The sequence below is a fragment of the Oryctolagus cuniculus genome, chromosome 18, assembly GCF_964237555.1.
Source record: "Oryctolagus cuniculus chromosome 18, mOryCun1.1, whole genome shotgun sequence".
NCBI classification, from domain to species: Eukaryota; Metazoa; Chordata; class Mammalia; order Lagomorpha; family Leporidae; genus Oryctolagus; species Oryctolagus cuniculus.
Window position 1 is genome coordinate 58092440 of NC_091449.1, and position 72089 is coordinate 58164528.

A 72089-nucleotide genomic window follows, 5' to 3' on the forward strand; every position below is an offset into this window, starting at 1 on the left:
CAGATCCAGCTCCCTATTAATGTGTGGGAAAACAGTGGAAGTTGGTCCAAATTGTTGGGCCCCTGCACCCATGTGGGAGACTAGGAAGAATCTCCTGGCTTCTGCCTTTGGATTGTCCCAGCTGACCATTGCAGCTATTTGGGGAGTGAACCAGTGGATGGAAGATTTCTCTGTCTGTCTCTGTCCCCTCTCTCTGTGTAACTCTGCCTTTCAAGTAAATAAATAAATAAATCTTAAAAAAAAGTTTTTGATGAGACGGAAGAGCTACCAAGAGCAGCAAGGATGTACTGGGACCAGTTCTTGGGAAGAAAGCATTCCTCAGGCTTTAAGCCAATAGTTGGCACAATTTATATACTCAGGGCATTGGTTACTGGGAAAGCAGAGGTGGAAGGGCTGAGTTCCTGAGCTGAAAGTGGTAGCGAGGGCCCAAGAGGAGCATTTGCCAACCTCCCAGAACTAGAAAGACAGGGACTGGGGTTCAGAGATAGATGAGGACTCCCACATACTAGGACTTATTTGTTTGAGAAATTAAATGATTGAATGGAACATTTAAGCAGAAATTGTGTTTTTTATCCCAGTCATTGGAATTTTTGTTCAATTCAATAAAAAGGATTGAATACAAAGCCTGGAACTGAAATACACCATAAGTGAGCATTAAAAATTCAACAGATGAATTTAACAACAGATTAGATAGAGCAGAAATGAGCAAATTAGCAATTTGGAAGACAGAGCCAAGAACGATACCCTCAGAAGAATGAAGAGACAACATAGTGAAAGGTAAAAGAGCAAAGCGACAGTAAAAGGTCTAACATATGCCCATGTCTAGTCACTGAAAAAGAAGAGAGAAACTGTGAAAAATGAAAGAAATCTTGCATCTGAAAATGTGTTGTTAGTATAAAATTATGTTTGCAAGTATAGCATTCCTAAGATTTACAGAACTTAGCTCCACTGTTACAGTACTTTTCAATATCTAGAAATATATTTAAAGATTCATTTATTTATTCAGAGTTATAGAAAGAGAGAGAGAGAGAGCAAATGAGCACTCCCACCTGCTGGTTCACTCCCCATATGGCCGCAACAGCTAGTGCAGGGCCAGGCTGGAACCAGGAGCTTTATCCGTGTCTCCCATGTGGGTGCAGGGCCCAAGGACTTGGATCATCTTCCACTGCTTTTCCAAGGCCATAGCAGAGAGCTGGAATGGAAGTGGAGCTGCCGGGACACGAACTGGCTCCCTATGGGAAGCTGGCTTCACAGGTGGCAGTGTTACCTGCTATGGCACAATGCCAGCCTCTATATTTTAAAATTAGGAAGATTCTTTCTTTTTTTTAATTATTTACAGAGGGTTAAAACAATTGCATAGTGGAAATGTGTTGTTTCACGTTGAGAAGTCATGGACAAATACAATTGTAAATTAAACACCAAAATGTTTAAACTGCTAAAGTCTGTAAATAAAATTCTGCTAATTTTGTGTCTGAGCACATAGTTTTGTTGGTGTTGATAGTGTGCAGTTAACAATCACACAAAACCTATCACTTATAAGATTATCAGCTATATAATTATTGGACAAAATACAGTATTCCACTCCATAATGAATAATTCATGAGTGCTTAAAGGAATTACTGTCGAATATCAACAGAGGTTTTTGCTGAAATATGGGGAGTAGGAAACAGCTCCCCATTAAGTGCTGTCATTTTCCCTTATCAGTTCCAAATATTAGTAAAGAAAACACAGAGTAGATTACAGTTCAGCACATAATGGCATAATGACAGCTGTTAAGTAAAGAAACCACATGTAATTATCAAATTTTACATGAGCCAGTTGTCTTGCCTCTCACCAGAGCCAAAACAAAAGTGTTTTAAACCTCGCTCATCCTCACCTTCCGACCCTGAAATGAGCTGATTTCCTCAGCAAGGAGGTTTCCCCCAGATGGCCCTAAATGGAGGCAAGAAGGACAAAGAGAAGGCAAACACACAGATATGTAGCAAACAGCCTTTACAGGACGTGAAATAAATAGCAAGCAACGTCCCCTCGGCTGGCAGTGCGTTCACAGAACACCATCCACCAGACTGAAGCCAGGAGCCAGCAGTTTCATCCGACCTCCCAAGTGGCTGCTGTGGCCCAACCACTTGGGCCATCCTCTTCTGCTTTTCCAGAGACATTAGCAGGGAGCTGGATCAGAAGTGGAGCAGCAGGGACATGAACCGGTGCCCATGTGGGATGCCAACTCTGCTGGAAGCAGCTTAACCCCCTGCGCCACAGCAATGGCCCCCTATTTTTACCTTTAGAAACATTTTCTTTGCACATAGAAGCCTAGGCTGACAAAAATTTCTCACAGTACTGAAGAAGGTTGCCCCACTGTCTTCTTTTAGTTCCAATGACAAATGTGTTGTCATTGCATTGTAACTTATTCCTCTGGCTGCTTTTAAAACATTCTTTCTTTTTTTTTTAACAAAAAATTATAAAGTTTATTTGGGATAAATTCATAGAGTGTAGAATTTTTTAAAATCTAAGAATGTGACTTTTTAAAAAAGATGCCTTACATACTAACACATTACCTTCCCCAAAATGGTAGTAATTAACTCTCTCTTTTTTTTAAAATTTTTATTTAGTAAATATAAATTTTCAAAGTATAGTTAATGGATTGCAATGGCTTCCCCCCCCCCATAATTTCCCTCCCACTCACACCCCTCCCATCTCCCGCTCCCTCTGCCATTCCATTCACATCAAGATTCATTTTCAATTCTCTTTATATACAGAAGATCAATTCAGTATATATTAAGTAAAGATTTCATCAGTTTGCACCCACACAGAAACACAAAGTGTAAAATACTGTTTCAGTATTAGTTATAGCATTACTTCACATTGAACAACACACTAAGGACAGATCCCACATGAGAAGTAAGTACACAGTGACTCCTGTTGTTGACTTAACAATTTGACACTCTTGTTTATGGTGTCAGTAATCTCCCTAGGCTCTAGTCATGAGTTGCCAAGGCTATAGAAGCCTTTTGAGTTCGCCGACTTCGATCTTATTCCGACAGGGTCATAGTCAAAGTGGAAGTTCTCTCCTCCCTTCAGAGAAAGGTACCTCCTTCTTTGTGGCCCCATTCTTTCCACTGGGATCTCACCTGCAGAGATCTTCCATTTAGGTCTTCCTTTTTTTTTTTTTTTCCCCCAGGGTGTCTTGGCTTTCCATGCCTAAAATACTCTCATGGGCTCTTCAGGCATATCTGAATGCCTTAAGGGCTGATTCTGAGGCCAGAGTGCTATTTAGGACATCTGCCATTCTATGAGTTTACTGTGTATCCCGCTTCCCATGATGGTTTGTTCTCTCCCTTTTTGATTCTATCAGCTAGTGTTAGCAGACACTAGACTTGTTTGTGTGATCCCTTTGACTCTTAGACCTATCAGTGTGATCAATTGTGAACTGAAATTGATCACTTGGACTAGTGAGATGGCATTGGTACATGCCACCTTGATGGGATTGTATTGGGATCCCCTGGCGTGATTCTAACTCCACCATTTGGGGCAAGTCCGATTGAGCATGTCCCAAATTGTACATCTCCTCCCTCTCTTATTCCCACTCTTATATTTAACAGGGATCACTTTTCAGTTAAAATTTAAACACCTAAGAATAATTGTGTGTTAATCATAGAGTTCAACCAATGGTACTAGAACAAAACAAAGGCAGAGTGGACAGTGAGAGAGAGACAGAGAGAAAGGTTTTCCTTTGCTGTTGGTTTACCCTTTAATGGCCGCCGTGGCTGGCGCGCTGCGGCCGGTGCGCTGCGGCCGGTGCACTGCGCTGATGCGATGGCAGGAGCCAGGTACTTATCCTGGTCTCTCATGGGATGCAGGGCCCAAGGACTTGGGCCATCCTCCACTGCACTCCTAGGCCACAGCAGAGAGCTGGCCTGGAAGAGGGGCAACTGGGACAGAATCTGGCGCCCCGACCGGAACTAGAACCCGGTGTGCTGGTGCCGCTAGGCGGAGGATTAGCCTAGTGAGCCGCGGCGCCGGCTTAAAACATTCTCTTTCATATCCTGGCTGCACCACTTCCAGTCCAGCTCCCTGCTAATGTGCCTGGGAGAGCAGCAGATGATGGCCTGTGTCTTTGGGCCCCTGCACCCATGTGAGAGACTCAGATGGAGTTCTGGGCTCCTAGTTTCAGCCTGGCCCAGCCCTGGTAGTTGTGGCCATTTGGGGGGCAAACCAGCTGATGAAAGAGCTATGTCTCTGTCTCTACCTCTCTCTCTGAAACTGTGCCTTTATTGAAAGTCAGAGTTACACAAAGAGAGAAGGAGTGGCGGGGGGGGTGGTGGTGGTGGTGGTGTGTCTTTCATCTGCTGGTTCACTCCATAATTCATAATTGGCTACAACGGCTGAAGCTGCACTGATCTGAAGCCAGGAGCCATGAGCTTCTTCTGGGTCTCCCATGCGGGCACAGGGGCCCAAGGACTTGGGCCATCTTCTACTGCTTTCCCAGGCCATAGCAGAGAGCTGGTTCAGAAGTGGAGCAGCTGGGACTTCAACTAGCACCCATATGGGATGACGGCACTGCAGGCGGTGGTTTTACCCACTATGCCACAGCCCCAGCACCTAAATAAATCTTTAAAATTAAGATGCTTTCTTTGACACTGGTTCTGAGCAATATAATCACCATGTATCTTGGTGTAGTTTTCTTCATGTTTATTGTGCTAAGGTTTTGTTGAGCATTTTGGATCTGACGATTTATAGTTTTCATAATAATTGGAAACATCTCAGCTATTTTTTAAAAGATTTATTTTATTTATTTGAAATACAGAGTTACAGAGAGAGGTAGAGACAGAGAGAGGTCTTCCATCTGCTGGTTCACTCCCCAGATGGCTGCAACGGCTGGAGCTGGGCTGATCCGAAGCCAGGAGTTTCTTCCAGGTCTCCCATGAAGGTGCAGGGGCCCAAGGACTTGGGCCATCTTCTACTGCTTCCCAGGCCATAGCAGAGAGCTGGATCGGAAGTAGAGCAGCCAGGACTAGAACCGGCACCCAAATGGGATGCTGGCGCCTCATGCCAGGGCTTTCATCCACGGTGGCACAGCACTGGCCCCTCAGCTACTTTTTTTCTTTCAATATTTTTCTGCCACCCTTATCTTCTTTGGGGATTCCAATTACATGCATACCAGGCCATACAAGATCATTTCATAGCTCATTGATGCTGTATTCATTAAAAATTTTGCTTCATTTTTTGTGGTTTCAATTATCATCTTTAAATTCATCAACCCCTCTCTTCTTTAACATCTCACATACAGTTAATCCCATCTTGGGCATTTTTTAAAATGATTTATTTGAAAGGCAACGTTACTGAGAGAGAAAGGAGAGAAGGGGAGAAGGAGATCTATCTGTTGGTTCACTCTCCAAATGGCAGCAACAGCAGGGACTGAGCCAGGTGGAAGCCAGGAGCCAGGAGCTTCATCTGGGTGTCCCACATGTGTGGCAGGGGCCCAGGTACTTGGGTCATCCTCCGCTGCTTTCCCAGGCACATCAGTGGGGAGCTGTCACGGGCAGTGACTTAGCCTACCGAGCGACAACAATGCGCCCCAAGTGTGTTCTTTTTCATACCTTGTAGTTTTCATTTCTACAAGTTTATTTATTTATTTTTTTAGTTCTTCCATGTCTCTGTTTAACTTTGAATGGTTGGGATAGTTCTAAAATTTGTTTTGTTTTCCTCCTTTGCTAATTACACCATCTTAGTTTATAGTGAGTAAATTTTGCTTGCTTGATTATTCTGTGACTGTGTTTTTCTGCTACTTTGAGTTTTGGTAAATTTTGATCAGATGCCAAATGCCGAGCTCTAGTATCTTTGTTGATATTGGGTATTTTGGTTTTCCCATAGATCCTCTTTGCTCTGGGCTGCAGTTGAGTTTCTCTGAAACAGTTGAAATCATTTTGATTCTTGCTTTGGTCCTGGCTGTTTGTCAGGCAGGACTGAAGATGGGCTCCGTTCTCATTAAGGATCTCTTCCCTCTGGCGTGGGATGGTCCCGGGCACGTTCCCTGATGTCTCACAGGTCTTGAGGTTGCCACTGTGGCTGGGGCGGGGGCGGGGGATGCAAGCCCTGCCCCTGCCCGTGTAAGCCCCAGCACCGCCTCACATCCTTGCAGGTGGCTCCTTCCCTGGCCTGAGGGGTTTGCTCACTCGCTTTGCGGTCGATCCTATCCAGATGAGCAGGGGAGGGAGCCCCGTGCACACCACGTCTTCCTCTCTGTGCAGCTCTCTGTTCTTGGACCCTGTCCTGTGTGCTTCACCCCCTGTGTCTCCCTGGCTGATCAGTCCTGTCTTCTGACTCCTCCTGGGTTCTTTCTCAGCACTGTGGCCTGGGATCTCTCTCAAGGCAGTGTTCCGGGAATAATGATCTGGCTTAACCTTATTTGTTTCCTGTTCACAGGATCACTGTCCTTTGATTGCCTGATTCTACAGTGTTGAAAACCACTGTGTCATATATTTTTTCTGGCTTTTAATTTTTTCTGGTAAAATGGATATCTGGTCCTTGTTGCTGTATCACGGCCAGAAGTTCAAGTCCTTTCTCCTTTCAGAGAGTGAAGTCAGGAACATTTTGATACTGTGTTTTGAAGTCTACCACAAGGTGGCAGTGTGACACAGCTGAAATTCTTCCTAGATCCAGAACAGTGCCCGGAATTTCTGGGTTCTTTTAAGAAAGACATAAAATTACATTTTCTGGTATTGGTTTGGGTATACCAGTCTGTTTCATTGAGCTATATTTTATTATATGTCAGAGCAATTTTTACTTCAGTGTAAAATTTATAAAGATATTTTGCCAAAATAGTACACGTTATGGATGAAAATGACTTGTGACGTGCTTCTCACTAGACTTTAGTAGCAAAAATAATACAGTTGCTAGGGCAATTTCCCACTTCTGCAGATATTTAAATATGTTCACAAGGGCCTTGGTTAACATTCGTTTGTGTCTGGTATGCAAACCCAGCACTGAGAAGAATGCTAAGATGGGTTCCCCGGCCTCACAGGGGATTCCTGTCCTGTGGGGAGAGACACGCACGCACTCACAGGGACAACACCAGCTGAATGTCCCATCCAGCTCCGCCTCAGGAGTCTGGAAGCTGCACAGAACGGATGACCACTGAGCAGCATGTGAAAGGAAGTTTCCACTTGAGAAAGGGGCAGGGAACAGTCCATGCCCAACCATGGGAATATCATACAGGAGACAGACTTAAAGTCTAACAGGAACAGGGCAGGATGAGTGAGTCCTCAGGGTGAGCAGGAGTGAAGAGAGAGGCAGGAAATAAGGACAGGAAGGTGGATGAGGTGACCTTGTGAAGGGCTTGAGGTCGCACTGTGCCGTGTAGCCAACCGTCAGGCAGTGACAATTCACCCCAGTGATGAGTCTGATTAGAGTCTCTGTACTATTTTGACTGAACATCCTTTATAAATAAAACCTTGTCTAAGTATATACCCAATATACTCACATCTATTTAAGGACAGATGATCTTTATGTAGTACTCTGCAAACATATTATGCAGATTACAAAATATATAAAATATATTATGTAGATTACAAAATATATAAAATATATTATGTAGATTACAAAATATATAAAAACAGTGAGCCTTGTGGTAATCATGAAGTAGTGGTGACAATTTTGAATTTTTGTACAGATTAGATGTCAGGTCTGATTAGATCACCGTTCATGATCTAATGGAGCTTATCATGGAGCAGGATACATTTAGTTTTGTTCTGTTCGCTTCAAGAAATGTGAACATGTCAGTGAGCGTCCACTCTTCCAGGATGCCTGGCGTACTGTATGTGCTGCCCAACTACTTCGTAATACACTCTAACACTTACAGCGTTGACCTCAGAAGGGAATATTGGTTTAATTTCTTATTTATTTATTTAAGACCGTGTTCCCATTCTTGGGCCACTCTGCAAACGCCTGCAATAACTGAAGTTGGTCCAGGACTGAACCTGGTGGCTGTGAGCTCTGTCCAGGTCCTCAGTGTGGTTGGAGGGAACCCACTTAAGCCATCACTGCTGTCTCCCAGAATCTGCATCAGCAGGAAGCTGGAGACAGGACCTGGGGCTGGGCCTCGAACCCAGGTCCTCTTGTGTGGGAGGGATGCTGGCGTCTTAACCCACATCTCACCCACTGGGCTAAATGCCCACTCCCTCTCTATTTATCCACGATAAAAACGAATGCCATTCAAAGATACACTATGTTATTCTCACCTGACGATCGCCCTGTGTGTGTAGGGCAGGTGGATCTTCTTGGAGACCTGGTGTTGGATGACTCTGAGGGCAGTCTGAGGAGCCTGCTGGAGTCAAACACGTTGAGGGCAGATTTGAGGCTCTTGTCTTTGATAAAGGCTCAGAGGAGTGAGGTGAACAACTCTGTCAAGCTGAAAAAAATAAAGCAGATTTCATGTCAACCTCTTGTATCTTCACCAAACAAAGAAATCAAACCAACAATTATGCTCTGAAAAGCTCTGTAGCCATAAGTGAACTTTGGTTAGAATTATCTCAAGAAGATAACTTTGCAACTGATTATTTTTTAAAAATTTATTTAATCGTTTACTTGAGAGGCATAGTTACAAAGAGAGGGAGAGACAGAGAGGTCTTCTATCCACTGGCTCTCTCTCCAAATGGCCACAAAGACCAGAGCTGGGCCGGCCTGAAGCCAGGAGCCTGGAGCTTCTTCTGGGGTCTCCCACATGGGTGCAGGGGCCCAAGCACTTGGGCCATCTTCTACTGCTTTTCCAGGCCATCAGCAGAGATCTGGATTGGAAGTGGAATAGCTGGAACTTGAACCGGTGTCTTTGTGGGATGCTGGCGCTGCAGACAGATGCTTAAGCTACTGCTCCACAGCGCCCGTCCCACAACTGATTATAACACCTAAACCTTAGAGAGGAGACAGTGGCTTAATGGACACAGGACTTCTCAGCGGCTCTGTGAGGACAGTCACAAACCATGCACCCTTCATGATGTACTGGGAAAAAGCACTGCGCCCATGTGACCGTCATCCAGATCAGCCGTTCTCCCTGTGTGGTCGGGGATCTCACAGCCCTTTCAGGGGCATCCTGGTGTCAATGACTCATCAAAGCACATGCCTTTTGGATTTCTGTTCTGCGAGTGAGTCATGGAGTTTCCCCAGCACTGTAGGCTGTGTGACACTGCAGCATGCCGCATGCAGAAGCCGGTAGAGAATCTAGCTGCCGTGTATGACGGCAGAGATTCGAGAAATCTCCAGCAGTGTAAGAGGGTGCCTCTCCTCATCCTACTCATGAGGAGAGGCCAGGCTGGGGCTCACTGACTCAGCTGGGTTAGGTTGTGTCTGCTTGCTGAAGGATTTGACTTCCTGAGTCAGAGAGAGCTGGTCCCCAGAGCAGGCGTGCTCAGTTCCTTCCTGAACGTTCTCAGCTGAGGACAGGAAGGAGGCATGGTTGGTCTGGAAATTCTGCAGAGTTCAGGGTGTTTTCTTGGGCATAAGTTGGCATTGACAGGAAAGAACCAGGTAGAAGGGAAGCATGTGAAGATGTAGGAATGATGCTAATGCAAGGTCTTTTTTATTTTATTTTTATTTTTATTTTTTTTTTTTTTGACAGGCAGAGTGGACAGTGAGAGAGAGAGACAGAGAGAGAAAGGTCTTCCTTTTGCCGTTGGTTCACCCTCCAATGGCCGCCGCTGCAGCCGGCGCACCGCGCTGATCCTGGCAGGAGCCAGGAGCCAGGTGCTTTTCCTGGTCTCCCATGGGGTGCAGGGCCCAAGCACCTGGGCCATCCTCCACTGCACTCCCTGGCCACAGCAGAGAGCTGGCCTGGAAGAGGGGCAACCGGGACAGAATCCGGCGCCCCAACCGGGACTAGAACCCGGTGTGCCGGCGCCGCAAGGTTTATTTTTATTTTTTTTGACAGGCAGAGTGGACAGTGAGAGAGAGAGACAGAGAGAAAGGTCTTCCTTTACCGTTGGTTCACCATCCAGTGGCCACCGTGGCCGGCGTGCTGTGGCCGGCGCACCGCGCTGATCCAAAGCCAGGAGCCAGGTGCTTCTGTTGGTCTCCCATGCGGGTGCAGGGCCCAAGGACTTGGGCCATCCTCCACTGCCTTCCCAGGCCATAGCAGAGAGCTGGCCTGGAAGAGGGGAAACCGGGACAGAATCTGGCGCCCCGAGCAGGGCTAGAACCCGGTGTGCCAGCGCCGCAAGGCAGAGGATTAGCCTAGTGAGCCGTGGCGCTGGCCTAATGCAAGGTCTTAGAATGGCAAGGGTGGTTGCAGGAATGCGGAACACCTGACGTGCAGCGTCAATGTGTAATGACACACACTGTCCCAAGCCAGATGCAGCTGGGATTCAGAGACTTGCATTGCCTACAGCTGGCCTTGGAGCGGATGCCTTTGGGGATTTGCGAGCTGACTGTGTGGGAACAAGCTACAGACCACTGAGTCCTGCTGTTCAACAACCCACCTTTATTGGGAGCTTTCACGCGGCCGTTGCCTGGCCTGTGCAAACCTCTGTTAGGAGAGCCAGACCAGCTGAGGACCTCAGATTAAAGGCACAGAATGCTGTGGGGCACATGCCATGAAGGCCAACACAGGCATGGAGGGCACAGACGCATTCCTGGAACCACTGACATCTGAAGAGGCAGTGCTGGTGAGTGGGATGAAGACAAAGAGAGAATGTGGGGTGGAGACCAGGGGGCTGAGTGACGGTGGTTGGATAAGCTGTGTGGTGTCTACCAGACACACGAGAGGAGTGGATAGGAGAGGGTGGGAGAGCTGTCCTCATGGACACCCTTCCTAGCTGTTGTCAGTATTGGTCTCATGCAATATGTGGGTCTTAAAAATGAAATACATTTGTCTCTAGTGTGCAATATGTTGGTCTCAGATATCCCATCTGAGGAAAAGAAATCCAAGAGCAAGAACCAAAATGCCACATGAGGCATGAAGATATATTGGATCTCGCGACCTACATGATCTGCCTCAGGGTTGGACATGTTGCCTGAGAAGACTCCAGTTGGCTTCCATCTCTGTATTTGCCCAACTGTTAGTCTCTCAAATGGGTGTGGCTGCTCCACTCAGGATGCAGAGTTTCCCAAGTGCAGCAAGAAGTAGGTCAGCTTTTGCCTCAGTTTTGCGGTTAAGTTTGTTGCAGGAATTTATGAGTTACTGCCTGTAAATTGCATTGACTACATAAAAGTTAATACACAAATTCAGAGGTGTGAGTCTTAATTAGTACCATGTGGAGGGTTCCAATAGCGGTCTTTAGAGTAATGATCATAGATAATTTATACCTGGGCCCGTTTTCAGCTAGTTCCCTCCCTTGAAACTGCATTTTGACCTTGTTAATTTGTTCATGGGAGAAGTGCAATTATTTTCTTACTTCTGAGTGTGATGGTGTTGTCAGCAGTTCAGTGGGATATTTCAGGATTCACAGTCCTTGAATTCTGACTTCCAGCCAAATTCCAAAGTGTGTTTTTTCATGGTGAATTCTCAGAATGCGGTCGGTCTTTTGCTGACTACCTTTCAAAAGCTGAAACAACATAGAGCTACCATGTGTATAAAGGAGCACGCTTCAAGCATGAAGGAACTTCAGAAAGTTTGTGGGGAAAAGGAATTAAAAGACAAGGTTATACATGGAAGATCTCTGTGAAGCCTCAGAGGAAAGGAAGGGTCATCAAAGAAGGAGACACTCTTCTCTGAAGGGAGAGGAGAACATCCTCTTTGCTTATGGCCGTGTCCAAATAACGCTGGAGTCTATGGTCACAAAAGGCCTCCGTAGCCCTGGCAGCCCACGACAAGAGCCTCGGATGATCACTGACGTCATAAAAAAGTGTTAATTGTTAAAAGAACAACAGTAGTCACTGTGCACTTGCTCCCAAGGTAGGACCTCTGTCCCTGTTGAATTGCACTGCACATTCTCTCCCCAGACTGTACTCTGTATGTTGTGCGTGGGCATAGGGGCAAATTGTTGAAGTCTATGATTAGCATAGAGTTGGTCCTCTGTATATAAAGCCATATTAAAAATGAACCATAATGAAGAAGGAGATGGAAGAGGGAATAGGAGGTGGGATGGGAGCAGGGAGGGGGAATGGGGAAAGAACCACTGTATTCCTAAAGTTGGATCTATGTAAAAATGCATTCATTAAATAAAAAAAAAATAAAAAAAGACAAGGTTATTTTGATGTCAAACATCTTGAAATCCATGCATGATTTTTTTTTAAAAATAATATGTTGGGGCCAGTGTTGTGACACAGCAGGTTAAAGCCCCGGTCTGCAGTGCTATCATGCCATTTGGGCACTGCTTTAAGTCCTGGCTGCTCCACTTCTGACCAGCTCTCAACTATGGCCTGGGAAAGCAGTAGAAGATGGCCCAAGTCCTTGGGCCCCTGCACCCACATGGGAGACCCGGAAGAAGCTCCTGTTCTTGGCTTCAGATTGGTGCAGCTCTGACCGTTACAGCCACCTAGGGAGTGAACCAGCGGATGGAAGACTTTTCTCTCCCTCTACATCTGCCTCTCTGTAACTCTGTCTTTCAGATAAATAAAACAAATCTTTAAAAAATATTAATTAAAAATAATATGCGTTTCCCATAAACTTTTTGAAGACCCTCTGTTTAATTGATGACTTCTTAAAGCGGATCTCCGAGTAAACCTAATGTGAGTTGAGAGCTCCTGTTCTCGCTGATCGCTTATGTGGCCTTCACACATCTGTTACTGGAATATTTCATGTTCTCCCGGGGCTCTCGGTACAGGAAGTCCCCTGGTCCTTGGAGGTGCAGGGCTGCTGGGTTTGCAGCCCCTCTGTCTCTGAATCCTTGTAGAGTCCTGCTGAACCCCTTCCTACCTCACTGTTCAGCTTAGCACTTGAAAGGATGGGATTCACTTATTCGACATTCCTTTTCTGTCTACATTTTCTGAAAAGTAAAACTGCTCGAGGTCAGCGGCCTGGACTTGATTGTTCGCCCTTACATCTCTATCGTCCAGATAGGACCCGGCACAAACTGAGTGATCAGTACAAAATCCTTGATGACATGAATCAATGAATGTGCAAAATAGTACCCAGTGTCCTAACCTCTGCCATCATCCCTGTCAATATCAAGACGCATTGATTAAGTGGTGCCACAGTTTGCGCAGCCTGCTGGGGCTCTAACTGTGTCACAGGACTGGGCTCTGCGAAAGACAAAGTGACATCAAGAGGGACCTTATGAAACAGAAACTTGTCATCGAAGTTGCTCCTGGATAATATGTCAACGGATCCCCTCTCAGGGGAAGTCGTCTTCTCACGAGGCTGTCTGGGTAGCTCAGTAAACAATGCCTTTGGGGAGAGGTCTCCTGGGAGCCACCTTAAACTGGGTCCAAACACTGCTCTCCACAATCAACAGCCTTGGAGGCCAACGGCTCAGTGGCCTTTCCTCCTCCGAGATTCATTATCACAGCAAGAATTTTTTTTGTGTAGAAACAATGATATACACGAAGCCAGTTTAAAAAAAAAATCAAATTGGGATTAAATGCTGTCTAAAACTAATTTAGGGAGACAGTTACATTTAATTGACTGATTTGAGTGGGATAAAATGGTAATAATTGGTTGACATGGTATTTAAACTTCATTACTTGAATTTCCATTGCTGCTCTCCACGTGAGAATTACCTTTGCAAATGTGACATAATAGAAAGCTGTTCAAGAGGCTTTCACTGGCATCTTCTCTGGGAGAGTCCTCGCGTCGCTTTCAGGGAACAGAGACTTAGAAGGACATCACAGAAGATGGATGTGCTTCACCCTTGGAGGGGTCTCCGGCTGCCGACTTTGTTCTTTCCCTCCGGCTGAATGAGGTGAATATAGAACGTCTTGCAGTTGAATAATTCGACTGCTTTTAGGCAAGAATTTCCGTGATGTTGTAAAAATTGAGATCTGAAAGGAAACTTAACCTTCAGTTCATTCTTTTGATGTATTTTGCCTGAAGCAGGGTGCGAGGACCTGTTATCTCAAATAGGCAATATAAAAATATCTTTCTAATTCACTCCTACAGTTGAAAGATCCTCATGGATTGAAATTACTGTGATCTATCAAAATTCACTATGTTGTGGCAACAAAATAAAATCACATGTCAGACGAGGAATGATGACAACAATGGACCAGCTTATTATGAAGCTTAAAATGAAAATGCTTTATTGGCAGCACCATTGGACTTTCGAAAGATTGAGAGTATGTGTCACAATAAGAGGGGCTACAAGTGCTGGTGTTTTTCCTGTTCTTATTGATGTGGCTTGTTTGCCCCATGCTTAAGGCTAAGCTTTTGGAATCAGTGGCTGTATTTTGTTTAATTGCATGTCTTTTTTTTTATTGAGATATAATTCCTATTCTGTCAGTGTCACCCTTTTATATATATTAAAGATTTATTTATTTGAAAGCCAGAGTTAGAGAGAGAGAGAGAGAGAGAGAGAGATGGAGATGGAGACACATGCATGTGCATGCAGAGAGAGAGAGAGAGAGAGAGAGAGAGAGGTCTTCCATCTGCTGGTTTATGCCCCAGATGGCCTCAATGGCTGGAGCTGGATCAGGCCAGAGCCAGGAGCTTTGTCTCCCATGTGAATACATGGGACAAAGTACTTGGGCCATTATCTGCTGCTTTTCTCAGGCCTTTAGCAGGGAGCTGGGACACTGAAGAATCTATGAGCCTGAAAGAGAACCAATAGAAACTGCAACTAAAATGCAAAGGGAAAAAATAATGAAAACATGGAGCAGAGTATGTGAGAATGGTGGGGCATTTACAAATGGTGTACACATCATGCAAGCAGACAGAGAAGAAAGAATAATGGATGGAAAAGGATGAGAAAGGAACAGGAGAAGTACTGAAAATAATGTTGGCTGAAGGGGTAGGTGTTGTGGTGCAGCTGCCTGGGATGCCTGCATCTCACACGCGGTTATCTGGGTTTGAGTCCTGCCTCCACTTCCGATCTAGCTTCCTGCTAATGCAAATCCTGGGAGACAGCAGATGATGGCTCCTGTATGAAGTCCCTGCCACCCATGTGGGAGATGCAGATTCACGTCTGGGCTTCTGGCTTCATCCTGGCCCAGCACTGGGGGTGCTCCTATTCTCGTGTCTCACTGCCTTTTATTTCAAATGCAAATACAATAAAAATAGTGATTGAGAACTTTCCACATTAACAACAGGCATCAAACAAGAGAACGAAGAAGCTCAGAGAAGACCATGTAGGCTAAATACCAAAAAATCTACACATGTGCATATTGTATTCAAGCTGTGGAAAATCAAAGACAAAGAGAAGTCAGGGGCTGAGGGTACCTATCTCTAGAGGAGCAGGGAGAAGAATTATGCTGGACTCTTTGTCAAAAACCATGCAAACAAGAAGAGTGCAGTGAAATGTTTGAAGTGTTGAAAGAAAAAATATGCACTAACCTGGAATTCCATAACCAGTGAAATCATCCTTCAAAAGAGAGAAAGCCTTTCTCAGACAAACAAAAGGGAAGAAAGTTGTTGACAGTAGACTTGCCTTTCACGAAATGTGCACAAAAGTTCTTCAGGGAAGGAACATGATGGAAGCCAGAGACCCAGATCTACACACATAAAGAAAGAAGATTTGGGGTGGGATATACGAAGGTGAAATAAATTGTTTATTTTTCTTATTAATTGATGTAATAGGTAACTGTTCAAGTATTAGCAACAATGAATTGGGTGAAATATGTGATAATATTATAAGAAATGGGAGGGAAAAATCGGAAATACTATATTGTCAGATGCCAGCAATAATCCATGAAGTGGAATGGCATAATTTAAAGGTGGATTTGGATTAGTTGTAAATTAATACTGCAAACTGGGCCAGCGCCGTGGCTCAATAGGCTAATCCTCTGTCTGTGGTGCCAGCACCCTGGGTTCTAGTCCCGGTCGGGGTGCCGGATTCTGTCCCGGTTGCCCCTCTTCCAGGCCAGCTCTCTGCTATGGCCCGGGAGTACAGTGGAGGATGGCCCAAGTCCTTGGGCCCTGCACCCGCGTCGGAGACCAGGAGAAGCACCTGGCTCCTGGCTTCGGATCAGTGCGATGTGCCGGCCGCAGTGCGCCGGCTGTGGCGGCCATTGGAGGGTGAACCAACGGTAAAGGAAGATCTTTCTATCTTTCTCTCTGTCTCTCTCTCACTGTCCACTCTGCCTGTCAAAAAAAAAAAAAAAAAATACTGCAAACTGTAGGGCAATTGGAAAAGAAAGTTAAAAAAAAAGAGATGCAACTGATATATTAATAGAAATGATGAACTGGAATTCATAAAATGCAAATGAAATGCAAAAAATGGTAAGATTAAAGCAAAAGAACAAGAATTACAATGGACAAAAAATAGTTATAAAGATGGTGAATTTTGGGGCCAATGCTGTGGCATACTTGACTAAACTTCCCATATGGGCGCTGGTTCAAGTCATGGCTGCTTCTCATCTGATCCAGCTCTCTGCTATGGCCTGGGAAAGCAGTGGAGGATGGCCAAGTCCTTGGGTCCCTGCACCCATATGGGAGACCTGGAAGAAGCTCCTGGCTCCTGGTTTTGGATCAGCCCAGCTTTGGCCATCGGGGCCACTGGGGAGTGAGCCTTTTTCTCTGTCTGCCTCCTTTCCTGTAACTCTACCTCTCAAATCAATAAACAAAATCTTAAAGATGGTAAATTTTAATCCAGCTAAATAAATAATGACCTTAAATGTGAATAATCTACACCAGTTAAAAACAGATAGTGCCAGAGTGGATTAAAAAAAAAAAAAGACCAATTATATGTTGACTACAAGTGACCTACTTTAAATGGAAAAACACAGATTGTTTAAGAGGATGGAGAAAGTTACTCCATGCTCATGTCAATCAAAAGTAACAATGGAATAATGATGTTAATTGTATACAAAGCAGACTTCAGAGTAAGGAAAATTGTCAGGGATGAAGAGAGATTTTAAATAATGATAGAAGGGTCAATTCTCCAAGAAGTCATAACAATTCTTAAATGCTTGCACCTAACACTAGAACGTCAAATATGTGAAATAAAACTGATAGAAATGATCACTACCGATCTGATAGAAGAAGGATAAAAAGGGATATTACAAATCATTTTATACTCACAAATTTGATAATGTAGATAAAATGGACCACATGGGCAGAAACTATCAAAACTCAAGAAGAAGTAGCTCATCTTAATAGATATATACCTATTAAAGCTTTTGAATTACTATTTTATAAAATTCCTAAAATGAAAACACTAGTTCTAGATGGGTTCATTAGTGAATTTCACCAAACATTTAGGAAGAATTGATACCAACTCTCTACAGAGTAGAGAAGCAGATGAAATCCTTTCAAAGATCGCACCAGACCAGCATTACCCTAACCCCCAACCCAGATAAAGACACAATAAGAAAGCAATATAGGATGGTGTTGTGGTGCAGTGGGTTAAGCCTCTGCCTATAACTGTGGCATCCCATGTGGGCACCAGTTCAATCATGGCTACTCTAATTCTGATCCAGCTTCCTGCCAATGCACTTGAGAAAACAATGGAACCATGGCCCAAATCCTTGGGCCTCTTCTACCCATGTGAGAGACCTGGATGAAGTTCTAGACCCCAGGCTTTGGCCTCATCCAGCCCTAGCTGTTGCAGACATTTGGGGAGTGAAACAGCAGGTGGAAGCTCTCTCTCTCGCTCTCTCTCTCTCTCTCTGTATAACTCTGCCTTTCAAATAAATAAATAAATCCTAAAAAGAGAAAAACAGACAAAATATTTTTTGAACATATATGCAAAAATAGTTAACATAATAGGAAATTGAATCTAATATTGAATAAAGAATTATTTCATGAGCAAATAGGATTTATTCCATCTATACAAGCATGATTCAACATTTAGAAATCACTGAACATAATCTACCACACAAATAGATTGGAGAAGAAAAAAATCACCAGTTAATACTGATAAATACAAAGGATTTGATAAAGCACCACATTCATTCATTATAAAACTTTTCAACTTTTCATCAAACTAGGAATAGACAGAAACTTTCTCAACTTCATAAAGGGCATCAAACAAACAAACAAACAAACCACAGCTCTACAGCGCATATCATACATAATGGTGGAAAAAACAGATGATATACTCTATGTCTTGGAACAAGACATGTGTATCACCTTTCACCATTACTATTCAGTATTGTACCAGAAGTCCTGGCTAGTGCAACAAGACACAAAAAGTAAATGAAAGATATAGCTACTAGAAAGGAAGAAATAAAACTGTCAGTGTAGATAACATTATTGTCTATAGAAAATCCAAAAGAATGGGCAAGAAAGCTAGAACTTATAAGCACTTACAATGTTATAGGATATAAGTTTAACACAGACGATTCAATTGCCTTCCTATATACTTGCAATGAACAATTAGAATTTGAGATTCTAAAAGACACATAATCTTGATTAATACTAAAATAGGTAACATTTTATATGTTCAAGATTTTATATAAGAAAAGCTATAGATTTATGATAAGAGAACTCAAGGAAGATTTAAATAAATAGAGATATATCCATGTTCATGGATAGAAAGTCTTAATATTGTTAAGATGTCAATCCTTCCTATCTTAATCCCCCCCCGCCCATCTTAATTTTTAGATTCAATGCCATTCCAGTAAGACTCAAAACATATTGTTTTGTGAATATAGACAGATTTTTTTTTGTAAAGAAAACAGACCCAGTTCAGCCCATACAGTACTGAAGAAGAGCAAAGCCAAACGACTGACACCATGTGACTTCAAGGCTTACTGTAAAACCACAACAATCAAGGAAATGTGGTAAATAGACAGGAGATTAGACAAATTTATACGTGAACCCAAATAACCCAGGAAAAGAGCCACACAAATGGAGTCAATTGGTGTTTAATTAAGGAGCAAAGGCAAGTCTGTGGGAAAGGGATAGTCTTTTCAACAAGCAATGCTAGGACAACTGAGTATCCAGATGCAAAAAGAATAGAGTCACCTTACATGCTTCACACAAATGAATTCAAACTAGATCAACCCAAGTCAGGTCAGAGACTGAAAACATAGATACAAAACTATAGACGTCCTAGATTACATGGGAGAAAATCTAGACAAGCTTGTTTGGTGTTAGGCCTTTAAATACGACATCAGAAGTATGATTCATGAAAGGAAAAATGAACTGGACTTGATTAAGATCAGCGTTGTTAAGAGACACTGTAAGAGAATAAAAAAGAAGACACGTATTGAGAGGAAATAGTTGCAAACTATAGATGTGATAAAGGACTTGCATCCAAACATACAAAGAAGTCTTAAATATAAGAACATAAGCAGTTCAATTAAAAGTAGGTTAAGACCCAAAAAAGCTGACCAAATAAGATGCACAGATGGCAACTAGGCACATGAAAATATGCCAACCATCACACACCATAAGGGAATTGTAAATTAAAACAACAGTGAAATACCAATATGTAGCTATTGGTATGGCTAAAATCCAAAAAACTCATAGTATTAAAAGCTGGCGACTGGGCCGGCGCTGTGGCACAGTGGGTTAAAGCCCTAGCCTGCAGTGCTGGCATCCCATATGGGCACCAGTTCCAGTCCTGGCTACTCCTCTTCCATTCCAGCTATCTGCTATGGCCTGGGAAAGCAGTAGGGAATGGCCCAAGTCCTGGCAGCCATGTGGGAGACATGGAAGAAGCTCCTGGCTCCTGACTTTGGATCAGGTCAGCTCTGGCCGTTGTGGTCATTTGGGGAGTGAACCAGCAGAATGGAAGACCTCTCTCTCTCTCTGGTTCTACCTCTCTCTGTAACTCTGTCTTTCAAATAAATAAAATAATTCTTAAAAAAAAAATCCAGTGAGGATACAGACAGGATCGCTTGTTCAATGCTGCTGAAAATGCAAAATGACACGGTTGCTTTGGAAGACAGTTTGATAGATTCTCACAAATACCATGACCAAGTAGCATTTATAATATATATATATATATTATATCTCATGTATGTATATATACAGTATCACCATATTATAAAGGAATCATTCTCCTTAGTATTGACCCACATGAATTGAAAACTAATGTTCACATGTGCTTATGTGTGTGAAAACACACACACACACACACACGCGCACAGGCACAGGCACACTTACCTCCTGCCCAAATGTTTGTAGCAGCATTCTTCATAACTGAAAAAAAAATCTGGGATCAATCAAAATATTCTTCAACAGGGAGTGGGTCAATAAACTTTGGTTTATCCACGCAATCGAGTGTTATATTCAGTGACAAAAATAAATGACCTATCAAACCACAGAAAGATATAAAACACTCTTTTATTTATTTAGACAGGCAGAGTGGACAGTGAGAGAGAGAGACAGAGAGAAAGGTCTTCCTCCAATGGCCGCCGCGGCCGGCGCGCTGCGGCCGGCGCACCGCGCTGATCTGATGGCAGGAGCCAGGAGCCAGGTGCTTTTCCTGGTCTCCCATGGGGTGCAGGGCCCAAGCACTTGGGCCATCCTCCACTGCACTCCCTGGCCACAGCAGAGAGCTGGCCTGGAAGAGGGGCAACCGGGACAGAATCCGGCGACCGGACCGGGAGTAGAACCCGGTGTGCCAGCACCGCTAGGCGGAGGATTAGCCTAGTGAGCCGCGGCGCCGGCCCGATATAAAACACTCTTAAAAGCACATTACTAAGTGAAAGAAGCCAAACTATATGTTGCTCTGGAAATGGAAAACTATGGTGAAAGTAAAAAAGATCAGTGATGGCCCTGGGTTAAGAGGAAAGTAGGGGAGGAAGTAGAGGGAAACATGGGGGATTTTCAGGGTGGTGAACTATTCTCTATGACACTATCATGGCGGATACATGACATCTGTCAAGCTGCATAGAAATTTACAACCTCATTGTAAACTGGATTTCAGTTAATAATAATGTGCTAATTATTTCATTAACTTTAACAAATGTGCCATACTAATGCAAGGTATTAATAGTAAGGGAGATTTTGAGGATGTGGAATATAAGATGGTGTAGATGGGGACTTTATACTAACTGCTTAATTTTTCTGCAAGTCTAAAACTGTTCTAAAAATAAAGCTTATTCATGAAAAGTTTAAAAAATAAGGACACATGCCTGCTTTCAGTTTGCCTATGATATTCTCAGAAATACATTACATTAAAACAAATTTCAGTTGGAAAATAATCAGATTGCCCAAAAGAGGGTGCCAAAGATTCACAAAGGTGTCTTCTTTGGTTATGCAAAAGTAAGTTAAATGAAAACAGTGTTAATAGAATTAAAACCCAAAAGACCCTAATATGTCAATGTGCACGACACACCCACATCTTACCTGTGACTTCTGTTCTCCTTCCTTAGGACTCAATTAGCTGCCTTTGCTCTCTGGTGCTGCTGCTTTACTGCGTATGAAAGGGTAATTGACCCTGATTGCACGGCCGAGTCTGACTCCAAAGATACCTGTGGGGAGCTGAGCTAGCACGAACACACTTGGACCTTGCTGTAAGCAACTGCAGAGGCAGGCTTGTGTAAGTTGGACTTAAATGGAAGTTTACAAATTGACAATTATTTTTTGCCAATTTGTATGTTTCAGTAATATAAATCTAGAGACTTTTTATTTATTTATTTATTTATTTATTTTTTATTTTATTTATTTTTTTTTTTTTGACAGGCAGAGTGGACAGTGAGAGAGAGAGACAGAGAGAAAGGTCTTCCTTTGCCGTTGGTTCACCCTCCAATGGCCGCCGCGGCCAGCGCGCTGCGGCCGGCGCACCGCGCTGATCCGATGGCAGGAGCCAGGAGCCAGGTGCTTTTCCTGGTCTCCCATGGGGTGCAGGGCCCAAGCACCTGGGCCATCCTCCACTGCACTCCCTGGCCACAGCAGAGGGCTGGCCTGGAAGAGGGGCAACCGGGACAGAATCCGGCGCCCCGACCGGGACTAGAACCCGGTGTGCCGGCGCCGCTAGGCGGAGGATTAGCCTAGTGAGCCGCGGCGCCGGCCCTAGAGACTTTTTTAAAAAAAGATATATTCTGTTTGAAAGTCAGAGTTACACAGAACGAGGAAGGTGTGTGTGGGGATATGTTTTATGCACTGTTTACTCCTCAGATGGCTGCAACAGCCAAGGCTGGGTCAGGCCAAAGCCAGGAATCAGGAGCTTCTTTTGAGTCTCCCATGTGGGTGCAGGGTCCCAAGCACTTGGGCCATCTTCCGCTGCCTTTCCAGGTGCATTAGCTGGGAGCTGGATCAGAAGTGGAGTTGCTGAGACTCAAACTGGCAACTATATAGGATGCTGGCACCACAGGCTGTGGCTTTACTGGCTACACTGCAATGCCGGCCCCTAGAGACACTTTTTAACTTTTAAGTCTCCCATTGCTGGCAGCTTTTGAACACTTCAGTTTTTTGCTCCTCCTAGGAACCTAAATTGAAGTGCTTGGAATCTGTGAATATAAATGCAGCAACAACTCATTCTTTGAGAAAATCTCCTTGAAAGATATCACAACCAACCAAATTAGCTTTTTTGTTGTCTTGTGTTTTTTTCAAAACGCCTTTATTTTTTATTGATTGTAAAAGGAATATACAATTTATAAAAAATCAGATTTATAAAGTCCAAAGTGAAAGCTGAATGAGTCTTACTTGTGGAGATCAAATTATGAACAACTTTAATTTTCTTAAGCTTGTATATATATATTTTAAAATTTTATTTAAGTTATGCAAGTTTCATATGTTTCATAAATACAGATTTAGGGAAATAGTGCTACATCTCCCCTACCTTCCCACTTCTGATCCAGCTCCCTGCTAATGCTCCTGGGAAAGCAGATGGTCAAGTCCTTGGGTCCCTGCTCCCATGTGGGGCCTGGATGAACTCCAGACTCCTGGCTTTGGTTTAGCCCTGGCTGCTGTGGCCATTTGGGGAGTGAACCAGAGGATAGAAGATCCTTCTCTCTCTCTCTCACCCTCCCCCACTTTTCCTGTAACTCTGTCTTTCAAATAAATAAATCTTAAATAATAAAATTAAGAAGTAAAATTTGTGTGTATTTATAGTTGATAACATGATGTTTTGGTATATGTAAAGAACACTTTAATTCTCTTTTCAATTTTAAAGTATATAATACATTTGTATTATCTGTAATTGTGATACAGAACAGATCTCTTGAACTGACTCTTCTACTAGAACTGTAATTTGGTTTCCTTTGCGCGATACCTCCTCAATCCCCCTGCCCCGCCCCGCTTTGGCCCCTATAACCACATTTTGCTTTGGTTCTGAGTTCAATTGTTTTAGCCTTCAAATATGAGGGTCTTCAAACATTTTATTGAAAATGCATTTTATGGGGCTGGTGCTGTGGTGCAGCGGGTTAATGCCCTGGCCTGAAGTGCCAACATCCCATATGGGTACCGGTTCTAGCCCTGGCTGCTCCTCTTCCAATCCAGCTCTCTGCTATGGACTGGGAAAGCAGTAGAAGATGGCCCCCAAGTCCTTGGGCCCCTGCACCCATGTGGGAGACCCAGAAGAAGCTCCTGGCTCCTGGCTTCAGATCGGCGCAGCTCTGGTCGTTGCAGCCATCTGGGGAATGAACCAGCAGATGGAAGACCTCTCTCTCTGTAACTCCGTCTTTCAAATAAATAATTAAAAAAAATCTTTAAAAAATGCATTTTATGAAAAACATAGGTAAGGATTTCAAACAGTTTTATACCAAAGGAAATTATCTTTTAGTTTGGTTTTCCATGAACTTTTTGAAGTCTGCTCATAGAACTGGACTCGTGTAGCATTTGTCTGTCTGTGCCTGCATTCTTTCACTTAATGTACTATCTTGCAGAGTCATCTATTTTGTCACAAAAGACAGGCTGAGAGTACTCCACTGTGTATTTACTACATTGAAGTAATTAATTCATTTGTTGGTGGACACAGATTAATGCCATACTTTGGTTGTTGTGAATAATGTTGCAATGTATCACTTAAGCACTGATTTAATATTGTTTGGATATCCAAGGATATTTGAAAAAGTTCATGGGAAATGGGGTTAAAAAGTAAGTTTATTTTGGTGCAAAAATTGAAATCCATTCCTCAGTTTTTCTGTGAACTTTTTGTATATCCTGTGTATATCCAGTTGTGGGATTGATGGATTACATGGTGAATCTATTTTTAATTTTTTTGGAAGAATTTCTGTACTATTCTCTGTACTGGTTTACATCCCCACCAACAGTGTGTAGGATTCCCCTTTCCTCACATCTTTGCGAACACTTGCTATCTTTTGTCTTTTTGATGATTGCCATTCTAACAGGTTTGAGATGCTGTCTCATTGTAGTTTTAATTTACATTTTCCTAGTGAGTGAAGTTGAGTATTTTTAAAGCTAGGTATTAGCTTTTGAAAAATGTCTGTTTTTAAATCAAGGTATTAGGCTTTTTAAAATCAAGTTATTTGTTCTTTTGTTGTTGAGTTCCGTGTGTATTTTGGATGTTGTCTCTTCATTCTGTTGATGGTATCCTTTGCTCTGCTTTACAATCTCTTTTATCAGGGCCTGCACCGTGGCGCACTAGGTTAATCCTCTGCCTGCAGTGCTGGCATCCCATATGGGTGCCGGTTCTGTCCTGGTTGCTCCTCTTCCAGTCCAGCTCTCTGCTGTGGCCTGGGAAAGCAGTGGAGGATGGCCCAAGTGCTTGAGCCCCTGCACCCACATGGGAGACCAGGAGGAATCTCCTGGCTTCAAATTGGCATAGCTCTGGCTGTTGTGGCCACTTGGGGAGTGAACCAGCAGATGGAAGACCTTTCTATCTCTCTCTCTCAGTCTGTAACTCTACCTGTCAAATAAATAAATAAAAATTTTTTTAAAAAAAGTCTCACTTCAGCCGGCGCCACGGCTCACTAGGCTAATCCTCCGCCTAACGGCGCCGGCACACCGGGTTCTAGTCCCGGTTGGGGCGCCGGATTCTGTCCCGGTTGCCCCTCTTCCAGGCCAGCCCTCTGCTGTGGCCAGGGAGTGCAGTGGAGGATGGTCCAGGTGCTTGGGCCCTGCACCCCATGGGAGACCAGGAAAAGCACCTGGCTCCTGGCTCCTGCCATCGGATCAGCGCGGTGCACCGGCCGCAGCGCACTGGCCGCGGCGGCCATTGGAGGGTGAACCAACGGCAAAGGAAGACCTTTCTCTCTGTCTCTCTCTCTCACTGTCCACTCTGCCTGTCAAAAAATAAATAAATAAATAAAAAAATAAATAATTAAAAAAAAAAAGTCTCACTTATCTGTTTTCATTTGTATTGCTTTTGTTTTTGGTGTCATATCCAAAAAGTCCTTGTTCAGCTCAATACCATGCAGCTTCTCCATATGTTTTTTGTAGTTTCACAGTTGTAGATCTTATATTCAAATCTTTAATCCATTTAGAGTTGGTTTTTAGAATGGTGTGAGATGGGGTCCAACTTTATTTTATCTTATTCATTTTTTAAAGATTAATTAATTATATTATATATATATATATATATATATATATAGAGAGAGAGAGAGAGAGAGAGAGAGAGAGAGAAATCTTCTATCTGCTGGTTAGCTCCCTAGATGGCTGGAACTGCCATGGCTGGGCTACGCGGAAGTCAGGAGCCAGGAGCTTCTTCCAGGTCTCCCATGAGGATACCAGCAGCCCAAACAATTCGGCCATTTTCTGCTGCTTCTCCCACGCCATTAGCAGAGACCTGGATTGGAAGTGGAGCAGTTAAGACTTGAATTCGTGTCCGTATGGGATGTTGGCATCACAAGCAGCAGCTTAATACTATTTATTTATTTGAAAGTCAGAGTTACACAGAGAGGAGAGGCAGAGAGAGAGAGAGAGGTCTTTTATCCGCTGGTTCACTCCCCAGTTGGCTGCCACGGCTGGAGCTGCGCTGATTTGAAGCCAGGAGCTTTTTCCGGGTCTCCCATGTGGGTGCAGGGGCTCAAGGACTGGGACCATCTTCCACTGTTTCCCAGGCCATAACAGAGAGCTGGATCAAAAGTGGAGCAGCCAAATCTCAAACTGGTACCCATATGGAATGCTGGTGCTTCAGGCCAAGGCGTTAACCCACTGTGCCACAGTGCTGGCCCCAGCAGCTTTATGGTACAATGCCAGGCCACCATGGGTCTAACTTTGTCTGCATGTGAATATCAAGTTTTACCAGTGCCACTGTTTGTCCTTTGTCCATTGTGTGTTCTTGGCATCTTGGTTGACAGTTGATCATGAATATATCAGTTGTATAGTTCTCTGTCTCTGTCTCTCACCTTCGTCCATCCCTCTACTTTCTCAGCCCCATGTTTGGTTGTTTATTTGTCATCTGCTTGAAAGGTAGAGAGGTGGGTTGGTGGGGGAGAGGAGATCTTCCATCTGCTGGTTCACTCCCCACATACTGCAAAAGCAAGGGCTGAGCCAGGCTGAAGCCAGGAGTCTGAAACTCCATCCAGGCCTCCTATGTGGGAGGCAGGGGCCCAAGTATTTGAGCCATCATCTTCTGCCTTCCAAGATATACTATCAAGATGCTGAACTGGAAGTGTAGCAGCCGGAACTCATAGTGGTGCTCTGATATGGGATGTGGGTGTGTTAATTGTTGACTTAGTCACATTGTGCCAAATTATTTGGTTGGAATCCCAAAACTTAACAAGAAACCTACCATCTTTTTTTTTTTTTTTTAAGACTTATTTATGGCCGGCGCCGCGGCTCACTAGGCTAATCCTCCGCCTAGCGGCGCCGGCACACCGGGTTCTAGTCCCGGTCGGGGCGCCGGATTCTGTCCCGGTTGCCCCTCTTCCAGGCCAGCCCTCTGCTGTGGCCAGGGAGTGCAGTGGAGGATGGCCCAGGTGCTTGGGCCCTGCACCCCATGGGAGACCAGGAAAAGCACCTGGCTCCTGGCTCCTGCCATCGGATCAGCGCGGTGCGCCGGCCGCAGCGCGCTGGCCGCGGCGGCCATTGGAGGGTGAACCAACGGCAAAAGGAAGACCTTTCTCTCTGTCTCTCTCTCTCACTGTCCACTCTGCCTGTAAAAAAAAAAAAAAAAAAAAAAAAAAAAGACTTATTTATTTATTTACTTGAAAGACAGAGTTACGTACACACACACGCACACACACACACACACAGATAGAGGCCTTCCATCATTGGTTCACTCCCCAGTGGCCTCAACGGCTGGAGCTGCACCCATCTGAAGCCAGGAGCCAGGAGCTTCTTCTGGGTCTCCCACATGGGTGCAGGGGCCCAAAGACCTGGGCCATCTTCTACTACTCTCCCAGACTATAGCAGAGAGCTGGACTGGTAGTGGAGCAGCTGGGACTTGAACTGATGCCCATATGGGATGCCAGCACTGCAGGTGGTGGCTTCACAGCTATGTCACAGTGCCGGCCCCTGGATTCCTAGAATTTATTCATCTTGCTTAACAAGAAGGATACATAGCTATCTGAACATTTACATATGTTTTTAGAATACAAATGGTTTCTATTAACCATGTTCTTTTATAATGCCTCATGAAGAAGGCCTGTCCCTTTTAAGATCATGCCTATTATTCTACTTTATAGATACATTATCCCTTAATTAGTCAATACTATATGTATGTAATTTAATTTAATTCTTTTGTTTTTGCTATTAAGCATATTGATTTAATAAAAAATCTTATAAATATGTGTTTATGTATTTGAGCTATTATCTCTGTTCAATTAATTCCAGAATTGAAATTCCAAGTATAATTGCAAACATATTTATATTTTGATAGGCATGACCCTCTGTTGTCTGATAAGTTTTACAAATATAAAAACTCACTCATGGCCTGCGCCGCGGCTCACTATGCTAATCCTTGGCCTTGCGGCGCCGGCACCCCAGGTTCTAGTCCCAGTCGGGGCGCCGGATTCTGTCCCGGTTGCCCCTCTTCCAGGCCAGCTCTCTGCTGTGGCCAGGGAGTGCAGTGGAGGATGGCCCAGGTGCTTGGGCCCTGCACCCCATGGGAGACCAGGAGAAGCACCTGGCTCCTGCCATCGGATCAGCGCGGTGCGCCGGCCGCAGCGGCGGCCATTGGAGGGTGAACCAACGGCAAAGAAAGACCTTTCTCTCTGTCTCTCTGTCTCTCACTGTCCACTCTGCCTGTCAAAAATTAAAAAAAAAAAAAAAGAAAACTCACATGAGTGTTCCTCTGTTTTGTTGTTGTTGTTGTTGCTTTTTGTTTTTAAACACGGAGAACAAGTGCATCTAAGAATGACTCATTTTAATTCAGTGCCGTTCAGAATCCTCCAGGCCAGGCAGCATCCAAAGTAGCATTTCCTGCTTTTGTTAAATGCTGCCCAAGAGCTGCACTGAGGACTGTCGGCAATTCGCGTTTTTGGTGTGTTAGTGTTGGTAGCGACTCCCTCTGATTGGAAGTCCTCCCTGGAGATCTCAGAGCCGGCTCCCCGCTGAGGTTCTGCATCCACGCTGGTGGCTCAGTGGCTCAAGTTTTGTCATCGTGAGCTGTCTGCGGTGCTCTCTGAGGGGCGGCGCCTTCAATTTCCGGAGATTTTCTTCTCTGTAGGAAGGAAGAGTGCAGTGATGCAATGATCCTCTTGTACGCGCTCTCTCAATTCTGTTCTCAAAATATTTTTTTCTGGGAGAATAAATTGGCATCATTATTATTGGGGTTCATGTCATTCATCTGCTCATATTTTTGACAAGATGTGGTAAAGTTATATTTCCTACTCAGTTCTGTATTTTTTTAGTCTTTTTTTTTTGCCAAGTGAGAGTAGTACAGCACACACACACAGACCTACACACCTCTCCCCAAACACCTAACATCATCAACATAATTTTAAACAACAAGGTAAACAATATTATTATCAACTCCATCATTTACTAACTGTGTAATCTTAGGTTAGTTCATTTCTCTCTTCAACAACGCAGTAGATCAAAGTGATCGTAAATATCAAGTGAGAGATATGTTTAATGCCTGGTGCATGGCAAATGCTCATTAGTTATGAGTGTATTCTTATTTTTGTTTATTACCCTTCTTTCCCCATAGTAACATTTTAAGAGGCATTTAATTTAATAAAAAGCCCCCTGCTTGTATTTATTTTTCTTAGTTTGGATGCTCCCCAAAGTGGAACCTGAGAGCAGGCTTTGGCAAGCCAAAGAGACGCTGGCAGGAAAAATAGAGAAACGATACAGGGCAGGGGAAGGCAGGAGGCAGGTGGATAAAGGAAGAGCATGCAGGCCAGCTGCCATGGTCAGCCACTGAAGCACTGACCTGTGAGCAGTCTGAGAAACTGGGCGAAGCTTCCACCTTGGCATTCACTGATGGATGGACAGGACAGTTGTGGTATGGATCCAGCAAATTCCAGGAAATCAGGCTAATTGCCCTGGACAATCACCCAAGCTTAAAATTCTACTGATTGCACTTTTATGATGTCATGCAATATGTCCCTCTGTCTACTGGATTTCTAGAATATTAATATTTATGCCTAGTAGCTTGATCTGATTTAGCCTCAATTTTATTGGCAAAGTAGTTCATAAACGGTATTGAGCATTTAAAAATTATTTATTTCTGTTCTATTGAAAATGGAGCCGGCGCCGCGGCTCAATAGGCTAATCCTCTGCCTTGTGGCGCCGGCACACCGGGTTCTAGTCCCAGTCGGGGTGCCGGATTCTGTTCCGGTTGCCCCTCTTCCAGGCCAGCTCTCTGCTGTGGCCAGGGAGTGCAGTGGAGGATGGCCCAAGTCCTTGGGCCCTGCACCCCATGGGAGACCAGGAAAAGCACCTGGCTCCTGCCATTGGATCAGCACGGTGCACTGGCCGCAGCGCGCCAGCCGTGGCCGCCATTGGAGGGTGAACCAACGGCAAAGGAAGACCTTTCTCTCTGTCTCTCTCTCTCACTATCCACTCTGCCTGTCAAAAAAAAAAAAAAAAAAAAATGGAGACAGAGGTAGAGGGAGAGATTGATTTTTCCATCTGCTTGGTCACTCCCAAATGCCCACAGCAGTGAGCTGGGCCAGGCTGAAGCCAGGAGCCCAGAACTCAATCTGGGTCTCCCATGTGAGTGACAGGACCCAAGTACTTCAGCCATCACTGTTGCTTCCCAGGATGCCCAATAGCAGGAAGCTAAATTCCAGGTAGAAGAACTGGGACTCAAACCAGGGACTCTGATAGGGGATGTGTGCATCCCAAGTGGCCACTTAACTGCTGCACCAAATGCCTGCCCCAAGAAGCATTTTGATCACATGTTCCAAGATGTCTGTCTCCTTTTGGGAATGCTAGTGGCCATTTATGACCTCTACCTGTCTTCATTAGGAATTTGCAAAATGTTGATATTCAATCATTTGCTCTTCCCATGTTTCTTGGAATGCTTCTATAAAAAGGAATTTTTAGGCCGGCGCCGCAGCTCACTAGGCTAATCCTCTGCCCTGTGGCGCCGGCACACCAGGTTCTAGTCCCGGTCGGGGTGCCGGTTCTGTCCTGGTTGCCCCTCTTCCAGGCAGCTCTCTGCTGTGGCCAGGGAGTGCAGTGGAGGATGGCCCAAATGCTTGAGTCCTGCACCCTATGGGAGACCAGGAGAAGCACCTGGCTCCTGCCATCGGATCAGCGCGGTGCGCCAGCTGCAGCGCGCCGGCTGCGGTGGCCATTGGAGGGTGAACCAATGGCAAAGAAAGACCTTTCTCTCTGTCTCTCTCTCTCACTGTCCACTCTGCCTGTCAAAAAAAAATTTTTTTTTCCATCAAATATTTGATTACCTTGGGCCAGCGTTACGGCATAGTGGGTTAAGCCACTGTTTGCAGTACTGGCATCTCATATCGGTGCCAGTTGGAGTCTTGGCTGCTTTGCTTCCCATCCAGTTCCCTGCTAACATGTCTGGGAAAGCAGCGGAGGATAGTACAAGTATTTGGATCTCTGCTGCCCACATGGGAGATGTGGATGAAGCTCCTAGGCTGTTGTGGCCTTTTGGGGAGGGAAGCAGTAGACTGAAGATCTCTCTTTGTCTCTCCCTATATCTCTCTATACCTCTGCCTTTCAGACAAGTAAATAATCTTTAAAAAATTTTTGGTTGCCCTGTAGTTTATATAGTTGGTCTAAGTAAAGTAGATAAACATTTAATTTGTTTGCTTTTTTTTCCCAGCAGTTTTCAGGAAAAAAATGCATTGATTCCCTAGATACTCTAGAGGTATCTAATGAAGGTTTTATTTTTGCTGTTTTAGTAACATTTGAACTGATGGATTTTTTAACAGTTTGATGTGTTTTTGTCCTTTGTACTTACTATTTTTATTAATGCTTGAGTTACTTGGAGGCTTTCTACATTAGGGCCTCTGCTTCTATGCTGGGGCTAACAATGTTAAAGACCGGTCTCGCTCCCAAGTATGACAAAAGATCAAAGTGATTTTCTTCAAGATTTATTCATTTATCTGAAAGGCATAGTTACAGACAAAGAGGAAGAGGCAGAGAGAAGACGGGGCAGGGAGAGGTGGAGATCCAACTTCCATTCCCTGCCTTACTCCCCAGATGACCGCAATGGCTGGGGTTGGGCCAGGCCAAAGCCAGGAGACCGGAACTCCATCTGGGTCTCCCACGTGGGTGCAGGGGCCCAAAAACTTGAGCCATCTTCCACTGCTTCCCAGACACATTTAGCAGGGAGCTGGATCAGAAATGGAGTAGTGATGAACATGAATTGGAGCCTATATGGGATGCCAGCATCACAGGCACCAGTTTGACCTGCTATGCCACAATGTGGGCCCAAGATCATCTAGTTTTGTATTTTTTCTGCCTCAGACCTATAATCAGTTGCTTCCTCAAGATGATTTACTTTTTAAAGAAAAAAATCAACATTTATGGAGCAAAATCTGGTGCTTGGGGTATTCAGTACTAATGGGTTAGTCTTTGTTTTTATCGTTTTTTGATGGACAACTCTTGTGTTGGTTTGACAACCATCATTAACCCATTTTTCACTGATGCCCTTGCTATAGTGACCTATTGTGAGCCGTATTTTATCTTTATTGAGGACAGTGCTTTGTGCCCATTCAGCAAGACATTAATAGGGGATTATGTAAATGTATTGGGCAAGAACATTTTAGCCTGAGGATAGAACATGAAATCTGGTAAAGGCAAGAAATCCAGTTTGGGTAGAGCTGTGTGAACTAGTGGGTCGTGGTGCGTGCTAAGTCTAAGAATGTGTTGAGACCAGATTGGGAGGTAGGGAGAAGTGCCAAGTGTGGCCAGATTGCTACGTGTGGAGAGAGCATCCTATCTTAAATTAGCGAATCACAGACTGGTTAATGATTCACAACAAAAATGTTGGGCAGAAGATGATACAGTATGATAACATTAGAATCAGACAACACTGTGTTTGAATCCCAGCTTTTCTGCTTATTGGGCAATAGCTGAGTTCTATGTACGTGATGGTAAACCACACAAAATGTCCTAGTAAACAAAAGCGAAATGTAGGACAACCTGCTACCACCTTGCATCCTTTAATCTGGATTTCAGAAGTGCCCATGGGCACTCTGCTACCACTTGAGCAATGTGGAGTAGAAGTAGAGAAAATGGGATTAGAAAGGAACAGTAGTCTCTTTAATTATAAATAAAATGTCCTACACTTGCAAATTGTACATCAGACCACATGGATGTGTTGCTGAAGCTCTCTCAAATAAGGGCCCTTGGAAGTTAAGACTTATTAGCTTCATGGTCAGTTAACTTTGAGGATGAGCAAAATGCAAGAACATGGCATTCTGCCTTGAGTCCGTTTTCTAAATGAGGGTAGCAGAAACCCTGGAGCTTTCAAAATAGCCAGTGAAGGTGAAAGTGCTGTCTCGTGGAGGAGCCTGGCTGGTTCCACCAGGCTGCCTGGCCCTCTGTTGCCCATCAGTTTCACAGGAACAAAGGGAAAGAATCCCGTGAGTCTTTTTAGCTCCAAACCTTGGTGAACATTTTTCTGTACACTGATGCACACACAGAAGGTTCGCTTTATATCGGATCATGATAGAGTTGTGATAAAGCTGGTTTGAGTCTTCTAGCTCCATCTCCTTTCCCACCTAAGATTACACATTTTTTTTTAAGATTTTATTTGTTTATTTGAGAGGTAGAGTTACAGACAGGAAGAGACAGAGAGAAAGGTCTTCTATCTGCTGGTTTGCTCCCCAAATAGCCACAATCCAAAGCCAGGAGCCAGGAACTTCTTCTGGCTTCTTCCACATCTTTGTGGTGAGTAATTTGGGCGTCACCAATGTGGTGAACATAGAAATCATGAAGATTTTAAAGCAAGAAGAAATCTAGAGATCTTTAGTACAACCCCATTTCACAGATGAGAATACTGATTTTTCCAAGAAATTTTCAATCTTTTAAGTACATCATTTTAAAGAGATTTATTTGAAAGAGTAACAAAGAAGGATGGATAGATACATAGATAGAGAGATATCTTCCATAACTTTGTTCACTTCCAAAATGGCTACAACTGCCAGGTTTGGGAAAAGTGGAAGCCAGGAACCAGGAACTCCCTCCTGGTCTCCCACATGGATGGCCCAGTACTTGGACAATTATCTGCTGCCTTTCTAGGCACATTAGCAGGAAGCTGTATTGGAAGTGGAGCATCTGGGGCTTGAAACAGCACTCTGATATGGGATGCTGGCATCCCAATTGGCGGTTTAACTGGCTGTGTCAAAACATCAGCCTGAGGGTTGGCGCCGTGGCTCACTTGGTTATTCCTCTGCCTGTGGCACCGGCATCCCATATGGGCCCCGGGTTCTAGTCCCAGTTGCTCCTCTTCCAGTCCAGCTCTCTGCTGTGGTTCAGGAAGGCAGTGGAGGATGGCCCAAGTGCTTGGGACCCTGCACCTGCATAGGAGACCAGGAAGAGGCACCTGGCTCCTGGCTTTGGATCGGCGCAGCGCTGGCCGTGGTGGCCATTTGGGGAGTGAATCAACGGAAGGAAGACCTTTCTCTCTGTCTCTCTCTCTCACTGTCTATAACTCTACCTGTCAAATAAAATAAACAAACAAACAAAACCACATCAGCCTCAGGGCCAGTATTGTGGCATAGCAGATTAAGCTACCCCCCTGCAATGCTAGGATCCCATATGGGCACTGGTTTGAGTCCTGGCTGCTCCACTTCTGATCTAACTCCCTGCTAATGCATCTGGGAAAGCAGCAGAAGATGGCCCAAGTGCTTGGGCCCCTGCACCTGCATGGAGACCTGAAAGAAGCTCCTGGCTTCTGGCTCCAGCCTGGCTTCTGCTTGGCCATTGCAGCCATTTGGGGAGTGAATAGTGCATGGGAGATGTCTCTCCCTGTGTCTCCCTGTAACTCTGCCTCTCAAATAAATAGTCTTTTTTTTTTTTTGACAGGCAGAGTGGAGAGAGAGAGAGAGAGAGAGAGAGAGAGAGAAAAGTCCTCCTTTGCCGTTGGTTCACCCTCCAATGGCCGCTGCGGCCGGCGCACCATGCTGATCCAAAGCCAGGAGCCAGGTGCTTCTCCTGGTCTCCCATGTGGGTGTAGGGCACAAGGACTTGGGCCATCCTCCACTGCACTCCCGGGCCACAGCAGAGAGCTGGACTGGAAGAGGAGCAACCGGGACAGAACGGGTGCTCCAACCGGGACTAGAACCTGGGGTGCCAGTGCCACAGGCGGAGGATTAGCCTAGTGAGTCACAGCGCCGGCCAATAAATAGTCTTAAAAAGAAAAAAAAAAAAAAACCACACCAGTCTCAAAATTTACATCCTTATAGAAAAAGATTGAAGCATAAAACTTGAGTTGGAGGTATCAAGATGCTGATTAAGATCTTGTGTTCCACACTGGGGGTACCTGTGTTCAATTATAGATTCTGATTCATGACCCCAGCACCTCATCCCAGGAGGCAGTGGTTCCAGGAACTGGGTTCCTGCCACCCATGTGGGAGGCTCAGGTTGTATTCCTGACTCTCAGTTTTGGGGAGGAGCCAGCAGGTAGGAACAAGTCTGTCTGTGTGTCTCTCAAATAATTAATAAAAAAATGAAAGAATTAAAAGTAATGTGCAAGAGCACAGATTAAGTACTCTCCATTTCATACGGGTGTTTTATGTAGAATATGAATCCAAGGAGAGATCCACTGCAGTATAAATAAGTGGAGAGGGAGGAGAGCTTTGGTATTTGCAGAGTGTATAAGGCGTGTAAAAGGCTGCAGCTCTGTGTTCTTGAATCTAATGTTTAAGCTCCAGTTTCTGGCTCTGGCCTCTTGCCAATGCAGATACTGAGAGGCAGCAGCAATGTCTCAAGTGATTTGGTACCTGCCACCCATGGGGTAGACCTGGACTGAGTTCCTTGCTCCTGCCTCTGGCTCCCCTCCAGCCCAGCCACAGTTGTTGTAGGAATTTGGGGGAGTGAACGAACCAGCAGACCGAAGAGCAGAGGCTCTCTCTCTGTCTCTCTCTCTTTCTCTGTCCTTGGTTCTCAAATAAATACAAAATAATAATAACAAAAAGAACAGGGTACAAGTGTTTCATGAAAATGAGCAAGTCCAAGAAAGTACTCAAATGTGGAAAATCGTGACTTGCCTGGAAGCTGGTGGTAGGAGGAACTGGGAAACCCAAATGGGTAGAAAAGAAACAAGTGAGTGCGAATAGGCATGGCAACTGGACCTCAGACCGTAACAGTGACTGGAATGAGAATTTCAGATTTGTGAAAGACGAGCTCAGAAATGATGAAATCATACTGCAGCCATGGCTGATTTCATAGCCACTTTTGTCTCTGGACAGTTTATATCTTTGAGTTCACAAAACAGATGAACTACTAATGAACACTAAAAAACAATGTGTTAATTGCTTAAAAGGATTTTAAATACAAAATTTAAGTGCTTATACCATACTTTGCAGGCAGAAGTATACACTAAGCACCCACTGTTACTACAATTTAAGTCTTTTTTTTGGACAGGCAGAGTTAGACAGTGAGAGAGAGAGAGACAGAGAGAAAGGTCTTTCTTTGCCGTTGGTTTACCCCCCAGATGGCTGCTGCGGCTGGCACACTGTGCTGATCCAAAGCCAGGAGCCAGGTGCTTCTCCTGGTCTCCCATGGGGTGCAGGGTCCAAGCACCTGGGCCATCCTCCACTGCACTCCCTGGCCACAGCAGAGAGCTGGCCTGGAAGAGGAGCAACCGGGACAGAATCCAGCGCCCCAACCGGGACTAGAACTCGGTGTGCCGGCGCCGCAGGCAGAGGATTAGCCTATTGAGCTGCAGCGCCGGCCACAATTTAAGTCTTAATATCTAATTTGTTAGGATGGTTCAAAAATGTAATTGTTGTAATATGTGTTAATAGTTTTCGTGTACATTTTAAGAAGAAGTTACAAATACGACGTCTTGAGAGGTATTATGTGTCCTTCTGGGTTTTCAGCAGCCTGGTTGCAGACATGAGTGTGCTGAATGATTGTGCTGTTTATCTCTCATAAAACAAACCCCCCCCCCAACCAAAACCACACACACACACACACACACACACACACACACGTTTTCATTATGTATAACAGTTTGTTGCAGTACTTTGTTAATGTCTGTTTTCCTCAGACCCGAAGGGCTCTCCTTGGCTCTGAGCCAGTGTGAGGTAGCCCGTATTTTTATCTGTTTTATGTTCTGGGACCATGAATGGTGCCGTGCTCTTGGCTTATGTGTGCTCTACTGCTCCGAATAGAGGATGTGGTTTCCTAGCTGATGTTTTTAGGAGCTATTTACTACACAGTGACCTGGCTTTCTGCAATTTATTTTGTGCTCTAGTGGACATTTTTGACCCATAAAGGCTGGCTAAACTGTGCAAATGACGGCAGCAAACTTGCCCCACAGGAACAAAGGGTGTTGTTATGCACATTTGGTGCAGTGTAGCGACCAAGGAAAAGCAAGGACTAATGGGAATCCACAGGGAGGCCAGGACCATCACTGCAGCCTAGAGGGTTTAGACAACAGTTGCAAAGGCACCGGGAGGCACAATGCGATTCCGGGGAACTTACGTGGGTCTTTGCTAAAGGTCCAGCTCAGGAGGTCATCTCCGTGGGAAATTTGTTGCATGGTGGAGCCGGAGCTGGTGAAAATGTGAAAGAAGTGCTGAGGTTATAGGGACAAGGCTGGCACAACCCAGTGCCCATTGCAAGTTCTCCCCCTCAATCTTTGTAAAGAAGGAAGCAAGTCCCTCCAGGAGTCCCATAACGGGTGTGTTTACAGACTAGAACTGAGTGACAACGGTCCCCCTTTCGAGTAAGAAGAGCTGAGAGAGATGATTTTACAGTATTTCCTCTCATCAAAGTAACACAGGCTTGTCTCTCGCTTCCTGACACAGAAAATTGCATTTTGTCACCCATTTGTCAGTTCTTACAGATTTTAAGATAATTAAAGAACATTACAGCAGGTGACAGCTGTTGCCGAGCGCCGTGTTGCTAGTTCTTCTGCTTGTTGGATGCCCATGAATCTCGGATGATGATAGCTTAGTGCTCCAGGTTTAATTAGCTGGTTGTTTTGAATCTGTCTAGGCTCTCAGGTGTGGGGTTAGCAGGCTTGCAGCTTGTCGAATCTGAGCTGTGTTCATCACGGGCTGGCAGACCCAGCTCTGACCAGCTCATAGGAGAGGCCGCTGGGGGTGCCCTGACCCTTATCAGACAAGGATGCCTAAGGGAGGAGGAGGCAGGGTTTTGGTGATGGCTATTAAGAGAATCAAGTGCTGATTGGTTTCCTGATGTTCTTGCACCAAATCATGCTTTTGATTTTGAAATTTATTTTCTGATTATATCTCCTTCAAGGCCATCTCTTCTATTACAATGCACTGCAATCATAATCCATTGGGATTTATCGCCAGGTGAGTTTGCCAAAAACTCACTGACATTCAGAAGGGAGATCTGTGTGGTCTCAGCTCTGGCTTTTTGTGGCGTAGGATATTTCCTTTCCTCCCTTGGAGAATTTGAATGCTATTACACTGCTTCAGAGACACCAAGAACCCTGCCAGAAACTCCTTGCTTCCTTTCTATTTCCTTCTTCCTGGATGGGAGTGAGTTTCTATGTGTTTTAACAATTTGTTCTTTAAAAACATACATTTAAAAAAGAAAGCACAGTGTATTCAGTTTTGATCCCCGAATCAGGCTTGTTTTCAAGTTAATATTGAAAGGAGTTTTCAGGCATAAATTTAAAAAATTGAGTAACACATAATAATTGTACATATTTATGGGGTAGAGTGTTTTAATTTGATCCACGTATACTATGTGTAATGATCAGACCAGGGCAATTAGCATTTGCATATCCTCAAACATTTATCATTTCTTTTTGTCTATAGCCCACAAATTCATTTTTTTCCAGTTCTTTTATAAAATACATAATTGTCCATGATAGTCCCCCTGCTGTGCTGTAGAACACTAGTGCTTATTCCTCCTATCTAACTGTTTTCATACTTGTTATCCAACCTCTCTGCTGAAGATTATCCTTAACTTATATGAAAGTTCATCCCTAGCAATATACTCTGAATCATTAAAAGCTATAAAGCAGAAGCGCATCAATTTCTATTTTAGAAACATAGTGAATATCTTCTGCTTATAGAAACTACTTATAGGCCTTTAGAGGTGTTCATTTACACCTTTTCTTTCATACCATTGTGTCCTTTCCTTGAATCTTTTTCCTTTTTTAAAGATTTGTTTATTTATTTGAAAGGCAGAGTCAGACACACACACACACACACACACACATACACGGGGAAAGAGAGAGAGAAAGAAAAGAAGATATATTCTATCTGCTGGTTCACTCCTTAAATGGCTGCAACAGCTGGGGTTGGGCCAGGACGAAGCCAGGGGTTGGGCCAGGCTGAGACCAGGGGCCTGGAATTCCATCTGGGTCTCGCATGTGGGTGGTAGGGATCCAGGCACCTGGGCCTTCCTAGGCACGTTAGCAGGGAGCTGAATAGGAGGCAGAGCAACTCTTGAGAATAAGAATGGTTTCTTTGCCCCCCCTGTATAACTTGGCATCTTAAGTCTAACATTGAGTGTGAGAAGTACACATACCTCTTTTGTAAATAAGGATTTAGTGAAATGGAGAGGAAGCTGATGTCCTGACACACACAGAAAAACACCCTTCTTTATTAGGCTCATACTTTTTTTTTTTAACTTTTATTTAATGAATATAAATTTCCAAAGTACAGCTTATGGATTACAATGGCTTCCCCCCCATAACGTCCCTCCCACCCGCAACCCTCCCCTCTCCCACTCCCTCTCCCCTTCCATTCACATCAACATTCATTTTCGATTCTCTTTATCTACAGAAGATCAGTTTAGCATACATTAAGTAAAGATTTCAACAGTTTGCTCCCACACAGAAACATAAAGTGAAAAATAATAGATGATTTTTTAAATGATGATGAAATCAGATCAGACCTATTGTCATGTTTAATCCCAGTGAGAGTCAAGTTGGGAATTGATAATTTCTTCTTCTTCTTCTTCTTCTTTTTTTTTTTTTTTTTTTACAGAAGATCAGTTTAGTATACATTAAGTAAAGCTTTCAACAGTTTGCACCCCCATAGAAACACAAAGTGAAATATACTGTTTGAGTACTCGTTATAGCATTAAGTCTCAATGTACAGCATGCTAAGGACAGAGATCCTACATGAGGAGTAAGTGCATAGTGACTCCTGTTGTTGACTTTACAAATTGACACTCTTGTTTATGGCCTCAGTAATCTCCCCATGCTCCAGTCATGAGTTTCCAAGGCTATGGAAGCCCCTTGAGTTCTCTGACTCTTATCTTGTTTAGACAAGGTCATAGTCAAAGTGGAGGTTCTCTCCTCCCTTCAGAAAAAGGTACCTCCTTCTTTGAAGACCTGTTCTTTCCACTGGGATCTCACTCACAGAGATCTTTCATTTAGTTTTTTTTTTTTTTTTTTTTTTTTTTTTTTTTTTTTTGCCAGAGTGTCTTGGCTTTCCATGCCTGAAATACTCTCATGGGCTTTTCAGCCAGATCCGAATGCCTTTAGGGCTGATTCTGAGGCCAGAGTGCTGTTTAGGACATCTGCCATTCTATGAGTCTGCTGAGTATCTCGCTTCCCATGTTGGATCACTCTCCCCTTTATTTATTCTATCGGTTAGTATTAGGAGGTACTAGACTTGTTTATGTGCTCCCTTTGACTCTTAGTCCTTTCATTATGATCAATTGTGAACAGAAATTGATCACTTGGACTAGTGAGATGGCATTGGCACATGCCACCTTGATGGGATTAAATTGGAGTCCCCTGGTATGTTTCTAACTCTACCATTTGGGGCAAGTCAGTATTAGACTCATACTTGTTCATTGTTCTCCCAAGTCCACTTCAGCCTGAGTTTTTATTTTTTTTAAAGATTGACTTATCTATTTGAAAGACAGAGTTAGAGAGAGAGAGAGAGAGAGAGAGAATAGAGAGAGAGAGAGTAGAGAGAGTGAGAGAGAGAGTAGAGTACAGAGAGAGAGAAGAGAGAGAGTGAGCACATGCTTCCATCTGCTGGTTCATACCCAGAAGGTCACAATGTCCAGGGCTGGGCCAGAGCTGAACCAGGCTGAAACCAGGAGCCAAGAGCTTCATCTGGGTCTCGTACATGGGTAACAGGGGCCCAAGCACTTGGGCCATCTTCTGCTGCTTTTCCCAGGTTTGTTAGCTAGGAGCTGGATTGGAAGTGGAGCAGGTAGAACTCCAACCAGCACCCATATGGGCTGCTGGCATTGCAGGTGGTAGCTTAACCCAATATACTACAGCACTGTCCCTTCAGTCTGAGTTTTATCTATCGTCACATTCTGACCCCAACCCATCCATCTAAGTGTGTTCCCTGTATATTCTCCACTCTGATAGAGCCGATCTCTTCATTGGTTTGTGCCCTTAGGAACATGTCTTCTGTTGTGTGTGCCAAGAACATTTTTCACCTGATGATAAAACTTGTACAGAATTTAAGGTCAAATTAAATTCTCTGCACAGTCTTCTCCAACTTGTTCTCTACATTCCTTTCTCTCTCTTTGTTTAACTTGTATAGCAGTTGCATTCATAGAACCTCACTGTTTTTGGCACTATTTTTCCATAATATATTTATTCAATTAACTTAAGCAAATTTATTTATTTATGTATTATTTATTTGAAAGGCAGAGAGACAGAGGGAGAAAGAGAGAGACAGAGGAAGATCTTCCATCTGCTGGTTCATTCCCAAAATGTCTGTAATAGCCATGACTGGTCCAGGATGCAGCTACGAACCAAGAACTCACTGTAGGTTTACTGTGTGGGTGGCAGGAACCTAAGTACTTGAGTTATCACCTGTTGTCTCTTAGGGTGTGCATTAGCCTGAGCTGGAATTGGAGACAGAACTGGTACTCAAACTTAACACTCAATATGGAATGCGGGTGTTCCAAGAGCTGACTTAACTGCTGTGTCAAACACCCATCCCTAATCACTTAATTTTCATACTTTAAATTCAAGTGCAAGATCCTAAAATCATCTTTTCACTATGTTCTCAATGGATGTTTATAGAAACCATTACAGAAATCCATTTTGATAGGTATTGGGGATGCAGCAATGATTAAGACAGAGTGACTTTATACTTTTTTTTTTTTTAACTATCCTCAATTTCCTTAACACAGGGCCAAGGAAACATCAATGCTTGGCTAATTCTTTTGTTTAGTTGGTTCTCCCTCCAGGCCCACTTCACATTTGTCAATGCATTCATAGCTCCACAGAGAGGCTGGCTCAATATTTTGTATCCAGTTTTATTACATGTTCTATCAACCTTGCTAAAAAGAAAATTACTATAGAGAAACCTAACCTCAGTTCTCAGCCATCACTATAATTGCATACAAATTTTGATTATCTGGAGTATGAAGTAGTGACAAGGAAATGAAATTCAATTAACATAAAATATATATGATGGTATAGGACTTTGAGTGTTGGCTGATGAGGATTGGAGAAAGAAGCGGGAAAGGGCAGGGGCTAGTTAGTAGGACAGGCAAAGGCTGGGTTGACTTCAAATCAAGTAGCCAAGTCTCCATAACACTGTTCATGAGGGAAGGACTGTAGAGAGTAGTCTAGCTGCTTTGCTGGGATCTCTGGGTGGTGGAAACACTTGCGGTAAGTGGATGGTTCAGAGTTACCAAGCATGCGTCTTCCCTGCAACACTGTCTGATGTTATAGATGCAGATTCTAACCCCTGGGAAAAGGGGGCAGGCAGGATGGGAGGAGAAGCTGCCTGAGTTTGTTGTTAGAAATCTATCCATGGGACTGGCGCTTGTGGTGCAGCAGGTTAAAGCCCTGGCCTGAAGCGCCGGCATCCCATATGGGCTCCGGTCCTAGTCCTGGCTGTTCCTCTTCTGAGCCAGCTCTCTGCTGTGGCCTGGGAAGGCAGTAGAAGATGGCCAAGCCCTTGGGCCCCTGCACCCACGTGGGAGGCCTGGAAGAAGCTCCTGGCTCCTGGTTTCAGATCAGCACAGCTCCGGCCATTGTGGCCATCTAGGGGGAGTGAACCAGTGGATGGAAGACCTCTCTCTCTGTCTCGACCTCTCTCTGTAACTCTTTCAAATAAATAAAATAAATCTTAAAAAAGAATCTATCCACAATAGAGTAAGATCAATGAGGTCTCTAGACCTTCTAGGGAAGACAGAATAGCATCAGGAGAAGAAGGCAGAGCTGCGTGCTCTGGAAGAAATTGATTTGGAAGGAACGGAGGAAGTGCTCAGTAAGCCAGCTCCATCCAAGACTTTCTTGGACGAGGGAAACAAGACTGTTGGCAGCCACGTAGGCATGGCGCTGGTACATTTATTCCCACCTACACAGCTAGGCTTGGCAGAATTGGCTCCATCCCCGAGTAGGGCAGAGGTAGAGCTGCAGGTGAAAGGTTTTTCATACCAGGGGAGTGCTGAAGGTAATAGATGGATGTGGGGTTTGCTGGCATTGATATGCACAGCCACAGTTGAGTCCTTTTTCACTTTTTTCTCCTTTGACAATTCTGGAGTAGCTTACATTATTTTGTGTTTTTTTCTTCTCATTTGGAGGTAGAGAAATTAATTAGCTGTGAAATGACTCAAGGCAGAAGCAAAGATCAAATATGAAGGAAAGCAAGAAGAATAAATACAACTGCATTGTATAGCCAATTCCTGGATGTGCAAAAAAAAAAAAAAAATCACAGGAGCTATTTTGAAGATAAAATGGCATGCTGATAAGAATATCAGATGGCTTTACCAGAATTTGGATTAGTTTTTGTTCAAATATTCCCTTCCCCCAACTTACAAATAGAGCATTTAATTTAAGGACAAATAATACATAGTGAAGATCAACATACAATCATCGAAGCAGAAATTATTGGAGAAAAATAGTGCAAATTGGAGAATTCAGAGGAAAATCAGTATTGCAATTCCTCTATTATTGGATATGATCCTATTAAAACATAATTTGCAACTTTCATCTACTAGAATATTGCTCCCTCTCACAAACAGGTATTGGCACCAGCTCAGACACATTTACTATGTTCCAAGTAGTGTTAATTTATTTTTTCTCATATCCTCAATTGCCACAGTATATTCATTTTGATTTAAAAACCCAGAGCACAACTTAATTTTAACAAATAATTTAATTTAAAATAACTACTTATCGAATCCCACTAAATTGTATTTTTTTCCCATATAGAACTGCCATATAAATTTGAATTATCAACTTTGCTTCCTATTACTTCTAGCTTTTTTCCTTTAGGACTTTCCATTTTTGTATCTGAAAGAAGCAATACTTCTTTTTTTTTTTTTTTTTTTTTTTTTTGACAGGCAGAGTGGACAGTGAGAGAGAGAGACAGAGAGAAAGGTCTTCCTTTGCCGTTGGTTCACCCTCCAATGGCCGCCGCGGCCGGCGCGCTGCGGCCGGCGCACCGCGCTGATCCGATGGCAGGAGCCAGGAGCCAGGTGCTTTTCCTGGTCTCCCATGGGGTGCAGGGCCCAAGCACCTGGGCCATCCTCCACTGCACTCCCTGGCCACAGCAGAGGGCTGGCCTGGAAGAGGGGCAACCGGGACAGAATCCGGCGCCCCGACCGGGACTAGAACCCGGTGTGCCGGCGCCGCTAGGCGGAGGATTAGCCTAGTGAGCCGCGGCGCCGGCCGAAGCAATACTTCTAAAATTATTTTTATTAAACATATTTTATCTATAGCTGATCACAGCAGAGTCATCCCAGAGGCAGATTTATTGAGAGGACAGATAATAATCCAGTTACTGAGAAACTTAGTAGGAGAATCAGTTCTTAATTCTGAAACTCTGCTTTAACGTGTGTTGCCATGTCTGATATATTTTTCCTGAGGTCGGCACTTATATTGTCTGTATCTGTTTCTTCTTAGGGGACTCAGATTCTGAGAAGGTGAAATGTAAGGCATAACCAGAGAGACCACTCCAGTTACAAGCTGAAGCCCATCACAAACTGTCCTTTCTGCATTTGACAGGTGACCACAGGATCTCAAAAGTGGTAAGAGTTGTGACTTGATTTTTCTAGCTCTTCAAAGAGGTATAATGTCTGCCCAAAATCCAGCTGGCACTTACAGAAACTTGTAGATAATGTATGAGTTAATTTGATAATTTTTGTAGAAATTGTTTCCAAATTTTGATAAAGATATTTTAAAATATTATGTTCTTCTCTTGAATACTCAGCTTATTTTATTTCATAAGGTAAAAACCAAGTATCTTACAAGTACTTTAACTTTATGTATTTTTTGAAGTTTGATTTTTATTTATTTGGTTTATTTGAAAGAGAGAGAGAGGTATAGATAGGTAGAGAGATAGAGAGGTATCTCTAATCTGCTTCTCCATCCCCAATGGCTGTAACAGCTAAGGCTGGGCTAGGCCAAAGCAAGAAAACAGAATTCAGTGCAGATATCCCATGTGGATAGTAGCAACACAACCACTTGAGCCATCACCCTTTGCCTCCCACGGTGCACATTAGCAGGAAGCTGCAATGGACAGTGAGCCTGGACTTGAACCCTGGCACCCTGACAAGGAATTCCAGCTGCTGACTTAACTGCTGTGTTGTATCTCCACTCACTGTGACTTTAAAAGTAAACTTCATTCAAGAGAATAATTTTCTGTGGAAAATACAGAAAAAAGGTTTTTCAAAATGAAACTAAAGTAATTATTATTTTCATGAAGTCTTATAACCATAGCTTAAAATGAAAAAAAAAAAAGGGCAAAACAAATAGTCATTGATAATGCTTCCAATAACCCATCTAATAAAAATGGTACTGATGGAAAAAATGGCTTAGAAAGTAGGTAGTTTAATATTGATTTCATTATTATTGCCTTTGTTAAAACAAGAGAGCATGTGTTAAATTATGTGTGGTGTATGCTAGATGGTGGAGACATGTTGTAAAAATGATTCTTCCAATTCTTCCAAATCTTCCCGGTCACAATTGTAGGAAGGCATAGTATAGTTCAAGGCAGCCAGTGTATCTCAGCTTTTAGTTGTCAGAGAGTAACATGGGTTCCTTTGGTGTTGGTTCATGCTCTTGTATTTTGGAGTGTACAAGAAGAGAATGAGTGACTACTGGGCCAGCTTTACAATGGATTAATACATTTGGAATGGGAATGGATTAGGTGACCTGAAAAAAAAAATCCTCTCCAGTGTGATATTCTACTACTGTAGCCTTTTTGGGAAGTAATTCATAGATCTGATCTGAATTCCTCGGGATGGATAGGCCATAGGAGATCTAGCAGCTCTATAATACCTGAATCACTTCGTGCCTTATTTCCAATTCAGATTACAAAGCACGTTCAAAAGAGTAAAATCACACTCTGGTTACCAGCTCATGGTAAAATGGCACGAAGATTAGATCGACGATAAAGCATTCTGCTAGACACACTCATAATGCATCCGCTTCATTCACAAGTTACTCAAGCCTCAGAGAGAACCCCCCCCCCCCAGATGTCTGTACACACAAGTTTGTTCTCCCAGAAACTCTAATATGTTTTCAGCAGGCCTCGGTGTTTATGTTGCTTTTAGCATCAGCAAGTACAGAACAAGATGTGCTCCGGCAAGTCCCATGAACATGGCTGCTGTCGGTATCTAGTCTTGAGCATGATTTGGGAAAAGAACGAAAAAGTAGAAGCTTTGCCTGTGGTGCTAAGAGGAGGAAAGAGAACCAGGATGTTGTGTGACACAAGTACTAGGAATAAAACCCCTGTTCACTCTCAGCTACTCCTGATTACACGGAACGCTGAGGGGCTGATTAAAGTCCCCTCTGAACTTGCAGGACGTCTGCTGCCACCAAGTGCTACCTGCTCCTGTGTACATGCAGTAATGGAAGCTAGAGAGCTGGGACCCTTCCTCTTTTATGGTTGTGAGGAGCACTATGCAACTCATCTTTTAGTTTTGTGCCCCCTACTTCCAAAACATCATGAAATGCTGTCTTGGAAAGGGCCTTTATTCACTTGTCACTGTTATTTTAATAAGATATAGAGCCATTTATCAACAGGCCAGGGCCAATAGATTTAAAAAATTCTACTTCCCCTTACCTTGTGACAGCTGACAGCACTGTAGACTGGAATGGTGGAAGGAGAGAGGATTTTTCCTCCATTTTTTTTCATTGATTTGCGCATAATACTTGTACATCTTTATGGAACACAGGGCAGTATTTCACAATATTTCCTCACATGTGTATACTGTGAAGTGATCAGATCAGTCCTTCATGAGATTTTGAAGGAAGGTAAGTATTGTTTAAACTCCATGTCTGCCCCTTACTAAATGAGGGTCATTGGTAGAATTAATTAAAGCTTCTTGCGTCTTAGTTTCATCACCTATAAAATAAGAATATCAAAATATAAATTATGTTGGAACATAATTCTACACTGTTTATTTACTACTGCCTCTATGTCTGGTTGTTATTCTGGATATAGAGGCAGAAGTTAATAAATGGTATAGAATAAGGACTTTTTTTTTTGAAAGGAGTTTACCCACACACAATTGAGAGATTAGGTTAAAGAGTTCATGTACAGTTATGGCTTCTGTGTCAGATGCAGAGCTCAGCAGAGTTGGCTGTTAGAAGAAGGAAGGCCAAGAAGCAGGAGAGAGTAAGTGCAAGGTAGAACATGTGAGAATGGGCTGGAACCCTCAGGGATGAAATGGAAGCTGCGTGGTCTCTACTTCCAAGCCTCCAGCTTCAGCGGGGTGGATGATTGGCAGGGGCCCCTGGCACCCTTCCTCACCCAGCTAAAGAGGCACCCAGTACAGGAGTCAGAGAAACTGAAGGAGATGACTCAGCTGTGTCTACAGGAGTCGTGGCCTGATCATTACTTCATTCTACGGTGAGTCAGCAGATGAAAGCCCAGGGATGGACCGAAGCAGTGCCTGCAACCTTGTGTTCACCTTCTGAGTCTAAAAAAATTTGAGGGTCCTTCAAAATGCAATTAAAAGATGAGTTTATTTTGGTTCAATGAATTGAAATCCAAGCATAATTTTTGACAGTTCGCATTTCCATGATCTTTTGGAAGACTTTGTGTATGGGCAGTTGCTTTATTCCCTGCTTCCAAATCCCACATAAAATGTGTCTTGTGGTCCTCGTGAATTTAGAACCATACAGGGAAGGGGAATTCTGATAAACAGTTCCAGTGAGCTAAGTTGATTTAGAACAAATCCATACTAGTATCTATTATTTTAAAAATTCCTTCAACAATTCTTCTTTTCCCTTAATCACCTAGCATATTCTCATACCTAGTATATGGTTGCCTTGTCATTCCTCACGGTACTCAGATGGTAGGCAGGGGCTGGCCTGGTGGCGCAGTGGGTTAATCCTCCACCTGCAATGCCAGCATCCCATATGGACACCAGTTCTAGTCCCGGTTGCTCCTCTTCCCATCCAGCTCTCTGCTATGGCCTGGGAAAACAGTAGAAGATGGCCCAAGTCCTTGGGCCCCTGCACCCACCTGGGAGACCTGGAGGAGACTCCTGGCTCCTGGCTTCGCATTGGTGCATCTCCGGCCATCAGCCATTTGGGGAGTGAACCAATGGAAGGAAGACCTTTCTCTCTTTCTCTCTCTTACTGTCTGTAGCTCTACCTGTCAAATAAATAAATAAAAGCTTAAACAAACAAACAAAAAAAGATGGTAGGCAGTGCAATGCTCTCTACTTCCACGTATCTCTGGACGAGCAGTTCTCAACCAAGGTGGTTCTGACCCCAGGGGAGTTGGCAGCGTCTGATGGAGGCGGCTACTGGTTTTCCGTGGGTGGAGGTCAGGGAAGCTACCTCTCCCATAGTGCGTGGAACAGGCTTCCCACGAGGAGGCATTGCCCAGCTCGCAGTCTGAGTCATGCCGAGGCGGTGGAGAAAGCCTGGGACACAGTCATCTCATTGCCCCTGCAGTCGGAGGAAGGAGGATCCTTTCTTCCTGGGCTCATTCCTTCACCTGGGCTTTTGTGCACATCCCTTGCAACCCTTCCCGGACTCCACGCACTCTCTTCTCGCTCCCTTTTACCTTGCAGACTAAACAGATTAAAACAATCACATTTGCTTTCCCTTTAGATTTTGCAAATTACCCCTTTAATTACAAACTCTCTAATTGAATGATCCATGTTGGTTACTCATTTCCTGCGTACCTCCAGCAATCTGCTGCCTCCAGCAGTCTGGTGCCTCTAAAAAATCACTGATCTTTTAGATTAGTAATGAGCTTATTTTGGCCAGAAATGTGGATTTTTTTAAAAAGCAAAATTAATTGACTTTACTTTCAAATTAATTTCTTTTCCTGTATACACTGTTTTCAAATTCTTTCTCCTGTCCTCACTGAAATCGTCACGTCAAACTTTTCCCCCTGATAATGTAACAGAACTTCTCTGGTCAGTATCTGCAATGCCTTCTGGTTTGCTCAATCCCGTGGGCACCGCTCAGTCCTCTGCTCCTGCACTTTCATGCTGTGGGTGCTCCTGTGGAATCCCTTCTTCCCTTGGCTGAGCATAACTCTACCTGCCCTGGCTGCTTCTCTCCCACCACACTCCTTTCCAATGCCCCTTAGTGGTTCTCCTCTCCTTCTCCTCCTCTCCTTCTCCTCTCTTTCTCATCCTTCTTCCTTTTTCCTTCCAGCCTTCTTGAATTTTGAAGGTTCCCATGAATCCGTGTTTGAGTTTCCTACAGCCCTGTCCCACCACGACCTCCTTTCCTCTCAGGGCGTTCACTCTTCTGCATTGAGAACCCGAGTTCACAGCGGCACCCTGGGCCTGGATGCGGATCTCTGGACTCTTACATGCCATGATCTTTTCAAAATATCTGCTCACAAGATAAGACTAGCGGGGGGTGGGGGGTGATTGGTCTAGTGGTTGACGCTGGTGAGGAAGCCTACATCCCGTTCCATAGTGTCTGGATTTACTCCCAGCTCTGCCTCCTGATCCCAGCTTCCTTCTCATGCAGCCCTGAGAGGCAGCAGTGATGGCTCATGGAATTGGGTCCTTGCCACTCACTCACAAAGGAGACTTTGATTGAGTTCTGGTTGCTGGCTTTGCATTGCCAACCTTCCCAGCCATTGTCAGCATGAGTGAACTAGTGCATAGGAACTCTCTGTCTCTCAACTAAGGACGGAAGATCCTGGTTTTTCCTGTCTCAGGAAATGTCAACTCTACCTCTCCAGTTGTTCAGACCCAACACCTTGGGACAGTCCTCAACTCTTCTGTCTTACAAATTATACACAATCATTCAGAAAACACTGTCACTTCTATCTTCTCCATACATTCAGAATCCAAACCCTTTTCATCGCGTCCAATACTTGGATCAACACATGCACTTCCTAGAACAAGACACCAGCGTTTCTCACCTGGGATGTTCCCAGTGTCCCAATTGTGTTCCGCCTTTCTCAGGACTAATGTCTTTAGCAATGACAAAAGGTCTTCCAGCCACGCCCTGCCCCCTCTCTGCAGAGCGTGCTTTTATCAGCATGATTTCCTAATTTTAGCATGTTTTGCAAACGTGGATAGGCTGAGACTCCCCCATACCATTAAGTTCTAGTTCTTTTTTTGCTTAATGATTCTTTCTTCTGTTTGTCCCTTTCCTCTAGCATTTTTAGTATAAGCAAAAAGAAGAAACTGGACTGAATTTTCAACAGTTTCCTTAGAAATCTCCTCAGCACAGTATCCAAGTTTATCACTTAGAAATTCTGCCCTCCATGCTATGATGGCTCACAATTCAGTGAGGCTCTCTGTCGCTACACCTCTCTCTCTCTCTCTCTCTCCCTCTCTCTTTCTCTCTAACTCTGCTTTTCAAATAAATAAAATAAATCTTTAAAAAAACCCCAAAACAAAAAAGATCACTTTTCTTCTACTTCCTTTTTCTTTTTAAAAAGATTTTAATTTATTTACTTGAAAAGTAAAGTTATATAGAGAGAGAAGGAGAAAGAGAGAGACATACTTTCTGTTCACTGGTTCACTCCCCAAATGGCCACAATGGCCAGATAGAAGCAGGAACCAGGAGCTTCTTCTGGGTCTCTCATGTCAGTGCAGATGTCTTAGACCACCTTCTGCTGCTTTCCCAGGTGCGTTAGCAAGGAGCTGGATTAAAAGTGGAGCAGCCAGGATGCAAACTTGTGCCCACACGGGATGTTGGCCCCATAGGTGGCAACAATACCTACCATGGCACAGCACTGGCCCCATGGGGGCATTTTAAAATCTTACCATAATCTCAAAGTCCCCTAAATGACTGGACTGTGTGTATAAAAAGGAGACAGCAAGTGCATATGCATGTAAAACCCAGAGACCTCACTCCATCCATGTCCTTTACCATCTCATTTCCTAATTTCCTTATGTTCTATATACCGTACTCATGAATTTTACTCTCGAAAGTTTCATTTTACTGCTTGAGGAGCTTTTGGGATATAAGCAAACTCAGCATTGCGGATTTAGGGTTGCATCAACAACTTATCCTGGCATTCTAAATGCATTCAGCCAAAAGTTTAAGTATTGGCTGTTACTTTTATGAACTTAAGACCTTAGGTCAGTTATTAGACCTTTCTAACTCTGGTTTAAATCATCTGTAAAATGAATATTACTGCTTAGAGAGATCAAAATGAGGTGGTGTGGCATTCAAGAACTAATGTCTTTGCTAGCTTAAAATTTCATATTATAACAAATAAGAAGAAAATGATGATATGGATATTGGCCAAGATGGCCTTAGCATGCCCCTGAACCTCACTAAATGTTAGATAAGTTTCTTCCTGTCTCTAGACCCTTGACCTCTCTTTTCTTAGAACATTTTCTTTAGAATGGTAAATTCTTTCTCTGCCCCTTCTTCCAACCTCCTGCCAGTTTCATAACCAAGGACTTTCTTTCTTAAGGACCTGGAGGCCATCCCTTTCAAAGGAAATCATCAAGGAAGGTAGTTCCCTATTTCCCAGCCTCTGTGGGATGTTAGGAGCCACTTTAGTGAGAGTCTTACTCCAAGTTGTAAAACTATCTCCTACCTAGAAGATAAGAGAAAGCTTATTTTTCCTCTGGTACCGTGTAGGGGGCTTTATGATATCTCTCACCCCAGTTTTAAAAAACCCTCCCACTCACTCATTGTTTCAGTGGAGTTAAGACTGCTGTCACTCCCCAGTTGCCATAGCCTTGAATAAAATCTTCCTTACCTGTTTAACCTTGTCTGGGGAAATTTTGTCCTGATAATGGTTTTGTTTAGTAATCATCACTCTTTAATTATGTCTGTCAAGACTCTCCACTATGAATGTAAAAGTGATATGACTTTCAGAGAATATCATTGATTAACTTTTCACCTTTATTCCTCTGAAATTATGGCATGCTTATGCTTAGGAGAACATGACAGAATGGGACTCTTTTTTTCTTTTTAAAGATTAATTAATTTATTTAAAAGGCAGGGTTACAGCCATTTTTCACTGCTTTCCCAGGCACATTAGTAGAGAGCTGGATGGGAAGTGGAACAGTCAGGACTTGAACTGACACCCATATGGGACACTGGTGCTGCAGGCAGCAGCTTAACCTACTATGCTACAGAGCTGGCCCTCATTATCTCATTTTTATAACCTTCCAGATCGATATAATAGTTATGCTCATTTTTCCTCATTTTCAGGAGTCAAATGAACATTTTCAAAAAAAGAATAAAATTGTGGCCCCCCCGACAAATATAAATTGAATAGTTGTTAAAGATTTTATTTAACTCATTAATCAATGATGGAATGCAGTAGATGTTTCACAACTTCAAAAGCAAATCCTGTAGATCTCTGTAAAAAATAAGAGTGAGAATAAGAGAGGAAGGAGGAAGTTTGTAAATGTAAGCTGTATAGTTCTGCATACATTCCTGCAGACTTACTTCTAAGGGTACAGTTTAAAAACTTGTCATAGGACCCTAAATCCTATTGAGCTGGGTGGTAAAAATACCATCTTAAGTGTTAAAGTGATCATATTAAGTGTTAAAGTGAACATATAGATAGGGTTAAGTGTTAAAGTGATCATATAAATAGGGTCAAGTGTCTGGTAATAATATTAGATAGAATTAAAAAGAAGAGAATGTTCCAACATGGGAAGAAGTCCACACAGCAGACTCATAGAATGACAGTTGTTTTAAGCAGCATTCTGACCTCAAAATCAGCCCTTAAGGCTTCCTGGTCTGGCTGAAAAGCCCATGAGAGCATTTCAGGCATGGAAAGCCAAGACACTGTGGCAAAAAATGTTCCACATGAAGAATATCTGTGAGTGAGACCCCAGCAGAAAGAAAGAGCCATCAAAGAAGAATATACTTTTCTCTAAAGGGAGGAGACAACTTCTACTTTGCTTATGGCCTTATTTAAATACTGATGGAGTTTGTGGATTCAAAGCCTTCCATAGCCTAGGCAGCTCATGTCAAGAGCCTCAGGTGGTCACTGACGTCATACATAAGAGTATTAATTGTTAAATTAACATCAGGAGTCACTGTGCAGTAATGCCCCATGCAGGACCTCTGTCGTTAGTAGGTTGTATTATGAGAGTTAACTATAAAACTAGTTCTCAAAAAAAATTTTTGGTATGTGTATGTGTGCAAATTTTTGAAATCTTTACTTAGTATAGAGTTGGTCTTCTGTGTACAAAGTTAACTGAAAATGAATCTTAATGAGAATGGGACTGGGAAGGGGAGAGGGAGGAGGAAGAGGGGTGGGAGTGTGGGTGGGAGGCGAGTATGGTGGAAAGAATCACTATATTCCTAAAGTTGTACTTATGAAATTTGTATTCCTTAAAAAATAAATAGATAAATAAATAAATAAACCAAAAAAAGAAAAAGCAAAAAAGCAAATTCTGGACTTTCTACAGTGAAGCAGAGAGGTAAACTGACTCTCAGCATAATTTGCATTTCTATAGACAAGAATTATTTTGCTATCCATTATCTACAATTTACAGAGTTGTAAAATATCTCCCAAAGACCCATACTTCTCTTTATGTGTAGACAATGCAGTTTTCCTTAGAAGCACAAATTTCCCCCTATAGAGTCTTGATTCATTTTTTATTGTATGACACAAAATTGTAGGATTAAAATGCTGGAGAACTATTGAAATCCTTCAGGGTTGGGGCTTAGGTAACTTTCATTCACAATTAAAAAGAAACAAAGAAACACGTTTAGAGTATTTTCCATAGAAGACTCAGAAAGGATTTAGTGAAAGCGCTGCTTCGTTAAAGGACAACGAACAGCAGAAACCCAAGACAGAAGGAGCTTCAGCTTTTGTGCGACTGATATGTAGTCAGGGAGAAAATGTCAATTTGACCAGAGTGCACCAGACTTTCTTATATTTGAAATGGAATTGGCCTGATGGATAACCCAGGAGCCCTTTGAACCTCTGAATTATGATTCTGCTAACAGCCACCTAGGACCAAGATAACTGAGCAGGACAGTGCTGGGATGAAGCTGCAAGAGCTTGGGCAGGAGGCAAGCTCGAAAGGGAAATTCAGTGGGCATGAGATGAGAGGGTGTTAAACTGTCTAGTGGTTCGCCATGACCCCAGGAGTCCTCCGTGCCAAGTTCCATCAGCTCTGAGTGATCTTTGCTCTCGGTTTAGCATGCAGCATCATGTGGCAGAAAGTAGTTATTGTTAAATGTCCTCACATTTTAGGGACAATAGGAACAACATGCAAATTAGTCATGAGTAATGTTCCTGGCCATGTACAATTATGGGTATTTAGAATTTTTAGATGCTAATTAAACCCAAAGTTCCTCGTGAATAGTGCCAGTTTGCCTCCAAATAACATGTTACAGAGATAGAATAATTTACCATAAGCAACTGCACCAGCAACAGTGGCTGGCACATACATAGATGCTGTTCAGTAAATGTGTGTGACATTGGCAGGCTGGAAAAGCATTCAAGGGTTTCCATTCTTCTCTGATAAAACATGCTTCTTGTTCAGTTATTGAAAAAGAAATAGCTGACTTCAAACAGACTGATAGTGTGGCACTGTGCTGCTATCATGCATACCAACTCATGCTTCATTTTCCTTAGTGTTCTATATGTTGTATGATTTCTGTATCTTCTGTGCATCACTAGGGAACTGAGCCATGGAATTCAGGAACACACTGGCAGTGCAGACAGAAATAAATGAGCACATTTCAGGAAAACACACTAGCCTCGGGGTGCTTTTGTGCACACTGTGGGTCTAGGGTTACCTAGAACATCACTGTCTCCAGGTGTCTTTGTAATCCTAAGTATAATGTGTTTTGATTTCTAGGCGATAAGCCCATTGAATGGAACACACTGATCTCTTTGAGTACGGATACTCTGTTAACCGCCTCCCTTCAGAAGCAGAGGGCGTCCAGGGCAATTGTTTTGGAGTTGATTCTCTGCAGTGCTTTGAGCTTCTCCTGCCCCTCCTCCTTCTTTTGGAGGTAAATAGCTAGAACAGGAGACAACACAACATAAAACATTAAAAACAAAAGCCAAGAATCCCTCACCATAGTACAATGTGAAGTACTAAAAGGGAATATCTTAAAAATGCAAGTTATTATCTATCTGAATTTGAACCTAGGAGAATACATAAAACCTTCTGAAAATATGAACAAATTAGGTTATGCCTTTTCCTAACCTTTCAAAGTCACCTCAGTGAAGATCTTCCCAGCCAGCCACAGCTGGGGCTGGGCCAGGCTGAAGCCAGGAAGCAGAAACTCAGTTCAGGTCTCTCCAGGTGAGCCTCACTGCCTCCCAGGGTCTGGATCAGCAGGAAGCCAGAGCCAGGAGCCAGAGCAGGGAATCGAATCCAGGTACTCGGACATGAGATGCAGACATTTAGTACATGGATGTTTTATAGTGCCATAAAAATCTTTCATTGTTTCCATTTTAGAAGTACGGCTTACTTTCAAATAAATTGTATACACATTCATGGAATATATATGTATACAGAATATAATTAGACTTTGCACACTTGTGTATAAATGTATACGTTTCACTGGCTTTTATATTACAACTCTCCTATTATTGCGTTTAGTTTGATTTAAATACGTTCTATTAAGAGTCAATATTACATTGGCAGATTGAAGAGACTTTATATCACAATTCTTCAATATATTGAGTTCCTTTTCACTTTCTGAAATATGTCATACTTTTATACATAGTCAACTGAATTTTTACTCCCATAACACATGCATGCTACTTTAATTTATTTTCGAGCAGCCAAAACTTGGAGAATATTTTATCAACAAATAATCTATTGACCTATTGTCAACTCAAAATAAACCAGCATATGTATCTCCCATATATCCGATTATTTTCCATTTTTGTTAAACATGCTTCAGCCCATTTGAAACTTACCTTTGTCTGTTATTTTAACATTACTTTCATTGTAGTTTATTTTCTCAGCCATTTATATGGTGATAATGGTTTATATGGCTGAGACAGGTCTCAGTTTTGCATCTCTCTAGTTTCTGCTGGGAGGAAACAGCAAGGGGAGCAGGTCTGTTTATTGCAGGAGCTTTAAGAGAGCTCTAAGGTAGGAAACACAGTGATCTAAACTTTGGTAATTTAACCAAACTGCATTCTGCCAGACAGAAAGCCCTTCTACACAGCAGGATCTGCACCCCATGAATCAGAAGCTGATCTGAAATGAGACTTGTGTGGATCAACTGAGGCAGCTCTTAATTCTCATCCCTGTTAAGAAGTGGTAAGATGAGACGTCTACCTGTTGAGAAGTCTGTAGGCTATTTTAATATCTCCATGCTTGTACTCAGTGACTCATCCCAAATACGGGCTTGCCCTCTATTTTGATGAATCAAGAAAACAGAGATTCTTAGAGCTTTTTACTTAGGTGATCAAAATATTATGGCCAGAATTCCCCAGTTCCCTGAAAATGTATAAAGAATAATTTAAATTCATGGAAAACCTCTCTCTTCCCCATCCTTCTGAGTTTACAGAGCTATTAGTCTTGTTTTGGAGATAAAGGGATCTCTCTTTCTTTCAAAGCTTTTGTAGGAACTGCTTCCCTATATTTCTACTTATGAAAATACAGACTTCACATTCAGATAGAATTCAGAGAGGATGCTTGGGGTCTCACTGCCTTTTATATTACAACTCTGGAAGCTTCTGCTTCCTTTCTAAAGGCAGTAGTCTTGCCTGGCAGACCTCATGTTGCCAGTTGATGGACACCTTCAAAGTCTTGCCTGACACATTTGACAGCGAAATGGTAGCAGCCCTTTGGTAGAGAGGGAGAAAAGTCATCCGAGCAGGAAAATGACAGCCATTCTGATCAAGAGGTTCTGTGTTTGATCTCTGCATGGATCTGTGTGAATCCAAAGAGGGGAAAGTCTATGATGAGAGAGGGAGAGAGAGAGGGAGAGAGGGAGAGAAGAGGGAGAGGGAGGGGGGGGGGAAAGAGGAGAGAGGGGAAAGAGGATGAGGAGAGAGGGAGAGGAGGAGGAGAGAGGGAGAGGTGGAGAGGGAGAGAGAGGAGAGAGAGGGGAGAGAGAAACACAAAGGTACTGGGATGATAGGTAGACTTCTTGAATTATGAGTGAACTGATTTTTACTGATGATTACATTGTGTCCAGCTGAGCCACAGTTAACTCTTGTGTCAAGGATTGGCGAATGAAGCTCTCTTCCTCTTGGTGTCAGCAATATTGATTGTATATTTAAAACTCTGATTTTGACCTGACATGTCTCATATTCTAAGAGCAATGCAGTATAGGATGGTCACCTGAATCCTGTGTTTATGCACTGTTGTGGGTGGGCTCTTCCTAGAAACTGGTAATTCATTTGAGTATCAAAACATTTCACACTGAGATGATGGAATTTTTACTACCCAAGTATAAAAAAGGTGAACAATCACTAATTGCTTTCCTTTTTGAATGCTACGAAAGCTACACTGAGATTTAGGTGGAAATAGGAAAATCAGCAGCGGATGGAGACAGAAACAATTATTTCAAGATTAACTTTATGGACCTTAACCAGAGAACATTTTAAGAGAGTCTGAAGGTAAATGCTTGAAATGGAATTGTACATGCACAAACGAATGTACCAATCACACCAGAGGGTCCCTTCACATTTGTGGGACCTAGAATTAGGGCACTTTCCAGACTACAATCCTTTCTTGCTGTTTCAAAGTGAATTGATAATCTTTGGAATTTTCCAATGTTCTTAAAATGTTTTAAAAACCAGTTTTGTCAACATGCACAATGGTTTTATTTATTAACTTTCTTCCCAGATCAGAAAGTGAAATTCAGTTATGGTTCTTGGACCTAAAAATATTCAGTGCTTTTAGTGCTATTAGGTAAAATTTCATCAGGCTCATATCTTTCTTTTTTTTTTTTCAGAGATTTATTTATGTATTTGAAAGGCAGAGTAACAGAGAAGGGGAGAGAGAGAGAGAGAGAGAGAGAGAGAGAGGTCGGTCTTCCATCTGCTGGTTCACTTCCCAGATGGCTGCAATGGCTGGAGCTGAGCCGATCTGAAGCCAAGAGCCAGGAGTTTCTTCTGGGTCTCCCACGTGGGTGCAGAGGCCCAAGGACTTGGGTTATCTTTTACTGCTTTCTCAGGCCATAGCAAAGAGCTGGATTGGAAGTGGAGCAGCTGGGACTTGAACCAGCACCCATGTGGGATGCCGGCACTGCAAGTGGTGGCTTTACCTGCTATTCCACAGCGCTGGCCCCTGGACCCTTTTCTTAAATCACTCAAGTACAATTGTCATTTGGTCCTTTTGTTTTAGGACAAAACTCTTATATTTTTATTATTTAGCTTTCCTCTATTCATATTTTAGTTGTGCTTTTGATAATTATTCTTTCAGTGGCTATCTTAGGGATTATAATGTGCATCCTTTTTTTTTTTTTTTTGACAGGCAGAGTGGACAGTGGGAGACAGAGAGACAGAGAGAAAGGTCTTCCTTTTCCATTGGTTCACCCCCCAATGGCCGCTGCAGCCGGTGCGCTGCGGCCAGTGAGCTGCGCTGATTCGAAGCCAGGAGCCAGGTGCTTCTCTTGGTCTCCCATGCGGATGCAGGGCCCAAAGACTTGGGCCATCCTCCACTGCACTCCCGGGCCACAGCAGAGAGCTGGACTGGAAGAGGAGCAACCAGGACAGAATCCGGTGCCCCAACCGGGACTAGAACCTGGTGTGCCGGTGCCGCAGGCGGAGGATTAGCCTATTGAGCCATGGTGCCAGCCAATAATGTGCATCCTGAACATGCTGTAGTCTAACACACATTATATTACTTCTAATTCAATAATGTGGAACATTAGAATATTTCATTGGTATTTATATTGTGCTCCCTTTTGCATTATTTTGGTTATGTGTTTTAGATCTACCTATGTATAAAAAGAAATGATGATTGTGAAGTGGTTAAGAGAAGGAAAGTCTATTGCTTCAAACCCCCCCCCCCATTTTTGCTTACTATACCTTCTTTGTGATGATCCAACATTTCTTCTTTTATTGTTTATCATCTGTTCAGAGAACTTCCATTAGCTATTCTTTTAGGATAGACCTAATTTGATGGCAAATTCTGTTAGTTTCCTTTCATCTAAGAATATTTTGGTTTTCCCTTCATTTCTGAAGGATATTTTCAGGGCATACAGGTTCTAAGTTGATGTTTTTCATTAGAAACCATGGAGACCAGGACAAAGTGGTAGTAACTGAAAATAGGGGAAAATTTCTCCACAAAGAAATAGTACTCAGTACATAACGGTATGCAGTGTGCACTTATAAAGTAAAAATTATATTTATTTATTTGAAGGCACATGCACGTGCATAAGAAAGATCTTCCATCTGTTGGTTCACTCTCCAGGGCTAGGTCGGGCTAAAGCTAGAGGAGGAACTCAATCCAGGTCACCAACATGGGAGGCAGGAGCCCAATTAAGCCACTGCCTGCTGCTTCCAAGGACGTGTATTGGTCGGAAGCTGAAGCTGGAAGCAGAGCTGGGACCCAATCCAAGCACTCTGATATGGGGTGGCAGCGTCCCAGGTGGCATGTTAATGGCTGTACCAAATGCCCATCCTTAAAGTGGTTAACAAGTAACTTAGGGGCTAAATATGTGAACAGTGTTTTAAGACAGCTTCAGATCTCTCTGAATACTTTAGACTTATAGCTGAGAGTACTTTAGATTTGCAGGTTTGGGGGAGGGATAAGAGAAGGGTAATAGAGGTTCATTTGAAAGTGTGTGATTTTATTGTTTCCTTAAACAATGAAGGGTAGGCATTTGGCCTAGAAGTTTAGATGCCCACATCCCATATCTGTGTGCCTGAGTTGAACACTTGCCTCTGGCTCCTGACTCCAGCTTCCTGCTAATGTACACCCTGGGAGGCAGCAGTTGTTGTACAAATAGCTGGGTCTGTTCTGTGTGTGAGAATCATGGATTGAGTTTTTGGCTCCTGGCGTTGGCGTTGGCCTCGGGCCAGTTGCAGCTATTGTGGGTATTTGGAAAGTGAACCAGTGGATGGGACCTCTCTCTCTCTATTTGCCTCTCAAATAAACAAAAATTAAAAACAAACAGATAAAAAACCAAAACAGCAGTGAAGATTCTGAAGTAATATTTTCTACATTGACAATTGATACATTATATTAATCATAATCAACTTCTTCTGATTACTCATATTTCATCTTGAAAGTCTGCCACATTTTCTCCCAGTAAAATCTTTCAAAGAGATCCCAAAATAGCACTGATTTTCAACACAGAGGCACAAAAGTCCTTTTTGCTTTGGTCAAAGAGTTTAAGGCTTGAAAACTTGACTTGCTGCCTCGCTGGCTTGGAAATGGTGTCTAAAACGACCCTCCAGTCACCCTGTTCTGGTGATGCCCAGAAAGCCATCCTGGATCATAACATTCACAGGATCGTGGGAGCATGGATGTTATTAAGAGGATTTTGTAATATCTGCAGGAGATAGATACACCTCCCAATTTAACTGGGGAACTTTGAAATGCATAAGGAGACTATCAGGTAAACTGAGTTCAAACACGGAATGCAAGGAGTGATGGAGGTCTTCCATTTTCCAGTTCACTCCTCAAGTGGCCACAATGACCAAGGCTGGGCTAGGCTGAACCCAGGATTGTTTCAGGACTCCATCTAAGTGTCTTACGTGGGTGATAGTACTTGTGTCATCTTCCACTGCCTTCCCAGGCACATGAGCAGGGAGCTGGATCAGAAGTGGAAGATCTCCAGGACTCGAACTGCTGCCCGCATGGAATGCCAGCACGGCAGGTGGTGGCTTTACCTGCTACACCATAGGCTGGACCCCCAAAATTTTCCTTAGCAAGATTTTTTAGAAGTATCTAAGAAGGAGGGAATGTTTTCAGTGTGTCCCCTTTGAAGAGTTTCATGGGGATAATAAATAAATAATTTAATTTCATTTAACTTTTAATTTTATATATTTCTCTTATAATGTTCAAAATTTAAAGTGTTAACTTTTAAATTTTTTCATCTAGTAGAAAGGCAGAGAGAGAGAGAGAGAGAGAGAGAGAGAGAGATCTTCCACCCTCTAGTTTGCTTCCCTACTGGGTTATAACAGCCAAGGCCAGGCCAGGCCAAAGCCAGGAGCCCAGAACTCTATCTGGGTCTCCTAAGCACGTGAACCATTTTCTTCTGTCCCTCAGGAAGCACTGGCAGGAAGGTCTGTTGGAAGCAGAGTAGCTGGGACTTGGATGGACATTCTGAAGTGGGATCTGGGCATTCTAAGCAGCAGCTTAACCCACTGTGCCACAATTCCTGCCTTAAAAGTACTGTCTTGATTTGGTGTTCTCAAATATGTTGGTGCTCTTGAATGAGAATAGATTTGTATAGGGAATATGTTAATTAATGACTTAAAATAATAAGATGAATAACATTGAGCTTCTCAATCAGAGTGAAAGATGTTTACCTTTTGATATAAAATAAATAAAATGTTAGAGAAACATGCTTAGCAACATAATATGGCTTGAGTTGGAAGATTATTTTCTATGTTAAAATTGGATAAACTAGTTCTGTCCAATAGAACTTGTTGTGATGACAGAAATACCATACAGTGGTATAGAGTATTTGAAATGAGACTAGTAAGACTGAGGGAGTAAATTTAATTTTTTACTTCTAATTTATATAAATAGCTACATGGGGATGTTGTATGAAACAACATAGCATCTGTGTTAAGTCTTAGCGTTGAGATACTAAGAAAAGTTTCTGATAATTAAATGTTTAAATCCCGAGTTCTTACAAACAGTCTTGATAAATGCCAGAGTGCAGTAATGAGAGCAGAAACAAGGCTGACAAATGGTGATGTTCTCCTTTCTTTAAAAAATATTTCTTTTTAGGATCTGTAACAGTTCATAATCATCGATTCTCAGGCCATCAAACAAGACATCCACGCTAAACAAACATTTTAAACCCTAGATGACTGTACAGATGGTTTAATTGACTCTCCAAATATAACCTTGCCATTTTTGACTTATTCTGTTTGGACCATAGCAATTCCAGGATTTTTATATTGTTCTTTGTATTCTCCGTATCTAACAGAGAGCCTCCCACATAGTGGGTATAATTAGATATATGAGTATACTGAATAATAGAAAGTATGTAAGCTGTTGGTGCATTGCCTGGTCTGTGGTGCTTAAGGCAGGTAGTTCAATAGTTTTATTGAATATCTAGTATCTTTGAATATTTATACAGAATATTTAATATCTGTATTTTATATATGAATCATATGAAGGGTCTTCAAAAGGGATCCTCAAAAATCTCATGGAAAATACATATTATAAAAAGAATACATGGATTTCAAAACTTGGTTTGCTCTAAAAATAAATTTATTTTTTAAAAAAGATTTATTTATTTATTTGAAAGGCAGAGTTAGAGAGAGATAGAGAGAGAGAGAAAGAGAAAGATCTTCTGGCCAGCGCCGCGGCTCACTAGGCTAATCTTCCGCCTAGCGGCGCCGGCACACCGGGTTCTAGTCCCGGTCGGGGCGCCGGATTCTGTCCCGGTTGCCCCTCTTCCAGGCCAGCCCTCTGCTGTGGCCCGGGAGTGCAGTGGAGGATGGCCCAGGTGCTTGGGCCCTGCACCCCATGGGAGACCAGGAAAAGCACCTGGCTCCTGGCTCCTGCCATCGGATCAGCGCGGTGCGCCGGCCGCGGCGGCCATTGGAGGGTGAACCAACGGCAAAGGAAGACCTTTCTCTCTGTCTCTCTCTCTCACTGTCCACTCTGCCTGTCAAAAAAAATAAATAAATAAAAATAAAAAAAAAAAAAAAGAGAAAGATCTTCCATCTGCTGATTCACTCCCCCAATGGCTGCAATGGCTGGAGCTAGGCTGACCTGAAATCAGGAGCCAGGAACTTCTTCTGGGTTTCTCATGGGGGTGCAGGGACCCAAGCACTTGGGCCATCTTCTACTGCTTTCTCAGTAGCAGAGAGGTGGATTGGAAGTGGAGCAACCAGGACTTGAACCAGCACCTACTGGCATGCTGGGACTGCAGGCGGCGGCTTTACCTTCTATGCCACAGCACTGGCTCCATAAATTTATCTTTTAAGCCCATTTTCCATGAACTTTTAGAAGTACTTGTGTGTGTGTGTGTGTGTGTGTGTGTATGTGTAAACTTTCACTTTTCAAAAGTAAGTTATGGCTGGCGCTGCGGCTCACTAGGCTAATCCTCCGCCTTGTGGCGCTGGCACACTGGGTTCTAGTCCCGGTCGGGGCGCCGGATTCTGTCACGGTTGCCCCTCTTCCTGGCCAGCTCTCTGCTGTGGCCAGGGAGTACAGTGGAGGATGGCCCAAGTGCTTGGGCCCTGCACCCCATGGGAGACCAAGAGAAGCACCTGGCTCCTGGCTTCGGATCAGCTTGGTGCGCTGGCCGCAGCACGCCGGCTGTGGCGGCCATTGGAGGGTGAACCAACGGCAAAGGAAGACCTTTCTCTCTCTCTTTCACTGTCCACTCTGCCTGTCAAAAAAAAAAAAAAAAATCTTCATTGGTTCACTCCCCCAAATGCCTACAACATCCAGGGTTGGGCCAGGTCAAGCCAGGAGCCTAGAACTCAATGTGGGTCACCGCAGGGGTGGTAGGGACTCATATACTTGAACCATCACCTGCTTCTTTCTGGGATGAGTATTAGCAGGAAGCTGAATAGAAAGTGGAAAAGCCCAACTTGAAGCAGGCATTCCAATAAGGGATATTGACGTCTCAAGCGGTGTCTCAACTGCTGTGCTAACGCCCTTTGCTTCCAGTTTTGTATGAGCCAGAAAAGTTCAGTGTGAATCGCTCTCCTCTGTTGACTTCCTGGCGTAGCACTCTGCATGTTAAATGCTAAATTTATTGCCAAGAGCTATGAGGCTTCTACACTTGGAAGAGAAGTGAATTTTCTGTAATGAATATATAAAAAGTCGAAGGAAATGCACGTATTTAAAACTGCTATGTGACTTGCAAGTCGCATCCACTTAGAAATCAAAGCAGGCTATTCCTCATCGTATTGACCATGTCTGCAGCAATAAAGACGCCAACATCTGCTTGACCATCTTTCTTAGCATGCTCTTTAGGAGAGGGATTTTTGTATTTTTTTTAAAGTTATTTTCTGAGGTAGTGGTATGGATTGGCGGAACTCTCAGCCTTGTGTAAAGGAGCAGCAAGCACAGCCACGTACATGAGCTATGCAAGGGGAGTTTTGTGTCAGGGCTCTAGTTGCACCCCAGCAAAGTGCCCTTTGGGCTTCTGTGAGACTCTTGTGGGGAGTATTCTCTGTTGGAATCTCTGAAATAATATGACAACCTCTTGTGAAAGGTAAGGAAGACAGTGACTGTTGAGATGCTGCTCCAGTTTCCCTTGAGGGTTATTTTTATTAAATTCAACGTTGGTCAGTTTTTAAATAGTACATTATTAACTGAAGAATTTGGAGGACATGGTTTCTTTGGTGTGCAGAATGCAATCCAAAGTGTATTGTATTAAAGAGAATGTCAGTGGCTGGTGGTTTATTAAGAATCTAAGGTGGTTTTCTGTGTATTTCATGTGCTTTGGTGGCCTCTTGTCAAAAACCAGTGGCACCATGGTGTCCACGTTACTGAGTTACCATGGAGTTGATTCTGTATCCTCCTGAAATCTTCACATTCCTGTACTTGTGGCAAACATGTCAACTGCACACTCATGGGAGACCCAAAATCAGACACATCAATTCAAGCTGGCTTCAGTTCTTTATCTAATGGGACTATAGGTTTTCTGCTTCTTGCTAAGTTGAAGAAACTGTCACCAGACTTGTCCCCTCGCTATAAAAGAGAACTAGAAAAACATGAAATTATTGTTTTCAAAACCTGGCCCACAGAAAGTGAAGAATTGTGATCCAGGGAAGAGGAAAATAAGTGATGTGAGCCGTACAGTTGCCCTGGCGACAACCACCAGAGGCCTTTTGTAGATGGTGGCACAGGATTACCCAAGCAGAGTACAGCATTCTCTCTGGCTTGAGAAGACATTGATTTGAGTCTGAAGAGGATGAAGTATGTGGAATTTGCCAAGTGGTACACTGCAGAAGAGGGAGTGAGGCATAAAATAGCTCCAGAAACGGGAATAGTGGTCCTCCTAAGTCAGTTACTGAATACTGAACGTCACCAGGAACAATGGAGAAGCTGCAGTCTCAACCAATCCCAGAACACATTCAGCCCAAGAGGCGAGTTTCACTCAGCCAGGCACACAGCTCTCCCTGAGACCTGGGGAGCTCAATGGGGACAACAGAAAGATTAGGCTTACCAGGAAGATCAAACTATTCCTGGAATAAAGACCATTCTACGTCAGCCTTTTCTTTAAAAAATAAAACTTAAAAATGAGTTGATGTGGAAGTCACTGACCTGCCTGTCAGAATGAATTTCAACACTCTTTAAAAAAAGAAAAAAATCTGACATTTAATAATTTAGCATTTGAATCCAATAAATTTAAAGCTATGCAAAGAAGTAAATACATATAATATATCCTATGTAACATATTATTTACAAGGATACTTCAGAAAGTTTGTGGGAGAACGGAATTAAAGGCATCAGTTTATTTTGGTGCAAAAATTTGTGTTTCAGAATATGTGGAAAATCCATATTCTTTTTTTAACTTTTATTTAGTAAATATAAATTTCCAAAGTACAGTTTATGGATTACAATGGCTCCCCCCACCAATAACTTCCCTCCCACCCACAACCCTCCCATCTCCCACTCCCTCTCCCATTCCAGTCACATCAAGATTCATTTTCAATTATCTTTATATATAGAAGATCGATTTAGTATATATTAAGTAAAGATTTCATCAGTTTGCACCCACACAGAAACACAAAGTGTAAAATACTGTTTCAGTACTAGTTATAGCATTACTTCACATTGGACAACACACTAAGGACAGATCCCACATGAGAAGTAAGTACACAGTGACTCCTGTTGTTGACTTAACCATTTGACACTCTTGTTTATGGCATCAGTAATCTCCCTAGGCTCTGGTCATGAGTTGCCAAGGCTATGGAAGCCTTTTGAGTTTGCCGACTTTGATCTTATTCAGAGAGGGGGAAAATTTTCGCATGGATTTCAAAGTTTTTTTTGCCTTGAAATATACTCATACTTTCAGTTCTGTTTTTCACAAAATTTTTGAAGTACCCTTGTATAATCAAATATGTACTTACACATATTTTATATAATATGTCCATATGTATATATATGAATTTATATATGTAAATAAATATAGACTTTCTCTTGGTTAATAGTAATTACATATACAATCACCATTAACCAAAAGAAAACCATAGTTAGAAATGATAAAAGGGGCCCGGTGCCGTGGCTCACTAGGTTAATCTTCCACCTGCGGCGCCAGCATCCCTATGGGCACTGAGTTCTAGTCCCAGTTGCTCCTCTTTCAGTCTAGCTCTCTGCTGTGGTCCGGGAGGGCAGCGGAGGATGGCCCAAGTGCGCCTGCACCCGCATGGGAGACCAGGAAGAAGTACCTGGCTCCTGGCTTTGGATCGGCGTAGCTCCAGTTGTAGTGGCCAATTGGGGAGTGAACCAATGGAGGGAAGACTTTTCTCTCTGTCTTTCTCTCTCTCTCACTGTCTAACTCTATCTGTCAAATAAAAAAAATGATAAAAGGGGATGGGACTGGCTCAAAGGGGTTTAAAAAGTTATTTTACATCATAAAAAATTCACTTTAGAATTAAGCCAGTCCCAAAGGGACAAATATCATATGGTTTCCCTGATCAGCGACAACTGAGCACCAAAGGGGAAACTTGTTGAAGTGAAATGGACACTATGAGAAACAGTGACTTGATCAGCTCTTGTCCTGACGGTTGATGTACAATGTAATACTTTATCCATTATAGTATTTTTTTTTGTTCTAGTACCATTGGTTGAACTCTGTAATTAACACACAATTATTCTTAGGTGTTTAAATTTTAACTGAAAAGTGATCCCTGTTAGGAATTTGGAAAACATTATGCTGAGTGAAATAAGCCAATCCCAAAGGGACAAATACCACTTGTTCTCCCTGATAGGTGACAACTAACTGAGCACCAAAAAGGAAACCTGTTAAAGTGAAATGAACACTAGGAGAAATGGTGACTTGATCAGCCCTCACCCTGACTGTTGATGAGCAACTTAATATGTTATCCCTTAGTATTTTTTTTTTTGTTTGTTCTACTTAATACTTTTGGTTGAATACTGTAATCAATACACAATTATTTTTAAGTGCTGAAACTTAACTGAAAAGTGACCCCTGTTAAATATAAGAGTGGGAATAAGAGAGGGAAGAGATGTGCAATTCGGGACATGCTCAAGCTGACTTACCTCAAACGGTAGAGTTAGAAACATACCAGGGGATTCCAATTCAATCCCATCAAGGTGGCATGTACCAATGCCATCTCACTAGTCCCAGTGATCAATTTCTGTTCACAATTGATCATAATGATAGGACTAAGAACCAAAGGGATCATATAAACAAGAATAGTGTCTGCAAATACTAGCTGATAGAATAAAAAAGGAAGAGAACGATCCAACATGGGAAATGAGATACATAGCAGAGTCATAGAATGGCAGATGTCCTAAACAACACTCTGGCCTCAGAATCAGCCCTTAAGGCATGCGGATCCGGCTGAAATGCCCATGAGAGTATTTCAGGCATGGAAAGCCAAGGCACTCTGGGGAAAAAAAAAAAAAAACCCTAAATGAAAGATCTCCGCAAGTGAGATCCCTGTGGAAAGAACGGGTCATCAAAGAAGGAGGTACCTTTCTCTGAAGGAAGGAGAGAACTTCCACTTTGACCATGGCCTTGTCTAAATATGATCAGAGTCGGTGAACTCAGGGGGCTTCCATAGCCTTGGCAGCTCATGACAAGAGCCTAGGGTGATTACTGAGGCCATAAACAAGAGTGTCAATTTGTTAAGTCAACAACAGGAGTCACTGTGCACTTACTCCTCATGTAGGATCTTTGTCCTTAGTGTGCTGTACATTGAGATTTAATGCTATAACTAGTACTCAAACAGTGTTTTTCACTTTATGTTTCTGTGTGGGAGCAAACTGTTGAAATCTTTACTTAATTATGCTAAACTGATCTTCTGTATATAAAGAGAGTCGAAAATGAATCATGATGTGAATGGAAGGGGAGAGGGCGTGGGAAAGGGGAGGGTTGCGGGTGGGAGGGACGTTATGGGGGGGAAGCCATTGTAATCCATAAGCTGTACTTTGGAAATTTATATTCATTAAATAAAAGTTAAAAAAAATTCACTTTAAACATAACTAAGAAAGAAATGGAATATATATATATAAATTAATCATGGGTGAAATGAAAATTTTAATGTTTTGGTCTAAGAAAAGCCATTGAAAAAAGGAAGACCAGGGCCCTGGAAGATGGACCAAAATAAACGAGATAAAATGAAGCACAGAGAGAAGGAAGTGAACAGAGGCCCAGTGATTTGTGGGACAAGATTGAATTCTCTATCATACATTTAATTGGTGTCTCAGAAAACTGGGGCTCAGAAAAAATTTCTGGAAGAAATAATGGCTGGAAGGTTTCCAGAATTAAGGGACTCTATAGTAACAGAAAAGAACCTAAAAGTTTCAGGGAACCCAAGCAAGAGAAATACAGACAGGCAAACAAATGGAGTCACATCATAATCAAATTTCTGAAAATCAGTGATAAGGAAAAATGTCTCAAAGGCAATCAGAGATAAAAGGCACATTACCTTTTGGGCAATAAAGATAAGAATAATATCAGATGTCTCCTCTAGAACTATGCAAGCCAGAAGACAATGGAATTATATTTTCTAAGCACCGAAGGAAAATAAAAACAGCCCTGCAAAATTGGAATTTTAAATCTGCCAAAAATATCCTTCAAAAGTGAAGGCAATATAAAGACTTTCAGACAAACAAAATCGACCTTTTCAGACTGATAGAAGCTGTGCGACTGAGCTGGGCTCGGTGAAAGACTGTTCTTTCTGTGCAATATAAATGATAGCAGGTGAGAAACTGGGTCCACAAGAAGGGAGGGATAGTGCCCCCAGATGAGCAATGGATACGAAATGCAACGCTGAAGGCTCATTGCTGGCGATGGGAGCAGAAACTAGGCCAGTTTTTCCTACTTGGGCCAGTGGATGTGTTGTAAACTGGCTTTATCGGATAAAGCACGAAATAAATACCAGAACAAAATAAAACAGACAGCAGCGAAAGAGTAAGTGTACGGCCACGGCATTCGCACACCGCGACGGGGGTGACCCTAGAGCGGAGTGCCCATGCTCGCAGAAGGCCCTCGCTGAAACTGGCAGGTATTGGATGTCTGCCTTCTCACAAGACGTGGGACATCCTCTGCGGGAGCCCGGCGGCTCTCTGCACAAGGCACGTGGTTTGAGGTACTTAGGTGTGCTTTGATTTTCCTCTGATCCCTTAGGCTCTGTATCTTCTAAAGCAGTTCTGCCCCTGTCAGAGGTGTCTCCCCAGCACCGACTGCACTGATCTGCAGACCGTGCCCTGCTGCTCTGGGGGAGCAGCGCCCTGGCCTTGGGGACAGGCTGTGCCCCTGTTGTCCCTTCAGTGCCCTTCAGAGTTGCTTAGCAACCGGGTGCTGGCTCAGGTCTCCTCTGAGCTGGGGGAGGGGGAAATGTCAAGGGCACGGGAGGATGAGTCCGGGGAGACAGAGCTGCTGCACCCACACAGTCCTTCCCTACTTGATCAGCGCTGCTCCTTAAAAGCAACTAATTTTTAAGGCCAGGTTAACATGAATTAGGAACCCTGACTTAAGTATTTCTCTAGAAAGAGTGACTTGTCACTACTAAACTGAAATATTTGGTCGTAGTTCTATGCAGGATATGATATTTTCCCTGGTGATGCGCACATACCACCCAGTATGTATGTATGTATGTATGTATGTATATATGTATGTGTGTATGTGTGTATTATTATGAGTTTGGGCAGGAGCTTTTTTTTTTTCCTATTATGTAGTTAATTTTATTGTAAATTTTGACACCTATTCAGGTTTTAAGAAAAACAAAAGGTCAGCCAAAATGCCATAAAATAGAAATATCAATCCTTTATGTTCTTTTGTTTCTTGTGTAGTGAAAAACATGGGAACTTGACATGAGGTTTCTTAAGTAGTGTCTAAGCGCTTGGTTTTATGATTTTAGCTTCATTTTTTCTTCCTGCTTCTGCTCTTGCTAAGAGGTCTTCACGTGTGTGCTGGAGGTCTAAGACTTGATGGATAAGTTGTGTTTGCTCTTCCAGTTCCACCTGATTTACAGCACCAACTGCATCTGTGCCAGTGCTCATCATCTTGGTTACAGACATTTGGGCCTTGCATGCAAAATTCTTGGTGAATCCTCCTCTATTTGAGGTGCTTGGAAGGGGAAGGACCAGAAGAATTGGACAAACTGGCACCAGCAGCTCCACCACAAAGAATTTTGTGGGCAGAGAACTTTTCCTATTGGGTGGGGGCATATCTGGTGAAAGCGAGGGAACTCTCCTCTCGACCTGGGGTTCCTGTGAAGATCAAAGATGTCAAAGCAGCTGATGGAATTTCAGGTCTTTCTGTATAAGGCAACGCATTCCAACTCGTTCTATGACACCAGCACTGCTGTGACACAAAAGCAGGCAAAGACATTACAAGAGAAGAACACTGGCAACCAATATCTCTGATGAACACAGATTTTAAAAATTATAATTGAAATTAAATAAATTAAATGCAATACTATATAAGAAGAACATTACATCATCTTTCTGAAGTGTGGTTTATCCCAGGAATACAAGGCTTGTTTAAGATTCAAAAATCAATCCAAGTAATTTACCATATCAATAAATTTTAAAGTATGTTTCTCTCTGTAGACAAAGCATTTGACAGGGGCTATAGCTGTGGCACAGCGGGTTAAGCCACTGCCTGCAGTGCCAGCATCTCATGTGGCACTGTTTGAATCATGGCTGCTCTACTTCCAATCCAGCTCTCTGCTACACGCCTGGGAAAGCAGTGGAAGATGGCTGAGATACTCCCAATGTGGGATACTGGATGAAGCTTCTGACTTCTGGCTTTAGCCTGCCCAACCCCGACCATTGTGACCATTTGGGGAGTGAACCAATGATTGGAAAATCTCCCCCTCCCCCTCCCCCTCCCCTCTCCTCCCCTCTCCTCCCCTCTCCTCCCCTCCCCTCCCCTCCCTCCTCCCCTCTCCTTTCTCTCCTCTCTCTGTCTCTCCCTCTCTCTCCTCTCTCTCTCTCTCCCTCCCCCGCCCTGTAACCCTGTCTTTCAAAAAAAACCAAAAACAAACAAACAAACAAACAAAAAAAAACAAAAAAACCTAAGTAAATCTTTAAAAAAGAAAAAGAAAAGGCATTTAACAAAATCCAAAATGTAATCCTGGTTAAAAAGAAAAATTCTTAGTAAAATAGAAATAGGGAAATCCTCAGACAACATAGAACATTTATGAAAAATCTACAATTAACAGCATAATTAATGGTGAAGAGTGAATGCTTCCCCCATTGTGTCAGAAGAAAGGGAGAGAGATTTCACTTTTACCAATTCTGTTCAAAGAAAAGTTCTAGCCAGAGTGAAATGCAAAGAAAAAAACAAAAGGCATCCAGTTTGGAAAGAAAGAAGTAAAAATTATTTTTATTAGCAATTGAGAAGATAATCTATAGAAAAGTCTATAGACTAAATAAATTTATGTAATGAATTTACATGATATAGAATTAATACACAAAAATTGTGTTTTTACACATTAGTGATGAACAATTAGAAATACCACTTAAAATAGAATAAAACTTACAAAATACATAAATATTTGTGTAAATAAAGCTACAAAATATGGGCAGGAGCTTTTTAAAGGGTGTTTTGTTCTTTTTATTTATTTGTTTGAGAGGCAGAAGCAGAGAGAGAGAGAGAGACAGAGACACAGAGAAAGGCCTTTCATCTACTGGTTCACCCCACAAATGCCCTTAGTCACTGGGGCTGGGCTGGGACTGGAGCTGGGAGCTGGGAATCCTGTTCACTGGACCATCTCTGCTGCCTCCCGGGGTCTGCATTAGCCGGAAGCTGGAATCAGGAGCTAGAGCTGGGAAGTGCATATGGGGCTTGGGTGTCTTAACCAGTGTCTCAACGGTTGGGTCAAACTCCCTCCCTCACAATACTTATTTAATAGATCCCAATCATTCTGGACACTTCCCCTCAAGGTACAGGCAGAACAGGAATCAGACAAGGCTGCCAGGCACGGCTATTGTTCTGGGGTAAGTAGAAAGAGGAGGAAAGTACAAAGGGAAACAATGATTTCTAGAATAACCAAGTCTAAGATGCAGACTCGTGGTCAAGCGTTAAATGTTTAGGGTTCCCAAGACTGTGTAA

The 72089-nt window shown here is 43.1% G+C and overlaps 1 long non-coding RNA gene and 1 pseudogene across 1 annotated transcript; one reads left to right on the plus strand and one right to left on the minus strand.

Annotated features, from left to right (window-relative positions):
- Positions 1 to 21352: 21352 nt before the first annotated feature.
- On the plus strand, positions 21353 to 47987 carry LOC138846579 (uncharacterized). The gene is made up of 2 exons (XR_011384102.1): positions 21353 to 21515; positions 44241 to 47987. It is a non-coding gene; the product is annotated as an uncharacterized lncRNA (long non-coding RNA).
- A 21808-nt stretch (positions 47988 to 69795) lies between these two features.
- Positions 69796 to 70248, minus strand: LOC127491377 (short coiled-coil protein pseudogene; annotated as a pseudogene).
- Positions 70249 to 72089: the final 1841 nt, after the last annotated feature.